Here is a 72,089-nt window from a genome sequence, read left to right on the forward strand (position 1 = left end):
CGGTTTCTGTTTCAACAAGATGATAAGCATGACAGGCCGCTGCTATCATGTGTTTGTTATTGCTCTATATCGATGATGAGTGCAGCTCGGTGAGTTGTTTCTGATTAATGTTCGGATAAAAACCCAACCAACAAAACCCTACTTATCAAAATTTCTATTCGCCACTGTATAAACCGTTGCCAAGATTTACTGCTATTGTTGCTCCTTCTGTCCCGGTATTATATATTAACAGGAATGATGATGTTGTAGCAAAAAGATGGGATAATGATGATAGATTAGCAAATATTTTTATGATGGTTAACGATGAGCTGTAAAGATAAAAATAATAATAGTGGGTATAACTTTCCAGCCGGCTGCTATCACTCATTTTTCTTTTCCTGTTTTCTTTACAAATCGAACATCCCATTTTGATTTATGGATTACATGAAGTCGGACTTTTGAGGTAGGCTGCTACAATTTATCTACGACCCACATGTTTTCTTAATAGTCCGTATTTTATTTGGACTTTCAACTTGGACCGATTTCTATCCTTTTTGTTATTGGCCGAGAACTATCAAAATTTCTGTTGGACCGAGGGCCTGCTTAGAGTTTATGATGGGCCGAAACTGTTTGCTGTTTGCTTTCGGTTTAAGTTTAAAAAACAAAATGGTGATAGGTGATGAATGATCATGGTGTCACAATGATGATGATACAATAATCATATTATTGTGATAATGACAATGATCGTATGATATGATAATGACGATGATTGTATGATATGATAATGATGGTGATTGTATGATGATGTTCGATGGCGATAACGATGATCATATACGATGACGAATAAAAGGGTATAACTCTTATTATCATTAATAATATAATTACTATTATTGTTATTATTAATATTATTTTTATCATTATGATTATTAATGTGAATATTAATATTATTATTATTATTATTACTAGAAAATAATATTATGACTGTATTATAAAAGAAGTGATTAACATTATGAAATAATAAGATGAATAAGATTATGGTTATGACCATGAATCTAGTTGAGGTAATTACAACCAAAAAGTATAATTATAAGTGTGTGAATGATTAAGATAATAAAATATACAGTTATGAGTATAATTATAATCAAGTCATGATTGAATAAATATTATTATTTTTATTAAAAATTATTTTTTTTGTTAAAAGTATTATTATCATTATTATTATTAATACCATTAAACATGATTTTATTTTTACTACTATTATTATTATTATATTAGTATTATCATTATGATTATTTTCAAGACAAATAAATATTATGTATATAAAATATACTTATATTAATACTACCTATAATTATATATTTTGAACATATTAATTTTTTTATATGTATTACATATAACAAATTATTGTGTTTTGATAAAATACTAATTATATATTATATATATATATATATATATATAATCATATGTATAAATATTAATTACTTTAGGTATATATACAAAACAAATATAGATAATATATAATTTAAGATATAAAATACATATAAAATATGTATATATATTAATTAGGGTTTATTATAAATTTCATATAACTACAACACTTAATATATAAATATTATAAGATTAATAAATGAAATTATTTGATTTCAATTATATGTGTTGATATATATATATATATATATATATATATATATATATATATATATATATATATATATATATATATATATATATATATATATATATATAGGTTCGTGAATCTGAGGCCAACCTGCATTGTTCAGTTCAGTCGTATGCATATTTTTACTACAAAATATCGTATTGTGAGTTTCATTTGCTCTCTTTTTAAATGCTTTTGCAATATATATTTTTGAGACTGAGAATACATGCACTTTTATAAATGTTTGACGAAACAGACACAATTAATCGAAACTACATTCTATGGTTGAATTGTTATACCGGATATCACCCTTGTTGAACTTGGTAGCCTAAGAATTGGTGTTTATTATAATTGTCACCAATTGATGCGAATCCTAAAGATAGATCTATGGGCTTTGACATGCCCCAGTCAGAGAATTTGAACTGCTTTAGTACTTCGATGTTTATATGTTTGGGGATATTCTAGATGCATTTTGTTAATGTCGGTTACCAGGTGTTCAATCCATATGAATGAATTTTTAAACACTTGCGAGTGTATGATTATTGATTAAATAAAATCTTGTGGTCTATTAAAAATTATGGAAATAATCGATTTTGATAAACTAATGAACTCACCAACCTTTTAGTTGACACTTTAAAGCATGTTTATTCTCATGTATGAAAGTGATCTTCCGATGTGCATTTGCTCATTTTAGAGATATTACTTGGAGTCATTCATGACATATTTCAAAAGGCGTTGCATTCGAGTCATTGGGTTCATCAATATTATTATTAAGTCAATTAGAGTTGGATGTATTATGAAGTGGTATGCATGCCATCAACTTTAGATGTGATGAAAGTTTGTCTTTCAAAAACGAATGCAATGTTTGTAAAATGTATCATATAGAGGTCAAATACCTCGCAATGTAACCATATGTTATTGTATTCGTCCTTATGGATTAGGACGGGTCGCTTCAATTATCATTATCATTAAAAATAATATTAGTATCATCTAATTATTATAATTACTATTATTATTATCATTATTATGAATGTGATTTAAAAGAGGACTAAAAGCTATTAAACGAATAGATTAGGAAATAACGAGTATAAATATCATGATGAAATTAAAATATTGTACGATATTGATTTAGATAAAGATATCGTTTTCATTATTTTTATCATTATTATTATTATTAAAAGTATCATTAATATTAAAACTGTCATTTTCATTAAAATTATCATTTTTATTATAAAATATCATTATTATTATCATTTTAGTATTATTATTAAAAATTATCATTTTTAGAATTATTATTGTTATATAAAATTTTATTATTAAAAATTATCATTATTATTAAAATTATCATGATTAGAATCGTCATTTTATCATAATTGTTATCATCATTAGTAAATATAAATATTGTTATTATTATTAGTAGAATAATAATAATTATTATTATTATTACAAAATAATACAACTTTTATTTATTATTATTATCAATATTATCTTATCAAATAAATATGTGATACAAAGATATTTTTACCACACGTAATATAATAATATATACCACTATATTTTTATGATATTAAGTGAACTATATAAACTATATTACGTAAGATATATAAAAGCATATTTTTATCATATACAAAATTTTAATATATATTTTTATTTATTAATAAATGACTTGTATTATTTACTTTAATAAAATCTGATAAAAATATTTAAATATATAAAATGACTATTTAAGTTATATAGTAAACATGTATTGATTTTTAAAGTCATTTTGGTCAAATTGACTTTTGTTGACTTTTGCATGATAATCTCGGGCATTAAGATTGTGATACACTACGACTTGACCTAAATTGTTAGACAGATATTGACCAATATATATATATATATATATATATATATATATATATATATATATATATATATATATATACTTAATATAGGTTCGTGAATCTGAGGCCAACCTTGCATTTGTCAATGCCATCATATGTATTTTTACTCCGAAATACAGTATTGTGAGTTCATTTGATTCCCTTTTACTCTTTATATTTTTGGGACTGAGAATACATGCGTTGCTTTTACAACTGTTTTATTTAATGCCTTTGAAATCTTTATTTTTGGACTGAGAATACATGAGATGCTTTTATAAATGTTTGACGAGATAGACACAAGCAAAACATTCCTCGAATGAATTATTATACAGACAGAAGTTCTGTTGATTATTATTGAATTAGTTGGACGTTATAATTGTCACTAATTGATGTGAATATTTCCCCTTGATTATTATAGCTTGGTAACCTAAAAATTAGGAAACGGGTATGGCCCCTAATTCACGCGAATCCTAAAGGTAGCTACCGGGTTTAACACCCCCACCTAGAATGTTCACTAGACGGAAGAGCTAGTGGGCGTGGTGTTTAGTACTTCGAGGTTTATATTTTATTACAGACTAAAAGTTCTGTTTATTTTGGAGATATTTATGATGCGCATTAAATGTTAAGGTCGGTTACCAAGCAAAGAAAGCAAAGTGAATGTTATATATCGAGAGAATGATTTTTATACACAGGTTATGTGTATGATATTTTGTACACGAGATATGTGTACGGTTATTAAGCATTTAAAAAAAAAATTTAGTACACGAGATATGTGTACTGTATTTAAAGGAAATCGCATGTACATTACAGGTGGGTGTAGGATTCGGGTCCATTTGTACCATGCACATTTAAATCTTGTGGTCTATCAAAATTATGAATTTTATTGTTTGTGATAAACCTATGAACTCACCAGTCTTTTGGTTGACACTTTTAAGCATGTTTATTCTCAGGTTTGAAAGAAATCTTTCGTTGTGCATTTGCTCATGTTAGAGATATTACTTGGAGTCATTCATGACATATTTCAAAAGACGTTGCATTCGAGTCGTTGAGTTCATCAAGAATATTATTAAGTCATTTATAGTTTGAATATATTATGAAATGGTATGCATGCCGTCAACTTTCGATGTAATGAAAGTTTGTATTTTAAAAATGAATGCAATGTTTGTAAAATGTATCATATAGAGGTCAAATACCTCGCGATGTAATCATATGTTATTGTATTCGTCCTTATGGATTAGGACGGGTCGTCTCACCAACCATAACCATTATAGAACAATTAGCCAATCTTAAAGCTTCTCGGGAGAAGTGTAAATTAACAAAACGATTGATACAATCCAAAGCCCTAATCTCGTTAACCCAGATGTATGTTCTAGATGCCACCGAATCATCTAAATCTACCTCCACCAGCTCATGGATATGCTTGACATATGAACATTTGATGAAGGAAAACAATGAACCAATGTTACCAAGGCTAGAAGACGACTTAGCCACCGATAAAACATCACCAACCAGACCCACAACCTTCTTGGTATTGAAACCCGAAGCAAAAGAGGTCGGAATGCCTCTCAACTCAACCCAAGTGAACCGAAAAAAATTCCTGACAATGGAAGAAAAGTGAGAGACGAGCACGAAGTCTTCAGATCCAACATTCAAGAGCCTGGAATAATAGTCCATGTCACAACAACACATCCAAAAACAACAAACATATATATATCGAAAACAATCACTGAATGTTTAACCAAGAAGGCAGAAACCTTATCTTCCGACAAGGGTGAGTCGTCTACCAGCAAAACACAGGTTTCAAGATGTCGAACAACATCCGGATGTGGGGATAACTTACACCGTAGCTTTGAAGAAGACGAGATGCGAGGTTTATTAGCAGCAATGTTAGAGGCGCGAAGAGATGGCCAGTCCACAAACAGAGGTCGACCAAAGATCAAAGAACCGTTGAGGGTAGAGACGTGATAACTCCTAAATTATACAGATTTTGATAACATTTTGAGGAGTTATCTTAGTATTTTAGAGTCATTTTAATACCAAAATACACTAAAATGGGTAAAAAGGGGAAAAGGTATTTCTAATGATTTTATCAAAGTTATGTATCAAACATGATCAAAAATAGAGAAAATTTCAGAAAGGCTAAGGAAGCCGCCGGCAAGGATTAAAGGAAGCCGCCGGCTTGGAGCTGAATATGCCAGAATGTTCAAGAATCTCTGTAAAATTGAAAGAACTTGTTGATCAAGTAAAAAAGCAAATGAAGACGCCGGCTTCATCCTGAAGCCGCCGGCCTAATGGACACGGTTTCTCAACTTGTTGACCAAGTTCAAGTAAAAATGGAAACAAAATCAGGAAGATTTGGCGAATCTTTGAAGCCGCCGGCCTTCCCTGAAGCTGTCGGCCTTCCCTGAAGCCGCAGGCTTAGTTATGACGGTTAAAGATTTGAGCTTGCGGATTAAGTTAAACTTGCAAAAGGAGTCACCGACCTAAGGCAAGCCGTCGGCTTCCCACTAAAGCCGCCGGCTTGGCCACCGTCTCTGAACATTATAAATAAAGGCCTCTGGTCTCAGTTTTCATAAGCAGTTTTCAAAATTCAATAATTCTGTTTAGTTCATTTTTCTTTTTAGGGTTTTCTCTAAACCCTTAGGTTAGATTTATTCATTGTAATCAAGATTCATCCAAGTTTTTAATTCAAGTTTCTTACATCTACCTTTTTAAGGTATGATTCTATCTTTACTTTACTGTTTTATCTATTTTATTTACTGTAATTGTTTCTGTTCGTCTTCTGCTATGAACTAAACGTTCATAGTGGTTACGTGGACGAAAACTGAACTTCATCTGAGAATCAGATGAAGCCACTGGCCTCACCTTCCAAGCCGCCGGCTTGGTTGGAAGGAAGCCGCCGGCTTCGTGTGCTTTATCCGTACAGTTCCTGGTTCTTTTCCAGATCTGTATGATCGAGTTTCTGTAATGATGTTTGAATTCTTTCGAAACTGTTTTGCTTAAATACACTTGTTTGCCATGCTTAATGATTAAATAACATGATTTTAGGATTGATTAGTACTTGATCCGATGATCTATTATTCGATTCATGCTACTTGTTTAGATCTAGTCCATCAAACTTGTTAAATTGGATTGCATGCAACTAAGTTTTTTAGCTTAATAGTGATAAACTTGTTTAAAAGGAATTACGCTTATATAATAGAATTTGATATTGATAGGCTTAATCGAAGAACCTTTGTTTGGATTTGTTTAATTAATGATTGCATGAGAACTTAGTAGTAATTGACTTTCAGCTAGTAACTTGAGTTGATCTACTTGGTGTTTAATAGCTTATATGATTTGTCAGTCTATTTGCATATTGATCCTCATCACAAGATTGGTATGTATCATGTAATTCAATTAAACATGAAGAATTAAGATGTTAGTTATGCACATCACATATCTAGCATATGTTTTAAGTCCTACTTGTTGAATGATATGCAACACTAGCTTAACCTATTAAGGGATAATAATTGGTCTATGATTGTTATTCTGCTTTGTGTTAATATAAGTTATCAAACTTGCCTAATATGATTCACGTATGAGTTGGTTTTTCATGTAACTACTTTTACTTTTATTTGTTTATTTTGAATCTTCAATTCCTTGCTTTATTTTATTGTTTTGTTTATCTTTTAAAGCATTTATTTCCTAAGAGATAAGAATCTATCCTATAAAAAGACATAAAAATATATCTTTAATTCTTTAATAAGAATTAAATAATAAAACAACTCTTATCAGCTTTCACGCTCTCTTGGGACGATAACTTAAAATACTACATCTGATCGGGTTTTGTTGCTCGTTAGGGTGTTAAAGTGTATTAATAAAAGGTTTTATAAATTTAAAAGTTGAAAGATAAGTTAAGCACTATTGCACACACTTTTGACACATCAAGACGGCAGCATCATCGGAGAAAGATACAAAAGCATACCTCCTCCCATGCCAAAATTTAATCTCAGTTATCACACCGGTCTTGTTGAAAGTACTCTCAATCATATGACGAGTAGTCGTCTTCTCCAGACGCCCAATAAAAACCGTACTTCCAAAAGAAGCAGAGCCATCCCCTGAATCTCTCCCCGGAGTGCTCGCCGGAGCACCTTTTGTCACCGCAAGACCATCCGTCGACGGACCAACGGTCGATCTTAACAAATCAGGGAGGTTTAAAGGGTAAGAGGGTAGAGTATTGTTGGAAGTTGGAGGAAGATCGGAAATCGGTGTACCGGAATTTGAAGTGATTTTAGTAATCAGGTGTAATTTGAATTAAAGTTAAAGTTTTTTGGCTGTTGGAGGGAGGAGTCTTGAGAGAGAAAATTTGACATCGTTTATTATCTAAGGACTTATCGCTAAGTAACAAAAAATACATGTATTTTTTAATAAATGTCACATAAAAATCAACATTAATTACTTTGTACAATACCTTAACTATATGTATATTATACAACATAATATACAACAATATAAATTAGTAAAAGTTAGCAAAACCACTTATTGTATTTACATATATGGTTTTTATGTGTATAAATAGACATCGTATTTGTGTTTGTTCCAAATAAAAAGTAAAACGAAATAACTAAATATTTAATGTCTAATAACGTGGAAGGTAACAGCATATTTATGTCGTATTTAGTAAACGCAGATTCTTATTTTAAACTAGTGATTGATTATTTAAGTTTTAGAAAGAAATTAAAAAGTAATAAAGTATAGTAATGAATTAGAGATCTGGGAAGAAACTGGAGTAATACATTATAGGAAGGCAGGTGCTTGTTGATGTAGTATGTCTCTATTTTGAAATTTTGTTAAAAGCTAGAGCCAACAAGATGTATCAGCTATGATTCACAAGTTTCGTTTATACGGAGTACAAAACATTTAACATTTAATGTTTTTTTTATGAGTCCTAGAGACTAACAGAAAAAAAAAAATCACTTAACAAGTAAAAATATCCTTTTTTTTTTTTTTTTTAACGGCAAACAACACAACATTTAATAGAAAACGATCTTTAGCAAGGCACTAAAGGATATTACAACGGAGTAGACAACCACAAGTTCCAATCAGAAACTAAATGGCCTCTACTTTTAATCCAACGAAAAGATAAAGATCTAATAACATCAAATAAACTATATCTATTACAAAAAGAATCATTAAAAACTAAACCGTTCCGAAAGTACCAAATGACCCATAATAAAGTAGCTACTATCCCGATAATCCGATTCTTGTTGATCTTGCCAATCCGGAAACCTTCAATCCAACTAAGAAACGACTCCCACGAACCGAAAGAAGGCATGTTACAATTTAACCAAACACGAATCTTGATCCAAATCTCCTTAGCTACCGAACAACTAAAGAACAGATGATCGACATTTTGAATCCCATTGTTACATACTGGGCACACAATGGAACTAACTAGTGTTCGAACCCTCGCTTCGCGCCGAGGGTTCTGTTTTTAATGTATTTTATTGCGTTTAGTTTGTAAAATTTTTTTTTTGCTAACGATGATGTTGTTGAAGCGCAACTCGAGTCGAACTAAAAGGTATAACCCGTGAAAGATTTAAATGTTATTTAAAATTAACAATATATGTGCATCTCCGCGTTTCGCTATAGAGTTGTCGACTTTTAAAAATTTAACGGACAATTAACGTGTATGAAAAGTACCCCAAATATTTAGCGTTTTTTAAAAAACGTCCGTTTTGCGTATAGTTAGTGACATTGTGTTCCTAAAATTATTTCGAGTTTAACGATGGTGGCAAAAAAATTTAACTCGGTTCGAGTGCGAAGATATGGCCCGTTGGATATTTGGGTGGAGTTTGTTTAAGATTTTTTATGAGAATGGTTAATTGACACTTTACCCCCTGTTTGGGGGGTGGATTTGATTTTTTAGATAAAGTGTGGGGTGGTTTGTGGTTGAATTTGTAAAAAAAAAGGTAAAAAGTGGAAAATACCGCTGGGTACTATTCATTTTCCCTATGTCTTTTAGAATATAGGTATAATATAATAAAAAGTATGAGGTCGATTTATAATGAATGAGAAGTTTTATGGTTAAATTATAAAGTGTGAAAAGATTGTGGTAAGTTTATAAAAACTATAGAGTTAAGTATTAAAAAATGCGGGGTTGAATTGTAATAAATAAAAAGTTAGAGTTAAGTATTAAAAAATGCGGGGTTGAATTGTAATAAATAAAAAGTTTGTTGTAAATTTGTGAAAATTGTGAAGTTCACTATTCATTTCACCTCTCTCTTTTAGATATATAGAGTAATATCAATTCCTTTCGCGGATAGATTCCAACGAAGGGGAAGAGCATCTCGACTCAAACGCCACAAAAAAATGTTCACTTTTCTAGGAATAAATTTAAACCATACCGTGGCCACACTAGACGAAGGTAACATGATGTGGTCTATGTAATCCCTCGCCACTTTTACCGAGAACAAACCATCAGATGAAATACTGAACGTCCAATAATCATCGCGATCAACAGCATGAAACTGAGACACCAACGACTTCAGCTCCTCGAACAAAACGCTGTTTCGACCACCCATGTTAGATCGAGACCAAGTCCAAACCCATTCTCCGTTACACCATTTATTAGCGATAGTGTCTTGTTGGTTTAAATCGAGGTGAAATAAACGATTGAAACGAGTAAATAAACTAGAATTTCAGCACCAAGTATCGAACCAAAAACGAACCGAACTACCATTACCCACCTTCATAAAAAACGCATCATTTGGCAAAAAACCATTCGAGACGGAATCATTGCAAGTCGTGACCAGCGTAGACCAAGTACTATGAGACGAAACATTTACTTTTTCAAATCGATTACCATGAATAGCTTGAATAACGGAGACCCATAGATCACCCGGATGCACGAGATATCTCCATCTCCATTTCTGAAGAAGGGCAATATTAAACGCTTTCAAACTACCAACGTTCAACCCCCCTTTTTCGTAGGATGCTAAAATAGACTTCCACTTAACCCATGCCATTTTCTTATTAGAAGCATTACCTCCCCAAAAGAATCTAGCACGAATGGCCTCCAATTGTTTCATAACAGTTTCGGGGCATTTAAATAAAGACATAAAATAAATGCCAAGACTACCCATTACTGATTTGATGAGTGTTAATCTACCTCCTGACGAAATCAAACTAGCTTTCCAAGATGAAAGTCTAGCTTTATATTTATTAATAAGAGGCTCCCAATTTTTTAATAAATTCATATTAGCACCAATCGGAACACCGAGATAAGTAGTCGGAAACGATCCTGTACGACAACCAACCGCATTGGCAAAAGAATCAACCTCATCGTCTTCGACCCCTATACCAAATACATGAGATTTGACCAAAATTTTCTTTAAACCTGAAACAAGATGAAAAATCTCCAGAATTTGGATAATATTGTGAAGGTCTCTTCTGCTCCATTCTGAAAAAATAATAACGTCATCCGCATACAAAAAATGAGAAAGATGAATTGCTTCATTTCCTACTTTAATACCACGAATAATGTTTCTTTCCATAGCGCGGGAAAGAGATAAATGTAGACCTTCCATAACCATTATGAACAAAAACGGGCTTAACGGGTCTCCATGTCTAAGACCTCTTTCAAGAGGAAATTCCCGGGTCGGACTACCATTTACTAAAACTGAGGTTCGAGCTGTGCTAAGACAACCAATAATCCACCTACACCAATTGGCACCGAAACCAAAAATGCGTAATAAGAATAACAAATACTTCCAACTTACAGTATCGTACGCCTTCTCGAAGTCCACTTTGAATAAAAGCATCTTCCTTTTGGTCTTCTTGAACCAAGACATAATCTCACTAAGCATAATCGGGCCATCGAGAATCTGACGACCTGAAATAAAAGCAGACTGAACAGGACTAACAATTTTATCAATGACAACAAGTAACCTGTTAGTGAGAAACTTGGTGACAATCTTGTAAAAGAAACCGACCAACGAGATCGGTATAAACTCGGAAATAAGCACTGGGTTTTTAACTTTCGGGATGAGTGAAAAAAGGCTGAATTCGCCCCATTTGGAAGAATACCCGTGCTGAAAAAACAACGAATATCTCTACATAAATCAGCTTGTAAAATGTCCCAAAAATCTTTGATAAATTGGAATGAAAAATGTAACGACCCGTCAAAATCGCTATTGACGCGGCACGTTAATCATTGATTCCACAGTGAGGTTTTGACCTCTATATGATACGTTTTGATAAAATATTGCATTCATTAAAATAAGTGACTTTCTAAACATAGAAAGTTATAAACATGTGGGCGAGTGCTTAGGTATAAGCAAAACCCCGAAATACATAAGTCTTTAATTTACAGGTTGACATCACAGTCCAGTTATTTATTACACAACGCAGTTTTATTTTGAATGCAATAAACTTTGTACAAAGCATGAGAGACTCCATGCAGGCAACAAGCACATCACAGCGGAAGCATTCTAAGGACCTGAGAATAAAACATGCTAAAAAGTCAACACGAATGTTGGTGAGTTATAGGTTTAATTGCTCGAGTCATAAACATATATAAAGATAGACCACAAGATTTCATCAAAAGTTTATCAATAGATTCTACGTAACAGAGCACCCTGGTAACTAAACTTAACGCTATAGTGATAATTACCCCATTCGTTTTAATACACGCAAACCAATGTGTCTTAACCTCAAATAACATACGTCCGTTAAAAGGCTAGCGCTCTAGCTCGGACGGGGATGTCAAGCCCTATGGATCCATATACTATTATTAGCGCCCACCAGTCCATACTCTATGTACTGGCAGTTACTAGATACCAAAGCTAAGGGATTTTCGGTTCAAACTCAGTGTAGAATTAAGTATGTACTTGTATCCATTGCGTTTAAAATAAATTGCATGTATTCTCAGCCCAAAAATATTTAAAGTATTTAAAAAGGGAGACTATAACTCACAGTTCAATATTGTGATTCAATATTGTAGGGAAATAGCGTAGACGTAATGATGGTAGACGACTGTATGGTTGGCCTTGGATTCTAGAACAATACCCCGAACAATACCCAATATTACCTTAGCTTGAAACGGTTTGAAACCCGAATTAAAATACCCTCGTAAATACCTTATTATTATTAAACTTAAATTATAATATTAAAATTATAAATATCTTATCGTTTACAGAAGGAAGAAAAGAAATTGGGGTGAGTAACTCGTCGAACAAACTGGCGTATTTATAATACTTTTTCATTTACTGTAGCTCATGCGATCGCATGAGTTTTCAGTGTTTTTGCCATGCGATCGCATGGCGTTTTGTTTCTAGTTCGTCGACATCAAATAGTGCTACTGTAGCAATTCACTGTAGCAAAGTCAATTTTACTGTAGCAATTCACTGTAGCAAAGTCAATTTTACTGTAGCACTGTAGCAAAGTACGATTTCACTGTAGCAAATAGTGTTTTACTGTAGGAAAGTCGTTTTTACTTGTACATATACATATATACATACATATAATTGTTCATGAATCGTCGAGAGTAGTCAAAGGTAATTGAATATATAAAACAGTTCCAAAATTTTGAGACTCAATCTAACAGACTTTGTTTAACGTGTCAAAATAATAAATCGTATAGAGAATTGGTTTAAATAAGTCGAAATTTTCCGGGTCATCACAAAAAACCATCCGGACCAGGAGCTTTTGTTCTACCACAATCCCACACGGCTCTTTTAATTTCCTCATTATCAACTTCTCGTTCTAAAAATTCAGCTTCCGACTCAGAAAGGACATAATTTGGAACGATCGAGTTAAATTCTGCTCCTGAAACGACATTTTCAAATTTGTTTTTGTAGTACTCAAAAAACAAATTCTTTATCACGTTCGGTTCAACGACCCAATTACCATCAACCACCAAACCATTTATTGTTTGTTTGCGACGTTTGTGTTTCAACGAGCAATGAAAAAACTTGGAATTTTCGTCACCCTCGACATCCCATTTAATTCTCGCTTTTTGCATTTTATCGAAACCGGCCAATTTAATGAGCTCTTCTTTTTTCATGAATAATGTATTTCGATTTGTAATAATGTCGTCAGTGGCCTGTCCAGAATCGATGAGAACATCAAGCTCGACTATTTGCTTCTCCACGTCAAACAAAGATTTGGCTTCTGATGTTCTAGTAGCATGTATCCAATTTTTCAACTTAGCCTTTAAAAGTCTGAGTTTATAAGTGATATTGGAGTACTGATGAACAATATTAATTTCATCACATGCTAGTTTAACAAAATCTTTAAAATCGTTCCTTGAAAACCAAGAGGCAAAAATTTTAAAATACGTAGGCCCAAAATCGATCGTGTCTTGAGACATTAAAATCGGGGAATGATCCGAAAAACCGCGTGGGAGAACCGTGCCTGTAAAATCATCAACAATTTGGATAACATTGTTAGAAACGAAAATACGATCAAGTTTACTAAGCTTACTGCCCGCCTTGTTACACCACGTGTATTTAAGGCCGCCAAGAGGAAGTTCGTATAACGCATTATCCTCTATGAAATCACTGAAAAAACGAGCATCAATCGGGCAAAAATCCGAGCCACACCTTTCGCTTTCATATCTCACCGCATTCCAATCGCCAAATAAAACGAACATTCCTTCATTATTAGACATAAAATTCGAGAGTCTCTGCCACAAAAAGGCTTTGCCGTTCACGTTTTGCGGGGCATAAACATTAACCATGAACACCTCGATATTTTTAGCAACCCATCTCCCTTTAACGATAACAAAGTTCACATCACACCATATATCGCTTCTAATGAACGTATTTGGATCCCATAAAGAAATAATACCACCTGAAAAACCTCGAGCCATGCTAACAGCATAGTCGAAGTTATGGTTTCCCCATAATGACCTTAATCGTGTCATTCTCAATCTAGTCATTTTCGATTCTTGTAAACCAAGGAATTGGATGTTTAAAGACGAACATAATTCCCTGATCCATTGACGTTTCACATGAAGTTTGGAACCGCAACTATTTAAGGATAGGAGCTTCATTTAAAACCATAACCTTTCGTCTTTTCGATTCAATAAATTGTGACAACCTTTTACATTGTACCTAGTAAATCACCAATGCCAAATAAATCCTCAAACGAACAAGTAAAAATATCCTAATCACAAGTGTATAAATGAAGCACTACATTGTCTTATGACTTGTTTTGATAAAACATGATAATTAAGCGTTAAATGGTTGAAAATATGAATGATTTAAAGTTTTAATTGAACTTAGTTTTGAACAACGATAATCTATTAATAATCCGTCTGAATGAAATGTATAGATGATGTAAAAATAATGTATAATACTTCGTATAATTGTTTTACAAGTATTCTGGATATAAATTAAAAAGTGCGTAGTACATTAAATAAAATCGAGGTGCTGAATATTTAGATTTTTTTACTTCGTTGGTCCCTGTATTATACTCCATTTTACTAACAGCGTCCCTTGATTATTAATTAGTCTTTAGAATCCTTTGTTTATCAATATTTTGCAATCAGCGTCCCTCGGAGGGACGCTGATTGCAAATTTGCAATATACACAATTTGCTAGCAGCGTCCCTCGAAAAGACGTTGATTGCAAATTTTTGATAAACAAAGGATTCTAAATGTCAAATTAATAATCAAGTGACGCTATTAGCAAAATTGGGTATAATACATGGCCCAACGGAGCAGATAAGTCGAATATTTAATATAGTAATTCAACTATGGATAATTCAACGAAGATTGTTGAATAGTTCCACGTTATTTGTTATTATAAATCTTAGTGACATAGTGAATTGGGTGGTGAATCAACACAATTAACTGAACAGCTATAAAGAAGAAAAATATTAGTCACTTAGATAAATGACCATTTGAAGAATTGTGTTTAATACTATAAAGGATGAAAAATGTATTAGGTCGATTTTAATAAATTCATATAAACATATTAGCCATGTATCCATGAAATTTACTCAAATACATAGTTAAAAATTACTCAATATTATAGTAACATTAATTTAATGAAACTAAGACAATACTATATACGGTTGTTGTTTCTTGTTTTATGGCATGTGAGTTCTTCCGAATCGCACATGTCGATTCTTCCTTTTTCCCCGCCTACATTACAGCTTTGTTCGTGAAACTAATTAGTACTAGTATGATTTTTTTGAAGTGAATTACTTTATTCAATATTTATTTAAATAGCTGCTCGAAATAGTACAACAGTGATGAACGTGAATCTCGTTTTGACTTTTAAAAGTCAAATCCATTAATCATTACTCCCTCCGTCCCACTTAAAGTATCCACATTTCTATTTTGAGACATCTCATTTCAAATGTCCACTTTGTGTTTCAACTAATCACAAGAGGTTATTCTGGAGAGAGAAGATTTCTGATTGGTGGAGAATAAAGTTAGTGGGATTTCCTAAAACTGTGTGCAAAAAGTAAGTGAACACTTGTATTGGAACGGAGGGAGTATTTATTTATCCAAAGGCATAATCTCCATATACCCCTTGTAGCATGTGGCCCGTCATATCAATTTGACTTTGTTTTTAGTTCAAAAGTTTAAATCAATGTTTTTTCTTCTACTATTAACCTTCATTTACAACATTTTAAATACATTTTTGTTCACATACAACAAATTAAACATTTTTTGTTCACATTTATTTTTATTTTTTTACATTTTTAACGATAATCTTTAAGTTGTTAGAGTGCAAAAAATTGTGCTCTATAATTATTGTCATTTAAAAGTCACATATTTATGCAGAGAAGGATGACATTAGGTCGGGTTTGAGCCGGATTTAGGTAATTTCATACCCGAACCCTATTAAAAAAGTCCAACCCTAACCCGAACTCGCCGGATCCCATTTAATTACTAACTAGCGGATAAACGAGTTTCTTCACAAGTATTCGGGTCCCAAAATAAAAAACAATCCCTGGAGCGGGTAATTAAGGTGCTGTTTGTTTTTTAAGATGTTTTTGTCTGAAATCTGCGAACCACGTCTGTAGAGAAGATGTGATCCGAAGGTCTGTGAGCTGAAGGTTGAAGACTGTTTGTTTTTATGTCTGCCAAATTTATTTTTCTTCCTGAATTATTGCAATTCTCAAATTTTAACAAAAAAATGTATTAAAAAGTAATAAAAAAAGTTCTTAACAAGAGACTCAAACTAATATAATTAACTCAAGATTTACAAATGTTAAAATAATAACAAGTTTATTATCTATCTGTTACATTACCAATTACTTACCAAGCACTAATAATAACAACATAACCACCAAAAATACATACCAATCAATACATCAGATCAAATATCATCAAATAAAATAACTAAAGTAACCATGAATTCACTGTATCTCAATCTTTTGACTTTAATATAAAATCTTCAGTAAAAAAAACTCATTACGAGTCCCCTGGAATCAATTAACCAAATTAAATCATAAACTCAAACAAAATTGTTCTTACTCACAATCATAATCATGAGACAACAGATAAAAATGATAAAATTAATGAAATAAAGAGAAAGGAAGGTTACCGGAAGTGATATTGTGGCCGGAGGCGGTGGTGCGGTCGGAAGTGACTGCGTTAAAGGAGGTGATGATTGTTAACATCTTATGAATTCAATCAAGCAAAGAGTACAGATTTTCTCATCAATTTCATCTGATTATTTCAGAACTAAGAGATGTCGCCGGAGATGGTGTCGTCGGAGATGGTACCGTCGGAGATGGTGTCGCCGAAAATGATGGTTACGTGGTGGTGGTTATGTGGCTCTGGAGATGTGGGTGGAGATAGGAATGAGATAAAGGTTATAAAACAATCATATAGATGTGGGTGGAGAAGGATAGAGATAAAAATGTCTTACAAAATTAGAAGCTATATTTTAGAGCTTCCAATTAGAAGATATGAATATTTGCAGATCTTATATTAGCTTATGTCCTTAAAAAAACAAACCATCTTAAATATAAATGTCTTCCCGCCCCTCGCAGACATAAGACCTAATAAGGTGTGCAATGTGAAAAACAAACAACACCTAAGTTTGTGTCTGAAACCATTCCTAGACCCGGACTCGCAAAACAATTAAAAAACATGCCCATACCCAACCCAATACTCATTTACTCGGTCTGAACCCGGCCCATATATACTGGGTTTCGAGTTTGTCTATCGGGTATGAGTTTTTTTTTTCATCCCTATATGCAGCTTAACAACATCTCAAGTTGTTGTGTATAGAAAAATCTTTTAACCACTTTGACGTTTTAATTTATTCCAAAATAAATGTTCCACTTACAAAATTTACTTATTAAATAAAAATACACTTTATCGAGTTAAATAATAGAGTATATGTTTTTAGTCTTGAAAAATAATTTAAATAATTAATTAATTATTGTTATTATTAAATGTTATGTTATTTTATGTTAATTAAGTAAATTTGTTATTTGTTTATTTTAAGTAAAAATCGAAAATTTAATAAACAAAAATTCGGAAGATCAAAAATTACATTTGATGTTTTGTTGTGATAAAATCATTTGGTTCGTTATTTTTAATTTTATATTAATGTATAAATATAAATACAAGTTAACTACTAGTATTAATCAGAGTGTATAACCACCAAAAAATCAAATTAATGCCTATCACTAAACTTAAAAAACAACAAATAATAGTGGATGATTTGACCGATATAGTGTCAGGTAGGGATGGCAATGGATCGGATATGGATTGGGTGATGCCGTATCCATATCCATATCCATTTAGTTTTTATTCATCCATATCCACATCCATATCCATTTAATTTCAGGTCATCCGTCTATATCCATATCCAATGGATTAAGCGGGTTAATGAATATCCATTGAATATTCAAATAATGTTATATTATTTCCTAATATGTGATGGAAACAAAAACGTAGTATAGCAAAAATAAATATAACATGATATAATTAAAGTCTATCCACAAGAAAGTGTAATCTTCATCGAAGATAGAACATAATTTATTAAATTTACTATTAAACATAAATTATGAAAAAATAATATGTAATTTGTATGATTATTTTGTTAGATATATGCGTGTTATACTATAATATATCATAGTTATTTGATTATAAGGTTAAAGCAAAATGTAAATTTAACGGAAAATAAATTAATAATGGTAAATGTGTAAGCATATATCTATATTTATGTATTTGTATATGTATTTCGGGTGTAAATAGATATATTCATGGATGAAATTTTTCATCCATATCCGTATCCATATCCATTTAGGTTCATCCATATCCATATCCGTATCCATATCCATTTAGGTTCATCCATATCCATATCCATATCCATATCCATTTAAGTTCATTCATATCCATCATAAAGCGAGTGGATCGGGTAGATATCTACTGGATCGGGTGGCCATTGCCATCCCTAGTGTCAGGAAGTGTAGAAGGGAGTATATTCATTAACTCCCTATCCAAAAAGAGCTGCTTGCTAAAGATTAAATAAAGAAACTACTTCAAAGAATATATAGTCAACTCCCAAGACTACAAGCAAACTATACATATTTGTGAGGAACTATTTAGTTACAAAATATTACAACCCAAACTCCCAAAGTAATGTTGAAACTCTATAGGTTTTCCAGATTTATGTATAAAACTAGGAAGGTGAGTCATGTTTAAGAGGGCCATAAAAGTCAAACTGAAGGTACGGTAGCTACCTACAAGTGTTATGAAATTTACTGACCTACGTTACATTATTTCCAAATTATTGTAGAGAACAATAACACTAAGAAGAAATTAAACGGGGATGGAAGTGGTGCACAATTCGCTATCGGTAGAAAATTGTGGCAAACGATAGAATGAGTTTGCTGGTATTTCATTTTGAATAATAGAAATTAAAGAGTTTTTCGCAACAAATCGTTCGAGTAGATTGCTAGACTAGCTAAAAATCTCAACATCGAGTGGCATCAATGGCTTGTTAATCCTCGCTATTATCTTGACACAACTTCTCAAAGATCGGGCATTGGATAATACTTCGTTTAAATCTTATGTATCGATCGTGTTTTGTTCAGTCCTTTTAATCCTCTTCTCGCGTTGTTTTGTACATATAATGTGCCCATGCTTCTAAAAATCGGATATATAAGCATGGTGGATGTGTAATTATTTATAGACTTATAGTGCTTTAATAATATCTTGGGTTTTTAAAATATATATATATATATATATATATATATATATATATATATATATATATATATATATATATATATATATATATATATATATATATATATATATATATATATATATATATATATTTATATATATTTATATCTAACAGTTGCCATTAGGGATGGCAATGGTCACCCGATCCGGTGGATATCCACCCGATTCACCCTCTTCGTAATGGATATGGATGAACCTAAATGGATATGGATACGGATATGGATGAACCTAAATGGATATGGATATGGACATGGATGAAAATTTTCATCTATGGATATATCCATTGCCACCCGAAATATAACCACAAACAACAATATGAGATGGGTTTTTTTAGGCGTCAACGTTGTTAACCTCTGGTCCGGCTACCGTGATAACCCGTACCCGAGATGATGATCTCGGGAGGGTGGCTAACGAATTACGCGTCGGTCGATAGTCGGAATCTATCGACGACCAGAGGGAGAAAAACCCTACGAGATCCGTAGGAAAAAACCCTAGATCGTGTAGTCGCCGTAAAGAGGCATTTAGCAAGAGATGGAGAGAGCCGTATGCGATGGGAGGAGTGTGCTTGATGTAGGTTTTTGCCCCATATTTATAGTTGGGAATTAGGGTTTAGATAACTTGTGCGCTAAGTCAATCGTAGGCCCTAATTAATAAAACCCTACATCATCAAGTCCCCCAAGTTCGGTATGATATTTTTGTCAAGTATCGTATCGAACTTCTCGTTAGGCTGCAGAAAACAAGTTCACGAGAGCACGCGCAGACAACTACGCGTAAACCCGCGAACAGATGTGCGCAAAACCGCATGCGTGGTGTGCGTAGAACTGCGGACAACTATGCGAAAAACGCGCGAAAAGAGAGCGCACACACAGTTGCGCAAACGCGCGAATGTCTGCGCGAAAGATACCTGCACCTGAACCACATATAACGAATTAAAAGCTCAATAATTACACATTTGTTTATGCATATATTTTCCGAGGGAAAATATATCAACAAACAACAATATGAGATGGGTTTTTTTAGGCGTCAACGTTGTTAACCTCAGGTCCGGCTACCGTGATAACCCGTACCCGAGATGATGATCTCGGGAGGGTGGCTAACCAATTACCCGTCGGTCGATAGTCGGAAGCTATCAACGACCAGAGGGAGAAAAACCCTACGAGATCCGTAGGAAAAAACCCTAGATCGTGTAGTCACCGTAAAGAGGCATTTAGCATGAGATGGAGAGAGCCGTATGCGATGGGAGGAGTGTGCTTGATGTAGGTTTTTGACCCATATTTATAGTTGGGAATTATGGTTTAGATAACTTGTGCACTAAGTCAATCGTAGGCCCTAATTAATAAAACCCTACGTCATCATATACAAGTACATAAATATAGATATATGTTTACATATTTCCTATTACAAGTTCATTTACCGTTAAATTTACATTATGCTTTCAAACTTATAATGAATTAACTATACGATATGACAATAAAATACGTATATCAAACAAAATAAACTTACAAATTTTGTATTTAATTTTTCATAATTTATGTTTTATAGTAAATTTAACTTATATATTCGACAAAGATTACACATTCTTATGGATAAATTTTAATTATATCATATTATAATTATTTTTACTATACTAAGTTTTCATTTTAATTGCATATTAGAAAATATTATAACATTTTTTTTAACATCCATTGGATATCCATTAACCCGCTTAATCCAATATGGATGGATGACTTGAAACTAAATGGATATGGATGAACAAAAATTAAATGGATATGGATATGAATACAGCGTCACTCGATCCATATCCGATCTATTGACATCCCTAGTTGCCATAAATAACATTAATACAAAAATTATACAAGAAAAGTCGATATTAAAAAAATAAATATTTATGTTTTGCAATTAATTTAACAGAATTTTATAATCTAAATCTTGTATGCTTAAACATCGTCAAAGGCTACGTTTAGCCTTCTCCATGATAATAATAGTTATATGATGACTTCATGAAAGGTTGGAAAGTTATGTACAATAATATGATATTTTGGTATTTACATACAAAGCGCATGAATTATCCTAATAAAACCCAACAAGCAAATGACTGTATATAAAGTGCATAATCTTTTAATTTCAAGATTCATTCACATACATGGAAAATGATAAAATTGGAAACGTCGAAAAAAATACATGCTGATACAAAACAAATGGACCATGCTCAGTAATGTAGAAGTGATATATATGAAAAGAAATAAAAGCTGAAACCTGCATCCTCTACAGATAGTTTACAATACTCGATACAGGAAAAATATATATATTTTTTTCTTTGTGAATTAAGCTTTACGGTACAACTATAACTAGTGCATGAAAAAGCTTACGGCTTTGAGAACATCCCTTGAGTTAATGAGGAGAAGTCGTAGTCTTTGGTAGACTGAGAAGGAGATGCAGATGATAGTGAAGAAGTCGTTGATGGTTTAGAAGCTCCAGTGGGCCCAATGCCGTTGAACGAAGGATTCTGACCCATGCTTCCAGGTGGCATCATGCCATTGGCAGTTGCATTAAGACCCATGCCGTAAATGCTACTATAAGAATATATAGCTTTGAAGTGTTATGAATTTGCACTTTATAAACGCCAGGGAAAAAGTACACTTGAGATAGAAATATACCTGCTGGATGTTGGAACCTGAAATGAATTCCCAGCCGAATTTACTGCTCCCATGTTTCCCATCTAGTTCAAAAATGTAAATTAGTACATAGAAAAAATTTCAATATATAGCATAGTAATAAGACTTGAAGAGTACATTTTTAGCGGGTCAAACGTATTTGTTAAAAAAGTACAATGTCAAACACACAGTTCAGATTATCAAACGGAAATAATAATATAATAGTAGTAACATTCATATTTAGCACTAAATATTTGTTAAATTCTAGATTTTTATGCAAAAATCGCTTCTGTCAAACTAGAACTCATCTAATCCAATGTGCATGCACACAAACAAACAAAAAAAAAACATCCACTATGACACGTTCCCGGACTGCCCATCTGCGACCGCTACATAAACCCAAAAAACTGTAAATCAAAATTTATACCTGCTGCAAATATTTCTCAAGTTGATCTTTTCCAGGAGCTGGCATATGCATTCCTGGGAGTTGAAAGCCAGCATTTGGCCAGTTTTGATTGGACATATTTGTACCACCAGGTACGTTCTGTTGCCCATTTGCAGGAAACTTTGGCAAACCACCTGATTTCGCTGCAGCAGCCATAAGCAGGTACTGCTGCTGAGCTAGCATGGCAAGTTGCTGTTGATGAATAGCATATGGTGATGATGTATTATTACCCTGCTATCATATATAAAAACTTTATTCAGATCCCATTCATGTTGGCCATCAAAGAAAAACAAACATTAATATCATAGGTGATCATAGTGGCATAATGGCTTGTTTGGTAACAGGTCAAAAGATGAAATTTTAGTACAGCCCAAAAGATACCAGGTTAATGCCAAAACAAACAAATATTTTTTCGAATAAACAGTATAAGCGTGAAACATCATTACAAAAGTTAATAGTGTTTGTATAGAAATGGTATTGGTGATTGTATAGACTTTGTCTTTTATTGGTATAGGGATGAATTATGGTGAATGTTTTATTTTCTATGCTTTCTAGTTTGGTAGAAAGTGTAATAGTGTTTCGGATGGTTCACTAAAAATCATCCCCCCATGTACTTTTCGTTTTTTGATGGTATAAAATTCTCCGGGGTACCGTCCCCTTTTTCCAAAAAAAAATCATTACAAAAGTTATATTACTGAAATAATGACATAATTTTTTAAGTGATTGATTTCGAAAGCTCTATGTTTTTAAACCATTAGAGAACATGCCAAATTTGCCACCTCTACAACAAGGCACACAAGAAAAGACGTTTATTCTGGAAATGGTACCTTTTCAAAAAGGCTCATAATATCATTTTTGACATCCTTCTGAGGCGTTTGCGTTTTGGGTTGTTCAAGAGGAGGTGAATCTTTAAATAGATCTTCTATTCCAGAAGTGGTTTTGACCTGGTTGTCAACAGGTTTTGTAACATCAATTGTCCCTGAAGTTGGTACTTCTACAGCAGCTATAAATATAATAGAAGGGTAAGTCAGTAAAGCACGGCTGTAAATATAATACGAGGTACGAAAACACGTATATCTAAGGAAAGTACAGACATACATTGAAATCCTGCCCATAGATCATCTGTAGAAGAAGCCGTTTCTGGAACTTTATCAGTAGGAGCATCGTCCATTGAAAGCATGTCAAAAAGATCAGTAGCAAAATCAACCTTAGGAGGTTGAACAGTTTCAGTAGCCTCCTTTGCCAACTCAGCAGCAGGAGCTACTGGTTCAGCTTTCTGTATTACCTATTGAGTAAAAATATATCAATGAACTTTCTTAATATGTAAGATACAAAATGAACACGTAATGAACCCAAGTATCCATTAACTTGCTTAAAGTAGAAGATATGACAATCACATAAGAAAATACATGGATCTATGCAATATATATATATATATATATATATATATATATATATATATATATATATATATATATATATATATATATATATATATATATATAGGGGCAGGATCAATGGGGAAGTAACCAATCGGGGGGAAGCGGGGGGAAGCAACAAAAAAAAAAATTCCGTTTTTTTTTTTGGAATTTTTTTCCCCGGCATCAAGATCACACGAAAATATGAACATTTAGAAGAGACACTTCGTGATGAATGTTATTATTTAGGCGGGAAAACGATCGACAAAAATAACAACAACAACAACAACAACAATACCCAATCCCGCGCCTGCGAGGTATGGGGGAGGTAAGGTGTAGACAATCCTTCCTCTACCCTAAACTAGAAGAGAAGTCGTTTCTGTTACCACGAGTCGAGAGAATTCTCCACCCACGGTAAAGGAAATTCATCCCCCTCTCTACTCCAGGGTAGAGAGATTGCTTCCGTGAGGACCTCCGGCTAAAAAAAAGACTCTTTTTTTTTTTTTTTAAAACTAGAAAATAGAAATTAAAAAATAAATTAAAACATACAAAGATAAATAAAAAATAATAATAAAAATAATAATAATAATAATAATAATAATAATAATAATAATAATAATAAAATATAGGGGGGACGCCATGAAAATGGTAGAATCAGATTTTCATGGGGTTTAAAGCATGCCTAAGAATCAATTTAGGCTCTGAGCGGCAGTCAAGACGCCACTAAAACGACGCTTGTCGTTGCCTCAATAAATAGAGCCAAAAGACCTTGTGGACAGCAACTCGAGGGCATGCCGGGTGGAAGTTGTTGCGCAAGCAAAGAGCCAACCACCCTTAGCAAACCAAAAACCACTCATGCACCTTTACGGTAGACACCCCCGAAACCACCCAACTAAGAGGAACCAACCAAGTTCTAGAGCAAGGGAAGTCGTCCTCAGCCATAATGGTCCCAAGATGCACCGAGCGATGCGAATCACTTGATCATACATACATGCATACATACGTACATACATACACACATACCTAAACCTACATACACACCAGACATACCTACGTAAATACATGAGACATACCTACGTACAAGTATGAAACATACCTACGTACATACATACATGCATAAAGCCACACATACAACCATACATACATAGCATAAACACCCAGTCCTACATAAACCTATTAGCAAAACATACATACATGAGTGAATATACCACACCTGCAGACAAAGTAAAAAACGAGCATACATACATACCTACCTACAAATATACATACATAAAAAACAAACTCACATATAAAAACGTGTGTAACTGCATCACACCTTCATTACAAAACCTACATGCATGCATACGTACATACAAACATACAAGAACCTACGTGCATACGTACAAACATCCAAGCAAGCATGCATACATCCAAAACCAAAGATACCAAAAACATACTCATTTAATACTATTAGTAACAGTATATAAAACTAATAAAAACGATAGTAATAGTAATAATAATAGTTCATATAAATATTAATAGTAATAAATATTTGTAATACAAATACTAATACACTAATAATTAATAATAGTGATACAAAAAATAATAATAATAACAATAACAATACTAATAATTGTAATAGTAAGAATAATAACAGTAATAGCAGTAATAGCAGTAATAACAGTAATAACAGTAATAACAATAACAATAACAATAACAATAATAATAATAAAAGTAGCCCTACTCAACTATTCTTATTCTAGCCCTCCACGCATCCCTATCAGAATATGAACGGTTTTTTTTCATGTTTTGTGAAGTAAAATTTAGCCCGATTTAGAGTTTAGGGTTTAGGGTTTAGGGTTTAGGGTTTGGTATTTTGGGTTTATTCCATAAACCCAAAACACCAAACCCTAAACCCTAAACCGTTCGTGTTAAAAACTCAATCTAAACCCTAAATCTAAACCCTAAACCCTAAACCCTAAATTTCTAAACCCTAATATCTAAACCCCAATAGCTAAAACCTCAACATACGCTCGAAAAACACGATAATTGTTATATATTACTTCTTCGAGCGTTTTCCCGCCAAAATAAAAACATTTATCACAAAGTCTCTCTACTAAATGTTCATATTTTCATCTCATCTATAATGTTCGTGAACAAAGTTTTTTCAAAAAACGAAAAGAAAAAAAAAAAGTTTTTGCTTCCCCCCGCTTCCCCCCGGTATATATATATATAGAAAAAGGAAGTGTTAGATATCCCTCAGATATCATAGAAGCATGTTGTAACACTAAAATTACTTGTTGAAACTTGAAAGTTCCACCGACATGAGAAATTGGTATCAACGCTTCCATAGTTTAAAAAAACGTACGCCTCATACGCCTCGAGGCGCGCCTCACTACGAAATTGCAATTCACCGTTTCGAAACGAACGCCTCATTGCTGAATAAAAACGGACGCCTCACACTTGGGCCTCACACTGAAAATCGTACGCCTCAATTTTTTAGAAAAAACGTACGCCCCTTAGAAAAAATAGCGGGAAAATTGTGGCGGCTAAATTAGGTGAAGTGGTAGGTGAAGGCTTAGTTTGTTGAATCCGTGAATGAGAAGAAGAGGTAGATGAAGGCTTAGATCTGGTAATTGAAAAGAAGGCTTAGTTTGTTGAATCCGTAATTGAAAAGAAGAAGAGGTAGGTGAAGGCTTAGTTTGTTGAATCCGTAATTGAAAAGAAGAAAGAAGCACAGATCTGATTCTGATCTAATCTTATCTATACTGCGTATATCTTTATATATTTAAATATTTTAATTTATTTTTCTTTTATCAAATTTCAATTACAGCCCCTAAAGTTTTACTAAACTTTAATAATAAGAAAAAACTATATATACACCCTTGAAACTTTAATAAAATGATGATAACAGTCCCTGTTAATTATATATTATATATTATCGATTATATATATCTAATAATTTTTTATGTATTTTTTTAACTCCGCCTCGAACGTACGCCTCGGTTCGCCTCGAGGCATACGCCTCGCCTCACAAAGGGAAAACGCCTCGAGGCACGTTTCCGTTTTTTTAAACCTTGAACGCTTCCAACTAAAAAGTAAGTTAAAAACCAAACTTTACCTTTTCTACTAATAAGCAACAAAAGCAAAATGCAAATTTAACTCAAACACGCCTATAGGCTTGAGCATTTAACTCAAAACAGAGGCAGCACTAGCTAGTCTTAACTTTTACCACACTAAATAGATATGTGCACATCCATCATCTCAATATGATGAAACTATTGCTTATTAGATCATGTGAAATGCTACTTCTTAAAAAACAAACAAATAATTCAAATACAGGAGCTTTCTGGCTGAGGCTTATTTACTAATGGTACATTCAAAAGTTACAAATACATTCTAGCCTAAGACTTTAATCTAAGTCAAGAAGTAAAGTCAGTAAACACAATAACTTGGAAAGAGTCAACCGTAGAAAAAAGAGTCAGAGGGAGCACTTTTGACACATTTACTTACAAATGGGACAACTTATAATATGGCTTATCAATCTAATTTCAAATATCAAATGGGCTATAAAAAAAACATAACCTCTAAGGAGAACATGCCAAATGGGTTGATTAGGCTCATAGTTCAATTTTCAGTATATACATTCATTTACTAAAATCAATATTATTCTATTTTATTGTTGTTATTAGCATTAACATTATATTAACACAATAACACATTGACTTTAAATAATCATAACGCATTCTAAGAAATAAAAAGTAGACGAATAAGTGTTGGCTAGTCATATAAACCTAGACAGCCAGCCACGCATGTAGCTCCATATCGACCAAAACAAAAAAAACAAAAAACAAAACAAAAAAAAAAAAAAAAAAAAAAAAACATGCATAACTCAAACGCATTAAGCAACCTGCCCAAACACGCCCATCTTGTCACCTCTAATCACATGACACATGATGCTGTAATGATAAAATAGAAAGCCGGGGAGTTAAATGATAAAAACTAGACATACAGGTTCAGGTCCTTTTGGAGGCACACGAAGATTGATTCTAGTAACTGGTGTGCTGCTCTTTGTATTATGTGCTTGATAGTTCTTTCTTTCACCCACAGGACTCTCAACAGGTCTCTGCCACTGCACGGGAGCCTTTTCTTCTTGCGCCGCAGGAAGTGAAATTGGTATTCCATCTTTAGCAACCCATCTTTTGTCTTCATACCTTATTATAACATACAAAGAAGATTAGGACTTCACAAATATACAATGAATTAAAGAGGCATCGTGTTATATCATTTATAATTTAGGTACTAAAAGAGGACATACTTGGCCCGAATGAAATTCTCAATGCCAACTCTATCGTAATTTGGTGGCAGGTTTGCTTCCCAATAACTATTTGACCTTTCGTTTCCCATAGCTAATATAAAGAAAAAATAAACATACGAAACATAATTTCAGATTTTCATAAAATACATTCTTGAAGAAAGATAACATGAAAAACATCTGTCTTACATTGGATAAACGCAACCTGCTCAGGAAGCCACGTGTCCAGCGTAGCTGATCTTACCTGGGGATGGGTGCACAATAAATAATGAGAAAACAAATCTTGTTTCTGCTAATAGGCAGTTTAATCCTATAGAAAAGAACATACTTAGAGTAGTGACAACACACATGCCTATATTTAGTAATACACAAGCTGGAACAGGCATCGAAACTGATCCAATAGCTACTACATTGGAAAATCGAAATGAGCTACTTATGCAGTATGCTTGGTGATACCATAGACTCTTATTGGTGCCAAGGGAAGAGAATGTGATCATAATGGTAGCTCCTTTCTAACTAGGAAATGATAAATGTACACAATTGGATTGCAGTAACGTAGTATTTGCAAACAACCTGCAACACTACATTTATAGTTCAATATCATGATGCAAGCTCACTGCAGCCCTTCACTGTTACTAACCTATGGTAACATCGAAGATAAAGCTTCTGCAAGTCTGAACATATGCATACAGTAATCATATTGAGGTAAAAAAGAGTCAGACCCTGGGCCTTGGTAGATGTATACTACTACTCTACTGCATTATGAGCAAGCTATGAAACTTTTATACGTAAACTGTTAAGAAATTGACACTGATGTGGCACTAATAATGTCTCTTAACCTTTGTAAGCAGTTTCTATATTCCAAACCCACCAGTCAGATGGCATCACTCGTGAATGTTCTACTCTCTCTATGCATTCAACTACCCCTTCTCATACTGTCTCTCACACTTTATATTTGCTATTCATAACTAATTTGGTACGGTTCTTTGTCACATTGTTAAATTAATTTTTTTTTTTTAAGATAGGAAGTTTTTCTGCAACCACTTTCACATACAATACTAGTTGGACAATGAAGGTTTAGCAGAAATCAGATTATTACCTTTGATATGTGCACCCCAAGGCTTCTGTGAATACCAGAACATTGCATGCATATAAAGATGCCTAGGTTCACACTAGCCCATCGAGGACCTCTGCCATAAAAAGATCAGTATCGTCAAGTGAGGTACATATATAACAGAATAATATATAATATATATTTTTAACCATAAACATATATGCATCACATACTTGGTTTTACAATCAGCGCACTCCCTATTCTCCGGCAATTTAAGAAGTCCTTCTAGTATCTGGAGACGGATATCACATAAGATCAATTGATATGTAGCATAAGGCCAAAAAGAATCCTCGGTGTACCACATGTAAATGAAAAAAGAAAAAGGAAGAACAACTGATGTGGCAGAGCAGCAAAGAGAGAAGAGGGAAAACAAACGAAATATAAAGCATAGAAAGAACCAGGTCCACACACTTGCACAACATCAACTATAGAACACTGGCATTTGGAAAAAGTAGGAAATCATATTGTTTCATTTATAAAATTTGCATATGCAAACAGTTTAACTTTTAAACCTACGATACTCAATCCTAATGACCAAATCAACCAGAAGATGAAAGTTTGTATGATATGATTCCTATCTTAATTATTCAGTAATCTCACTTTGGTAGCATTAACATCTAGTAGTAATGAAGTTCATCTAATTGTGCATTTTCTAAGCAAAATTTGTGTTTTCAAATCAGATTTTGAATTTACAAATCGGTGTTTTAAAAATCATGTCCCAACTTTCTTTACAAAACTGCGTTTACTTTTCCTCAAAACACATGCATTCACTTTTTTGCCAAACACCATTTTCTAATTACTTGCGTTTTGTGAACACAATAGTCAGATGTATTTTACTAATGCAATTCCAAACACTCCTCAAGTCATAACAAAAACGTCTTCCCTTTCAAGACAACTTCTTGCACTACTTTGTAAGTGGTGTCCACCTTGAGAAAATATTGTTTTATAAGATACACCAACTAATTAGAGCCTAGAATGATAAACAGATTGTAGAAAACAAAATATGAAGATGTGTATTTCTATCTAAATCAATAACTTCCCATAATACCATCAACTTAATGGAACACACTAATGTAATCTGCTTCTTGATCCACCCTTACCTTTTAAAACATTAGTGAATAAATTCAACTTTGATTGATATTACAAGTTTAGGTTTTTTGGTTATAGCATCAGCTGCTAAATTATCAAAAGTGACTTTTATTACAACAATATAATAAGAATTGGTATTGGTATTATCCTCACTATACGCCACGTAATCGTAACCATCGATTTTACAAATCTATCATCTACCATGCCTTATACTTAATAAGAACAGCTTACTATATACACGTCCCATTTGTACAAAATATATCATGTAACGCCACAATTGAAAAAAAATATATTAATAAAAATAGGAAAAATCAGATCTCTGTAATAACTAAAAAGATAACCTCCAGCTAATTACTAAACACAACAAAATATTCACTCATCTTCATTAAAGTAAATAAAAACCAGATCAGTTAGATTGAATTATAGTAAATAATACTTATGAATCATGAGATCAAACGATTAACCTAAAAATTGCGCAAAAGTAATTACAGATCAAGTGGAAGGAGATGGAGAACGGACCTTTCTGTGCCTAGCATTGAGCTCCTTGGAGACGCCTGCTTTCTCGTTCATATTTTCCGATTAATTAAAATAAATAGAATAAATAGATATATACCTCAGCTTCAATTACACGTTGAGATCTATCCGCTAGTATCGCTCCGATGATCACCGGAGACGATCGAAAGTGACAGATCGGTAGTTGCTTTGATATTTTTGCTGTTCTATTTCGTCTACGGATTGGGTCCGCGTTTTTTTAATTCTTTTTTGTGATTGATTGAGCTAGAAAAATTGCAAAGATAAAAGGAATAGGAATATAGATAGATTATTTAAATAGAATAATTCGTAACTGTTGCTTAGAATTTGCTATTTTAGGTTTTACAATTTAGAAATTTTTACGTAATTATTAACTTTCAAAGAATGTAACTACTCCATGTAACTTGCTCCATATTTTATAAGAGAAAAAGCAATTAAAGATGATATTAGTAGATGACTAAAGCATATTAAGTTAATTAAATTTGAACAAGATCCTTATAGTACGATGTATTTAAATGTTAGATAATGATAATGAGGCCACTCACTATCTTATACAATTTCACTCATTCACATGGGAACCAAATCATCACAAAAAACTTTAACATTTCTTTCACTAATCTCTTCATATCTTACACTCCATCTCAAACTTTAACTTTTTTTAAATACAATAAATAAATAAAAATAACTCTTTATTAAATAAAATTAAAAACATTACAGTAATATAAAAACATTACAATAATAAATAAAAAAGTTCACATAAAATAAAAATCATTACATAATTAAATAAAAATAAACAAACAACTCGAGAGGTGTGGTGTCATCGTCTTCGTTGTCTTGATCTTCGTTGTCTTGAATTTCGTTGACTTCGTCTTCGTCCGATAACAAGACCGTTTTCATTTTTTCGCGATATTTTTGAAGAATTGTTGGTTTTTTTGGCAAGTCCGGGTTGACGGTTGTATTGAAATTTCCAAAGGTGCGATTCATTACTTTCATTAACGCAGATTCACGTTTTTGTTTTTGAGTTAAAACAATTTCGTATTGGGATAGCAAGATTTGAGAACGAACATCGTCGGATGAACAATGTGAGGAGGCAGCGTCAGGCGAATTGTAATTGTAGTGGTTGAACAAATTGTAGTTGTTGTTGAAATGGTAGTTGTTGTGATTGAACAAATTGTTGTTGTTGAGAAAAAAACTTGTTTGACTTGCGATGAATTACTTGCTTGATTCGATGACGAATGATTTGGTGACGAGATTGAATGGTTTACCAAATAGTTGAAGAAATCATTGCTTTGAGACATTTTTTTGAAGTAATTGTATGAAATGAGTGTTGAGAGTGTATGAAATGGTAGTGATGATAGAGTCAAATGTGTTGATATATATAGATTATAAATGGTTTATTAATTTGAAAAAAAAAAAAAAAAAAAAGAAGCAAAGTAGCCGTTTGAGTAAAAAGGAATTTCAAAAATTCAACTGGGCCCCACATTTCCGTCCGTTAACACTCGTTGCATGCCCCACTGGCGGAGCGCTGCTTATCTTTAGTGGTGGATGGTGGTCAGTTAACAACTTAACGGGTCCGGTAATCAAAGATAGGGATCGACCTGATAATATGGAGTAAAGCCAAGGATGATCCTACTTAATAAATTTTGACTTTCTATCATCATCATCATCATCATCATCATCATCATCATCATCATTATCATCATCATCATCATCATCATCATCATCATCATCATTATTATTATTATTATTATTATTATTATTATTATAATATATTTATAAACATATATAAATATTTGTTCAACTTAGATGTAGTTGATACATCAATCATTATTATTATTATTATTATTATTATTATTATTATTATTATTATTATTATTATTATTATTATTATTATTATTATTATTATTATTATTATTATATAAAAATTACAATTATGTATAGAAATAGAAAATATAGATGCACAGTATAATACCTATATTAATATTAAAATATATTCGCCACGTACATTTTTAATTTCACATATACAAACATTCTTGTGTTTGTACGAACTCAACAACAAACGGTATAGAAAACAAAGTCATAGTGTAAATTGCATTTTTCATTGTGAACTATTTTAGTTATGTACTACCGTGTAACGGTGACTCATACATCATAGACCATTTTTATTGAAAAATAATTGAAAGGTTTTTTCGTAACTATATTATACGGCTAATCAGTATTAATGTTAACGTTATCGAATACTAATTTATAAAACTGTCGTGAAACGCACGAGCTCATAAAACTAGCATAATATGTTTATAATATAAATATTGTCTTAATTATTACAAAGTAATTTTACTTGTAAATAAAACATATAGCAAGTGTGAAAAATGAAAAATGAGATAACTGTGTTACTAAAGGCACATAAATTAACTATGTTTGGCAAAAAGCTTACCCGACTCTAATGTGGAGTCAGATGTTGCAATTTATGAAGAAAAAGTAGTGTTCTGACTAGCGTAGAAATGTCTTGGAGTAATGGGTGGTTAGTGTTATATTTGTGTGAAAAGTTTTGAATTGTGTGATAAAACATGATTGGAAGTTGAGTGAGGAAAAAAAGAAGTTGATAATATATATAATAGGTGTTAAATTTTGATTGGCTAAAAAGTTATCAAACGCAAAAATATAATTCCGCCAACCTGGTGAATAACGTTCTTATGGCGTCATATTTGACGTCGCGTTAATGACGATAGATTGCGACATTTTGTGCCAAGTTGGAACTTAAGGCGTTACCAAATGTTTTTAACATTGGGTTAGAATTGATCTTATGCCTATGAAATGAAGACAAGATTAATGATTTTTATTATTTTTTTGGTAGAAAGTGATGAACCAGGTAAACATTTGTTGAGACGAAACATATGTGCAAATTACTTGAAGGTAAACTTGCCTGAAGGGGATGTAAAGGATATCCCACCCAAAAATCAACCTTCCTATACTAATTTTACAATCAATAACCATATCTAAACACAAGAAATAATCTCCACCTCTATTAGAAATAGTTGACTGCACATTCCAATCACTACTTTGACTTTTGATAGTCAAATTTTTCCAACATTCATTTCTGTACAGCTTATGATCTTCAATCATTATACCATCCACACATAATATAGACAATGATATCTTCATTCATTCTTCCATTATCCACCAAGGTCAAACCTTTATAGAGATTATCACTTTTATCCATGCTTGGATTGATGTTCAATTTACCACCATTTTTTTTCACTATATTCTCCATGATTACAACCAATTTGATTCTTTACACTCATCACTTGTTCGTTAACTTTTCCATCAAATTATTGCAGCATTCAGAAGACCAACAGAAAGGCCTTGTAATTGGTGTTCATAATACGAACAGATTAATGATTTTTATAAACTGAGAATTTGCAGAAAGTGTTTCGCCAATAGTCAAACACTATTACTGAACTACTAGATGCAAGTCAAACATTGCACTAATTGTGCAGTCGAAACCACCCAGATACACAAGTTTACTCAAGCATACGAAATGGCAAGCATGATCATATCGAACAAACTAATTGATGCATACTCAATCACAGTCTATATGGATACATGCAGTTATAATTACACATAGATCGATTGTTTAAGGAACAACTATAAGGCACTCATTCAATATTTATTATGCCTCAAGTTATCCAAATACAAGCCCCTCAAGTAGGAATAATCATTATTACAATCTCATATATGTTTGTAAGCTAAACACAACAGTTGTACGTAGATTAATAATAACATCCAAAAATCGAATCTTGATCCAAATTCTCAATCACTCTTTCTTCTTTTCTTTCACCTCGTCCACCTTGTATGGTGCAGCAGTGTATGCATACATCTGAAACATGGAAAAAAACACCATCTCCACAATCACAAGTGCGTTTTGCAACGCTTGTTGAATATGCGACACGTCAAGCCAAAAATGTTCTGATTTTATTATGCCCACTGACACAAGACCACTTAGTACAATTCCCTGAAAATAATTGTACATAAAGATTCAAGATTAAGTACAAATGTTTCAAATGAGCATGCCAAACAAGATTTATTACATAAGTTGAAAATTGTACCTGCCAAAAGCAGAAAAAGACGATCCCTTTGACAGTTAAGAATTTGGCAAGAGGCTTATGTGGTGCTAATTCTTTAGCAAATACATGGTAGAAAACGACAAGAGCGTATAATGCCAATGAAACAGATACATTCAAGATCATAGTGATCGTCCAGCTAAGCCAGTCGGGATAGATTTCAAGGAGTTGAAGGACGATCATCAAGACAGAGCACACGGGACGAATCACTACAAACTGCCATGTCCAGTACTTAAGGAGCTTCAGGTTTTGATGGTTCAAGCGAACTGAATGAGGCTGCATTCAATCGTTATACATGTCAATCATATTGTCTGTGAATTTCATAAAAAAAATATAAACATGCCATTTATATATGCTAAAGATGATATCTACGTGACATGAATAATTCTTGTATGAAATTGCATATGATTCAACCATGTGATACATCTGATGGAAATTTGATATGAAACAAATTGAAAATCTAGTCAGGACATTACTGGAACAACTGGATTACATGATGTAGGAGGAGTTAAGAAGCCTATAACCAACTAGAGGTGGCCAAATGGGCGGGTTCACCAATGTTTCAAATTGGGTATTTTTCGAATGGTTGAGTGAGGGTATCTCTTTAAATGGGTGAAGAAGGGTATCTTTTAAGCTGGCTGAGTATGGGTGTCTATACAAATGAGTTAAAATGTGTATCTTTTAGAATAGGTCAAAACGAGTTGGGCTGGCACACACAAAGTCAGACATGTGTCGTCTTTTCCTTCCTTGGACTTCATATGTAATTAATGTTTCGGATATGATGCAAAACAATAAGTTACTACTGTACGATGATGATCGTAAAGAATGATTTAAAAAATTTTATGCATCTTCAATACAGCTTGGGTAACTATCGACCCAGTGAATTCGTACCCATTTATTTGACCCTTGGGACACATAACAGCCCAAATAGATTCAATTACCGAGAAGCACGTTTTAAAAATGTAACCTCTATGAACATTTAAAACTCGTATCAACAATAAAGTTTTATTTCTCTATCAATTTCAACAATCAACAATCAACAATCAACAATAAATAAGTAAAAAAAGGACCAAAAGGGATCAACTTTACTTGGAAGAGAGTCATAGGAAACGAGTGATGAATTTCTCTGCCTTTAATCTCATCCGGGACTATATTCTTGCTTATCGATATATTCAAATAAGTGTACAACAAAGCCAAGAACTTAGCCATCACCTGCATTCGATTAAACCGTTGTTAATTAATTTCTCTTAAAAAAACTAGATTAGATGCATCATCCCACCCTAATACTGATCACAAATATGCAGGGTCATTAAACAAGGATTTAAGACTCACCAGACCCTCGTAGCATTCTTTAATCGAGTCCAAGAACATGAAAAATGTCTCACTACCACGAATATCAAGCAACCCAACATATGAATCAATAGCATAAATTGGTGCCATACATATAATGACTAAAATGGCCTTTTGCTCTTTGGGTCTCTTCCAATTATTAACATGATCGTTAAACAACTTTAACGATAAGATAACCGTAATCGCTACAAGTGTTCCAGAACCGATCAAAATCTCCTCTTTATGAGTCATCACTATAGTACCTCTTCAATGCTCAAACCTACATAAACATAAACAATTAACAATTAATTGTAAATTAAAAACTCACCCTAATTTTCTCGTAATTGGTAGTGATTTGGTAACATAGTAAGTTAAATACAGTTGACCACATATGAACTCTACATAAATGAGAAGAAACACCATCATCAAGATTGAAACAAGTAAATCAAGAAAGTGACCAAAAAGGCAAACTGTAACGTAAATTAATGATCTTTTAAAAAACAAAATAAATAAATTAATGAAAATTAGAAAGATTAAGGGATACCTTGAAGGGAGTGGAGATCAAGAATTATTGATTGAAAAAGTAATCAGTGTGGTGTCTGCTTCACTTGTTACTTTTGCCACGAATTTATCGAGGGTAGGTGTAGTTTTCAGTATACAAGAAAGAAATAAAAAAGAATTATACAAATAAAAATATTATAGATTTTGGGCCACGAGGAAACGTAAAATATTACGTGGGCCCTACATATGACATTTGATCATAACCAGCGCAAATCTCGATATCGGATCCTATCCTTCAATAATTAACTTGGGAATAGTACGTTTGGGAGATCATGACTGGGTCTCATATTCGCATAGAACTGGATTGTTTTAGTTTGGTTTTTACCGTTATTAGGGGTGGTTCAGTTTAGGCTGTTATTCGGTTTGGTTTTTAGTTTTTTTAGTTTATTCAGTTCGGTTTTTTCAGTTTTGAACCTTATAAAACCAAAACCTAAAATCAAACCGAAACCAAATTTAAATATTAAAACCATAACCAAAATCGAATCAAAAATCGAATTTGATTTCGGTTTGATTTCGGTTAAAATCGAAAATCACTAAAAATAAATCATAACCAGCATAAACTTACATATAAATTATGAATAACGCTTGTAGAATTAATTTAAGTATACATGGTATATAACATGTTTATTGTTTAATAAAAATGTAATAATACATCAAATATAATACAAATATATAAATCTTATAATTATAAATATGTTTTAATATGTTATTAATTTGAATTCGGTTTTTAATTTAGTTTTCAGTTAACCGAATTTAAAATTTTCAAAACCAAAAATCAAACAAAAAATCGAATTACGAATTCGGTTTCGGTTTCGATCGATCCGAAACCGTTTAAAAAATTCAGTTTGATTTTTTTTTTTTGTTTGGATTCGATTCGATATTCGGTTTGAAACCAAATGGTGCACACCTCTATTTAACAATGAGGTTAAAACGGGGAAAATCGTTCAGTGTTAAATCTCGGTGTTAAATTCATTATTTAAGTACTTTTAATATTATTAAAACAGAAAAACAAAGAAAGAAAAGAAAAAAAAACAAAACAAAACAAAACAAAACACAGCGTTGCGGTGGTAACGGTGGAGCATAACGGCGGGATTTAACTGTAAGACCCGAATAATTATTGTACAGTGGTGTAAATAGGGTACTTAAAGTGTGGGAAATATTGTGCAGTTAAACCGAGGTCATAGCATGCCCAGACCAGGGTGCGCTCAGCGCACACTTAAGGGTGCGCGTGGCGCACTGCTACTGTAGCCGGATTCTGTTTCTTTTAATTGATATTATGGAAGGGCTTTTTGGTAAATTCACTTAGGGCCGAGTTAAGGGCCACAAGATCAGTGAATGGAGTGTCGTAACTCCACTTTCAACCACCTTCATCTTTATACTTCAAGTTTAGAGAGAGAAACTCATTTGAGAGAGAGAAAAAGCTCAAATCAAGGAGGAAGAAGTTGATTTCGGGTCAAACCGCGTGTGTTAAAGTTGTTCATCTAATCACTAGCTACGTTGTGATTGTGGTGGTAAGCCCTAACTTTGATTTCCTTATTTTAATTTGTTTAAGGATTAGGGTTTGGGTTAGTGATGAATATAAAACCCATATTTGGTGATTTTGGGTGTTCTTGGGTAAAATTGGGTCATGAGAACCCAAGGATGACTAACCTAGGGTTTTGGAAATGTTAAATGGACTTATGAGTCATAACTGGTTAGTTAATTACTAGCACACCTAGTTATTAAGCAAATGGGTGTTAATGGGGTTAGTGGATGATCCGAAATGGGTGTGTGATGTAGTGACCCGACTTTTCCATCTTTATATATATTAAATGAGATTGATATTTACATGATTAAATGTTTCCAACATGATAAGCAATCAAACTTGTATAGACTTGATTATTTGAAATGAGTTTCATATAGACAATTGACCACCCAAGTTGACCGGCGATTCACGAACGTTAAAAACTTGTAAAAACTACATGATGTTATATAAATGGATATATATATATATATATATATATATATATATATATATATATATATATATATATATATATATATATATATATATATATATATATATATATATATATATATATATATATATGGTTAACATGAGATTATGATAAGTAAGTATCTCCATAAATATGTTAACAATGAGTTATATACAAACAAATGTGATTATTGATTTAAGAAACTCGAAAATGATATATATAACGATTATCGTTATAACAACATCTTACTAAATACATATGTATCATATTAAAATATTGTTACACTATATTTAACATGATAAAATGATAATTAAGTAAATCATTAAGTGTGTTAACAATGAACTACATATGTAAAAACAAGACTACTAACTTAAGGATTTCGAAACGAGACATATATGTAACGATGATCGTTGTAATAGTATTTTAACATATATATATATATATATATATATATATATATATATATATATATATATATATATATATATATATGATGTTAAGATATATTTATACACCATGTTATTATGATAACATAACAATTTAACATCTTATCTTATTTAAGTATTATAACAATGGATTAATTACATTTAACAAGATCGTTAACTTAAAGGTTTCAAAACAACACTTACATGTAACGACTAACGGTGACTTAACGACTCAGTTAAAATGTATATACATGTAGTGTATTAATATGTATTAGTACACTTTTGAAAGACTTCAAGGCACATATCAAAGTACTTCTACTCAGAAAAAATGCTCACAATTCATTCTCATTCATTTTCATCAACAATTCTACTCGTATGTACCCGTATTCGTACTCGTACAATACACAGCTTCTAGATGTATTTACTATTGGTATATACACCTTTAATCATTCATTCCTAACAGCCATCTTAGAGTCAAAAACATTTGGAACCATTATTTAACAACTTGTATGACTAATGAGCTAAAAACAAACTTAAGGATCCGATCGAATTGGAAGTCGAAATCGTCATCATTATACTCGCAGCAATTTTCCGAACCTGAGAGTACAACTTTCGCCGACAAACCTCTCTCCACGCGCCGCCACGCGCTGCCTGTCAGGTCGCCGGAATAGTACTCCGGTCACTTTTTTTTTTTTTTTTTTTTTTTTTTTTTTTTTTTTTTTTTTTTGCAGGGAATATTACCGAGCTTGGAGCAAAAGTCCTTGCGAACCAGAAACCTCGCTAATTTGCTATCTGCTCTGCTACCTCTGTGCCGCCGGTAGCCGCCGGTTGCCGGAACTCCCTTGTTCTTACAAGGCCGTGTTTGTTTTCTCTGACCCTTAACTTTTCTGTTCTACTACCTTTTTTGCACCTAACGGTGCTGTTTACACTTCTATTTGATTCTTCATTACATATAACTACTTATTATTTTTAGTTACATTTTTTTCCCATATACCTACTGTTTTTCAACCTGTAGCTTTGATTTTCAACCTGTAGGAATCCTGTTATTCCTGTTACTACTTATTACGGTATTTTTTTTTTTTTTTTTTTTTTTTTTTTTTTTTTTTTGCACTCTTGCTATCGTTAGCGTTTTTGCTAGTTGTTTCTACTGTGTCTTTAGCAACTCTTTTCTACTTAGTGCGCTGTTTATAGGGTAAGATTAACTCGTCACATACGCATGGTTACTTGAGGTCATGTCCTATTAGTTTAGGGGCGGGTAGGTCTAGAGGGAGTAGAGATACTCGCGTTAGGATTAGAGTAGGTAGTTGGAATGTAGGAACTTTGACTAGCAAAGCCCATGAACTTGTAAATACGCTACGTAAGAGTAAAGTGGACATATTGTGTGTTCAAGAGACCAGATGGAGGGGTGAAGAGGCGGTTGACGTGGACGACTACAGGTTGTGGTTCTCGGGTTCTAGAGTAGCTAGAAACGGGGTAGGGATCCTTATAGGACCCCTTTATAAGGATAATATTGTGGGTGTGGATAGGTGTAGCGATAGGATTATGTCGGTTAGGGTAGTTATCCAGGAGGAGACTTACATGGTCATTTGCGCTTACGCACCCCATGCTGGTTTAGGAGATGATGAAAAAGTTCGCTTTTGGGAAGCGTTAGATGAAGTTGTGAGGAGTTGCCCCGCCGACCATCGATTGGTTATTGGGGGAGACCTTAATGGTCATATAGGAACGATCTCGGACGGATATACGGGTGTCCATGGGGGCTTTGGGTACGGAGTTCGGAATGAAGAAGGACGATCTATTCTCGAATTCGCTGTTGCCCACGAACTGGTTGTTGCAAACTCCTTCTTTAGGAAGACGGAAGCACAACTAGCTACTTTCCACAGTGGGGGACATAGTACCCAGATTGACTATTTGCTGCTTCGCAAAGGGGACCTTAGAGCTTGCAGAGACTGTAGAGCCCTGACTACCTGGACTTGTTCCACCCAACACAGATTATTGGTCATGGACTTGGTTCTGCAGAGGCGGGTTACTAAAAGAGTGAGACCCGTCCAACCTAGGATCCTTTGGAAGAATCTGATTGAAGGGAAAGCCGAAACTTTTAAAACTTCAGTGTTGGAAAGAGTAGAGGCAGGAATGGATACCGTTACTCAAATGGACGCAGATCAGATGTGGAATAGGATGGCATCTGCTATTAGGGATGTTGCCAAGGAAACCTTAGGTGTGGCAGTAGGGACATCGAGAGGACATAAGTCTAATAGAGAATCATGGTGGATTAGTGATGAGGTTCAAACCAAAGTCGCACTTAAGCAACAGAGGTTTAAGGAGCTCATTACATGCCGGGACGGGACACGTGAAGATAGAACTAGGGCAGAAGAGAGGTATAAAGAAGCCAACAGAGAAGCTAAGAAGGCCGTTGCCCGTGCAAAAGATAAAGCGTATGAAGACTTGTATAGGAAACTAGACTCCAAAGAAGGAGCAAATGATATTTACAGGATTGCAAAAGCTAGGGAGCGTAGGAGGAGGGATATAGATAACATCAAGTTTATCAAGGATGAAGCCGGTTAAACCTTAGTGAAGGAAGAAGAAATTAGGAAAAGATGGGAAGGGTATTTCTCAACTCTTTTCGTGGGTGAAGGACCTGGGCGCCAAGAAGTTCCGCAGGACTTGGGAATAGGACAATTCCGGAACAACAGTTTCTGTAGGAGAATCAGGAAGGAAGAAGTAAGTTCGGCACTACGAAAGATGGGTAGAAACAAAGCTGTAGGACCTGACCAGATCCCAATAGAGGCGTGGCGGTGCCTGGGCGAGGATGGTGTCAGGTGGTTGACGTGTCTTTTCAATAAGACGCTTAGAAGTTATAAAATGCCTACGGAATGGAGACTCAGCGAGATTATCCCTATTTACAAAAATAAAGGGGATGCCCAAATCTGCGGTAATTATAGAGGCATAAAATTACTTAGTCATACTATGAAGCTTTGGGAGAGAGTGATTGAGACTAGACTTCGACGCGAGACTACGGTTTCAGAAAACCAATTTGGTTTCATGCCAGGGCGCTCTTCGATGGAGGCAATTCATATTTTAAGAAGCGTTATGGAGAAGTATAGGGAGAAACAAAAGGGCCTAGAGATGGTCTTCTTAGACTTAGAAAAGGCCTATGATAGCGTACCGCGAAAGCTGATTTGGAAGACACTTAATGTTAGGGGTATCCCAAGTAGATATATTAGAGCTATTATGGATATGTATGATGGGGCGAAGTCCTGTGTCAGGACGCCTGTGGGAAACACAGAGTATTTCCCGATAGAAGTAGGCTTGCACCAGGGATCGGCCCTTAGTCCTTTCCTTTTCGCTTTGATTCTAGACGAGCTGTCTCGAGGAATACAAGAGAACATCCCTTGGTGTCTGATTTTTGCCGATGATATCGTGCTTGTATCAGAATCAAATGAGGAGCTTAACAGAAGACTAGAACAATGGAGGGAGGCCTTAGAACAAAATGGGTTACGGATCAGCAGACAAAAGACAGAATATCTTAGGTGCGAATTCAGTAGGAGTGAGGATGAACTAAATGGTGGAGGGATTATCAACATTGGGGACCAGATCTTGCACCCACAAGAGTCGTTTAGATATCTAGGTTCGGTCCTCCACAAATCGGGGAGGATAGACGAAGACGTGACTCATCGTATTAAGGTAGGTTGGTTGAAGTGGAGAGCGACGAAAGGGGTCTTGTGCGACAAGAAGATCCCACTCAAATTAAAAGGGAAATTCTTTAAAGTAGCTATTAGACCTGCCATGTTGTACGGATCAGAATGTTGGCCAATGACGAAGGCCCAAGAGAGAAGGATGGAAGTAGCAGAAATGAGGATGCTTAGGTGGACGTGTGGTAAAACCATGTTAGATAGGATCCCAAATGGTGTGTTTAGGGAAAACCTTGGAGTCTGTAGCATCATCGACAAGCTAAGGGAAGAACGGCTTCGATGGTTTGGGCATGTGATGAGGCGACCTCGTATTGCCCCGGTAAGGAGAGTCGAGGCACTCACGGTCGATGGCGTAAGGAGAAGGGGTAGACCTACACGTAGGTGGATGGATAGACTTAGGCTCGACATGAGGGAGCTTTCGCTGACTGAGGACATGACTTCTGATAGGGGTGCGTGGAGGGCTAGAATTAGAATAGTCGAGTAGGGTTACGTCCTTTTATGTTATTTTTTTATTTTTAATAGTATTTCTCATTAGGTTTCTTACTTTTGCTTTTTTTTGCTTTTTATTACTTTTTTTATTATTATTATTACTTTATTTATTATTATTATTATCTCTATATTATTATTGTTAGTTTTTATTATTATTATTATTTTTATTATTATTATTTTTATTATTACTATTATTTTTATTATTATTATTATTATTATTATTATTATTATTATTATTATTATTATTATTACTATTATTATTATTATTATTACTATTACTATTAGTATTATTTTTATTATTGTTACTACTACTATAATACTCTTGGTATTACTAGTACTGGTACTATTACGACTACTACTATTACTTTTATTATTATTATTTTTATTATTATTATTATTATTATTATTATTATTATTATTATTATTATTATTATTATTATTATTATTACTATTATTGTATTATGGGTGTGTTAATATTAATTATTAATATTATTTGTGGTATTAATATTAGTACTATTGCTTTTAACTATTTTTTACTAACACTAGTACTAGTATTAGTATTTTTATTTTTTAGCCGCTTAGAGCCATAATTGATTTTCAGGGAGACTTTTAAACCCATGAAATTTTGATTCTATCATTTTCATGGCGTCTCAATATATATATATATATATATATATATATATTTTTTTTTTTTTTTTTTTTTTTTATTTTACTATTTTTATAAATAAATAAAAAAAAAGGCCGGAGGTCCACTCGGAAGCAATCTCTTTATCCGCCGAATAAAGAGAGGGATGACTTTCTCTACTTTTCTGGGTGGAGAAATGACTTGTTTTTATTCTCGGATAAGGGAAGGATTGTCTACATCTCACCTCCCCCATACACCACTCAAGTGGTATTGGGTACTGTTGTTGTTGTAAGTAATCTCGTTTTTATGATTCACCCCATTTTTCCATTCCATTTTCTCATACTTACACTCCAAATTCTCTCTCAAAATACTTCTAACATCATACTTGATCATCTCCAAGCATTTTCACGATCTTTTAGCTTCAATTACAAGCTTTAATCATCATAAAAACAACCATTCAAGAACACTTCAAGAAATCTTTCAAACTTGCTAGCTTACTTCCAATCTTGCAAATCCATTTTAAGTGATCATTCAATCTCAAGAAATCTTTCTTATTTACAGTAAGATATCTTTCTAATTCAAGGTAATACTCATACTCAAACTTTGATTCAATTTCTATAATTATAACAATCTTATTTCGAGTGGAAATCTTACTTGAACTTGTTTTCGTGTCATGATTCTACTTCAAGAACTTTCAAGCCTTTCAAGGATCCTTTGAAGCTAGATCTATTTTTCCCTTTTTCAGTAGGTTTATCCACAAAACTTAAGATAGTAATGATGTTCATAACATCATTCGATTCATACATATAAAGCTATCTTATTCGAAGATTTAAACTTGTAATCACTAGAACATAGTTTAGTTAATTCTAAACTTGTTCGCAAATAAAGTTAATCCTTCTAACTTGACTTTTAAAATCAACTAAACACATGTTCTATATCTATATGATATGCTAACTTAATGATTTAAAAACTGGAAACACGAAAAACACCGTAAAATCGGACATACGCCGTCATAGTAACACCGCGGGCTGTTTTGGGTTTGATAATTAAAAACTATGATAAACTTTGATTTAAAGTTGTTCTTCTGGGAAAATGATTTTTCTTATGAACATGAAACTATATCTAAAAATCATAGTTAAACTCAAAGTGGAAGTATATTTTTCAAAATGGTCATCAAGATGTCGTTCTTTCGACGGAAATGACTACCTCTTTAAAAATGACTTGTAACCTGTATTTCCGACTATAAACTTATACTTTTTCTATTTAGTTTCATAAATTCCAGTTCATTGTGAAACCATAGCAACTTGAATCACTCAAAACGGATTTGAAACGAAAAAATGACGGGTAAAACAAAATTGGATAAATTTGCTAGTTTTAGCTACGAAAATTTTGTAACAAATCTAGACTAAACATATCCTAACTAATTTATATTGTATTATACATATTATGTAATCTTGGGATAACATAGACACATATACAATGTTTTGACATATCATATCGACCCATCTATATATATATATATTTCGGAACAACCATAGACACTCTATATGCAGTAATGTTTGAGTTAGCTATACAGGGTTAAGGTTGATTCCAAAATAATATATATACTTTGAGTTGTGATCTAGCCTGAGACTTGTATACACTGGGTCGTGGATTGATTCAATATAATATATATTGATTTATTTATGTACATCTAACTGTGGACAACTAGTTGTAGGTTACTAACGAGGACTGCTAACTTAACAAACTTAAATTATAAAAACGTAATAAAAATGTTGTGAATATATTTCAATCATACTTTGATATATATGTACATATTTGTTATAGGTTCGTGAATCGACCCATGGCCAAGTCTTATTTTCTCGACGAAGGAAAAATCTGTGAAAGTGAGTTATAGTCCCATTTTTAATATCTAATATTTTTGGGATGAGAATACATGCAGATTTGAAAATGATTTACAAAATAGACACAAGTAATTGAAACTACATTCTATGTTGAATCGTTATACCGGATATCGCCCTTGTTGAACTTGGTAACCTAAGAATTGGTGTTTATTATAATTGCCACCAGTTGACGCGAATCCTAAAGATAGATCTATGGGCTTTGACACGCCTCAGTCAGAGAATTTGAACTGCTTTAGTACTTCGATATTATTTATGGGGATATTCTAGATGCATTTTGTTAATGTCGGTTACCAGGTGTTCAAACATATGAATGATTTTTATGCAGATTGCATGTCATTGAAAGATGAAATCTTGTGGTCTATTATTACAATTTGATATATAGGTTAAACCTATAACTCACCAACATTTTTTGTTGACGTTTAAAGCATGTTTATTCTCAGGTGATTATTAAGAGCTTCCGTTGTTGCATGCTAATTTATGGACAAAAGTTGGATTCAGCATGTTTGTATAATATTGTTTAAAAACTTCATTCGAAGACATATATTGTTGTGTAATATGATTGTAAACCATTATGTAATGGTCGTGTGAAAACGCTATATTTTAGATTATCATTATTTGATAATCGTCGTAATATTTTAAAGGTTATGGTTTGTTTTAAAAATCGAATGCAGTCTTTGAAAAACGTCTCATATAGAGGTCAAAACCTCGCAACAAAATCAATTAATATGAAACGTTTATAATTATTATGAACGGGACATTTCAGTTGGTATCTGAGCGTTGGTCTTAGAGAACCAGAAATTTACGTTAGTGTATCTTATCGAGTATGTAGGATGCATTAGTGAGTCTGGACTTTGACCGTATATTTTTCTTTAAAAACGATTGCTTAACACTTTTTGTTGAAAACTATATATATTTAACATGTTAATATTATGTGATATATTAATCTCTTAACGTGTTTGATAATGTGTGATAGATGTCTACCTCTAGTACAAATCCGATCGACTCACCTAATAATGAGGAAGAGTCGAATATATTTTGGGAAGATTCACAAGTTCCCGAAGAGGAACCGGAAGAAGAGGAATTGGAAGAGGAGGAACCGGAAGAAGAGGAATCGGAAGAGGAGGAACCTGAAGAAGAGATTCCGGAGGGGGAAATTTTAGGAACCACTGAAAAACAGACAAATAAAAGAAAACCCTCAACTAATGGACCAAAATTAATAATGGTCAATGGTGTTTCCGCCGAGGAAGCAAAATATTGGGAAGATTACCAATTTTCTGATGAATCAGATCCCGATGAGGATTCCGATGATGTTATAGAAATTACCTCGACCCAATTTGAAAAAGCAAAAGAAAATAATAAGGGAAAGGGCAATAAAATAGAGAAACTTGATTCCAACCCCGATGAACTATATATGTATCGTCAACACCCGTATTTTTTAAGTTGTAACAATAACCCGGGAACCTCTAAGCCACTAGGTTTTTCTAAACCATTTGTGAAAAGAACGGCTCGTATTAGGGGATCACCATATATCCCTAGAAAGTTAGCAAAATGAAACAAGTCCGAAGAGGAAGAAACAAGTGAGTCGAAATAAAGAGTTGTAATCATGAGGTGTAAAATATGTAATATAAGTGTGGTTGTACTATTATGTTGTATGTGAAAATTGCTTGTATTATTTGATAATTATCTTTTACAAATCTAACCCTTGTCTATTTTTACAGTATAAAAACAAAATGGATGTTAAGGATAGACAACCAAAAATTTTAGAAGACCTACCCTGGGACATGATTGATGAAATCTTGTCTAAAGTCGGTCAGAATTCGTCGGCACAGTTATTTACGGCAAAATTAGTTTGTAGAATATTTGATGGACGTTCCAGGCATGCCTTAGTTTATAAAAGGCTTTCATTTGAAAGATGGGGTATATCACATTGGGGAGACCGTAAGTTACGCCGTGTTTTCTTTAAAGCGTTAAATACAGGGAACTCAAATGCACTTTTACGCTACGGGTTAAAAACCTATTTTGACTCAACATATCCCAACATAGGACTTCGAACTTTAGAAAGAGCTGCTAACATGCAACATAAAGAAGCATGTTATGCTTACGGGTTAGTGATGTTCGCTTCTCACCAAAGTGAGAAAAAGAACATCGGATTTCAACTTTTAAATAAAACCTTCCCACAAGTGACGGATTCAGTAGTTGGGGTGAGAAACAAGTTCTTTAGATTATTATGGGGCTGTTGGACATTACGAAACCCTCGTCCCTTCGACGATGTTACAACATGCTATCTTGTCAACTGCCACAACGGTTATGTTCCACAAGACCAAGGATGGGAAGTAGTCTTAGTAAAACCAGAATGCATGACTTGTTTCTGGACGTATGAATTACGTGTCTTTATTGCCTTTGTTGAACGACTTGCTTATTAACTAGAATTGTCTTCGCAACTGCTTTGTATCAAAGTTTTTATGTGCTATATTTCATGCTATATGTAAAATAGCGGTATTGTAAGTTTGCAAAATATTGTATATAAGTGTGAATGTGAAATATTATTGTAATCAGTTTTTCATATAGAATTGTAGTAGTTGTATTGTATATTAGCTACTAAGTATGAACTTAACGGCTAGGTACTACCCGAATTAAAACTATAAAATGCTAATATGAAGAAAAAGCTTTTATAAATAAGTTCATATTATGCTACAAAATACTATTGACTACCCTTAATATTCTATATGATTAACTTAATTCTTTTGGCTATTTTTGAAGGAAATGGCACCGACTACTCGTCAGAACTTGAACATGAGCGAGGAAGACTTTCGTGTTTTCCTAGCTGCGAACATAGCTGCGGTGCATGCCGCAATGCAAAATAACAACAATAACTTTGGTTCTAGCAGTGGAACAAATTCCACAAGAACTCGTGTACGATGCTCCTACAAAGAATTCACTGCCTGCAAACCTTTGGAATTCGATGGAATCGAGGGTCCAATCGGATTAAAATGGTGGACTGAAAAGGTTGAATCTATGTTTGCCATAAGTAAATGTACTAAAGAAGACAAAGTAAAATACCCTACGCATACCTTCACAGGCACTGCGTTAACATGGTGGAACACCTATCTCGAGCAGGTGGGACAAGATGCTGCTTACGCATTATCGTGGTCAGCATTCAAGCACTTGATGAACGAGCAGTACCGTCCCAGAAACGAGGTCAATAAGCTCAAGTTAGAGCTTAGAGGGTTAAAAACACAAGGATTTGATATTACCACGTACGAACGACGATTCACAGAGTTGTGCCTATTGTGTTCGGGAGCGTTCGAAGATGAAGAAGAGAAGATCGACGCATTTGTAAAAGGGTTACCAGAAAGGATTCAAGAAGATGTGAGTTCACACGAGTCCGCCTCCATACAAAAGGCAAGTCGAATGGCTCATAAACTCATAAATCAGATTGAGGGAAGAATTAAAGAGCAGGCGGCCGAAGAAGCCAACACGAAACAAGTCAAGAGGAAGTGGGAAGAAAACAGTGACAAGAGTCACCAACAAAACAACAGTAACTATCGCTTCAACAACCAACACAGCAATCACAACTACAATCGCCCCATTTTTTGCAAAAACAAACGCAACAACAACTATCCCAACAACAACAACAACCACAATAACCGTCCTAACAACAATAACAATCGCAACACCAACCAAATCAATAACAACAATGGCAACAACAATCAGAATAATAAATGTCTAAGGTGTGGAGGGTATCATCCAGATAAGTTCTGTGTAGTAGTGTGTACCAAGTGTAACAGATACGGAACGAAGTGTGATGTCTATGGACCAAAGACATATAAAAATAACAGAACAAATAATTCCATTATTTGTTATGGATGCGGAAAGTCGGGCCATTTCAGCAAAGCATGCCCTAATCAAGGGAATAATAATGGGCAAGGCTGTGGACGAGTCTTCAACATTAATTCAGCAGAAGCGCGGGAAGACCCGGAGCTTGTTACGGGTACGTTTCTTATTGACGATAAATCTGCTTATGTTTTATTTGATTCGGGTGCGGATAGAAGCTATATGAGTAGAGATTTTTGTGCCAAATTAAATTGTCCATTAATGCCTTTGGATAGTAATTTTTTACTCGAATTAGCAAACGGTAAACTAATTACAGCAGATAAAGTATATCGGGATAGAGAAATTAAATTGGTTGACGAAACATTTAAGATTGACTTAATACCAGTCGAGTTAGGGAGTTTTGACGTAATAATTGGCATGGACTGGTTGAAAAAGGTGAGAGCAGAGGTCGTTTGTTACAAAAATGCGATTCGCATTGTACGGGAAAAAGGAAAACCCTTAATGGTATACGCAGAAAAGAGCAACGCGAAGCTAAATCTTATTAGTAATTTGAAGGTGCAAAAGCTAATAAGAAAAGGTTGCTATGCTGTGCTAGCACATGTCGAGAAAGTACAAACCGAAGAATAGAACATCAATGATGTTCCCGTTGCAAAAGAATTTCCCGATGTATTTTTGAAAGAATTACCGGGACTACCTCCACACCGATCTGTTGAATTTCAAATAGATCTTATACCAGGAGCTGCACCAATAGCTCGTGCTCCATACAGACTCGTACCCAGCGAAATGAAGGAACTCTAAAGTCAATTATAAGAACTTTTAGAGCGTGGTTTCATTCGACCAAGCACATCACCGTGGGGAGCTCCTGTTTTATTTGTCAAGAAGAAAGATGGTACATTCAGGTTGTGTATCGACTACCGAGAGTTGAACAAGCTTACCATCAAGAATCGACGACTTCTTTGATCAACTACAAGGCTCGTCTATTTATTCAAAGATCGATTTACGTTCTGGATATCATCAAATGCGGGTGAAGGAGGATGATATTCTGAAAACAGCTTTTAGGACGCGTTACGATCATTACGAGTTTATGGTTATGCCGTTTGGATTGACTAACGCACCAGCTATGTTCATGGACCTTATGAACCGAGTGTGTAGACCATATCTTGACAAGTTTGTCGTTGTTTTCATCGTTGACATACTTATCTACTCAAAGAATGATCAAGAGCACGAAGAATATTTGAGAAAAGTGCTAGAGTTGTTGAGGAAAGAAAAACTATATGCTAAGTTTTCAAAGTGTGCATTTTGGTTGGAAGAAGTTCAATTCCTCGGTCACATAGTGAATAAAGAAGGTATTCAGGTGTATCCGGCAAAGATTAAAACCGTTGAAAAATGGGAAACCCCGAAAACTCCGAAACACATAAGCAATTTTTAGGATTAGCTGGTTACTACAGAATATTCATCCAAGATTTTTCCAAAATAGCAAAACCCTTGACTGCATTAACGCATAAAGGAAGAAATTTGAATGGAATAATGAACAAGATAAAGCGTTTCAATTGTTGAAGAAAAAGTTAACTACGGCACCTATATTGTCATTGCCTAAAGGGAATAATGATTTTGTGATATATTGTGATGCCTCAAAGCAAGGTCTTGGTTGTGTATTAATGCAACGAACGAAGGTAATTGCTTATGCGTCTGGACAATTGAAGATTCACGAGCAGAATTATACGACGCATGATTTGGAATTAGGCGCGGTTATTTTTGCATTAAAGACTTGGAGGCACTACTTATATGGGGTCAAAAGTATTATATATACCGATCACAAAAGTCTCCAACACATATTTAATCAGAAACAACTGAACATGAGGCAGCATAGGTGGATTGAGTTATTGAATGATTACGATTTCGAGATTCGTTACCATCCGGGGAAAGCGAATGTGGTAGCCGACGCTTTGAGTAGAAAGGACAGAGAACCTATATGGGTAAAAGCTATGAATATAATTATTCGCACTAACCTTACAACTCAAATAAAGGAGGCGCAACTGGGAGTTGTAAAAGAAGGAAATTTGAAAAATGAAATACCCAAAGGGTCGGAGAAACACCTTAATATTCGGGAAGACGGAACTCGGTATAGAGTCGAAAGGATTTGGGTACCAAAGTTTGGAGATGTGAGAGAAATGGTACTTGGGGAAGCACATAAAACCAGATACTCAATACATCCCGGAGCGGGAAAGATGTACAAGGACCTCAAGAAACATTTTTGGTGGCCGGGTATGAAAGCCGTTATTGCAAGAAATGTTGGGGAATGTTTGACGTGTTCTAAGGTTAAAGTTGAACATCAGAAATCATCAGGTCTACTTCAACAACCTGAAATCCCGGAATGGAAATGGGAAAACATTACCATGGATTCATTACTAAATTGGCAAGGACTACAAGTGGTTATGATACTATTTGGGTAATAGTCGATCGTCTCACCAAATCAGCACATTTTCTGCCAATGAGAGAAGATGATAAAATGGAGAAGTTGGCGTGATTATACTTGAAGGAAGTTGTCTCCAGACATGGAATACCAACCTCTATTATCTCTGATAGGGATCGCAGATTTGTTTCAAGGTTTTGGCAGACATTACAACAAGCATTGGGAACTCGTCTAGACATAAGTACTGCTTATCATCCAAAAACTGATGGGCAGAGTGAAAGGACGATACAGACGTTTGAAGACATGCTACGAGCATGTGTTATTGATTTTGGAAATAGTTAGGATCGACATCTTGTGATGACCCGTCCTAATCCATCTGGACGAATACATTACATTTGGTTACATCGCGAGGTACTTGACCTCTATATGATACATTTTACAAACATTGCATTCGTTTTTAAAAGACAAACTTTTATTACATTGAAAGTTGACGGCATGCATACCATTTCATAGTATGTCCAACTATAATAGACTTAATAACAATCTTGATGAACTCAATGACTCGAATGCAACGTCTTTTGAAATATGTCATGAATGACTCTGATGTGTGCAGCAGCGTATACGAAATAGTTATTATTTTACTACGAAATACGATACAATTTTACACAAGTTATTTATTTATTTATAGAGTGAATATACCTAAACCTTGCTACAACACTATAGGCAGTGTACCTAATCGTAAAGTAGTGTAGTTTTTAGTAAGTTCGGTTCGTTTCACCGGGAGCTAGCTGAGTTTAACGCTATATTTTTAACAACTATATTTATATAAAATATATATAATTATATATAGTAATATTATTATAAAAGGGAGGTTTTACCGTTTAATGACCGGTTTGTCGATTTTATATTTTAAGCGTAAAGATAAATGACGATAATATAAATGACAGAATTTAAATTGCGATAAAATAAATTGCAGTAATTAAAATGACAGTAAATAAAGGTACGATGAAATATGAAATAAAAGAATTATGCTTATTTAAACTTCCGTAACCATGATGTTTGACGTTTTGATCTTAATTTATTTATCTGGGTTAATTGTCTTTTGTCCTGGATTTATTTGATACCTATCTGGTTTTTGTCCATAATAGTCCATCGGTCATAATTATAAAATGCTCGTCAAATTAACCTTATTCCCGAAGTCAAATATTCCAACTAATTAGGGATTCAAACTGTAACAAGGTTTTAATACTTTGTTTAATAATTACACCAGGTTATCGACTGCGCGTAATTCAAGATTTTAATATTTTGTTAACAATTACATCAATTATTCTTGTATGTAATCCACCCCTGTTTTAATGAGATATGAATATTAATTTACCCATTTGATCAGAATGAATATTCAATTACCCAACCCAAATAATTAATTAAATGATCGTAAAAGATGTCGTATAAACGTCACTAAATAGGACATACATAATCATTTTAATAATTATTAGATTAACTAATTTGAAAATAGGTTCGACAGGTTCCAATGAGTTGTCGCTCAATTAGACAATACCCCCTATATATATAATTTTAAGAATTATTTATATATTATATTATATTTATGTGCATAGTTGACTTGTAATTTTAGCTTCGTTGCGTCGTGCGTTGAGAGTTGACTCTGGTCCCGGTTCCGGATTTTCGAACGTCCTTTCGTATAATTTAATATCTTGTACTTTGCGTTTTGCGACTTGTATTATTGTAATTTTGAGACGTTTCTCATCAATATTTCGAACCACTTGGATTGTACTTTGTACTTTTTAGCTTTTTGGTCATTTGTGTCTTCAAATCGTCGTTTTCTTCTTTTGTCTTCGCACTTATTTATTTAAACGAATATTACATAAAAATAGAACAATTACAACTAAAAGCTTTACATATTGGAAGGATATTGTGCCTAAATATATGTTCATTTGGAGCACTATCAAATATCCCCACACTTGAGCGTTGCTTGTCCTCAAGCAATACAGAACTTAAAATAAAATTACACTTCACTCGAATCACTTTTTTTTTATTCTCACACTTTATACATTAGTGATTTTGATACGACGGTATAAACAATGATCAAAATATGAGATCAAAATATTTTCTCGTTCAAGCTCGAGTTTAGATATCATTGAATTCTATGAGTTTGTAATTCTCAATCTTTAAAGTCAATCTCAAGGATTGAGTAATATCAGGCTTAAAAGCTGATTTTTAATCTTTAAGGAGATTATCCTTTCTGGGGGTCCGATTCATTAGTCTTATCAAGCTAATTTGCACGTCGCCCTCCCCATTTTACGAGACAGATCCTCTCATGGTTAGAATAAGTCTGACCACTTGGCGACCCTGTTTGATGCTGAGGTCCGTGGATTTCCTGCTGATTTTAGAGATGACTTTTCTAGATTTTTCGTCAACCTACAGCTGGTCTGGACGACAACTTCCTGACCTAAATCAAGAAGCGCGTGTCTTTTTCGGAAGACTTTACTTCCTTTTAATGATAGAATTGATTCATCGTGCAGATCCATTTTTCTTTCAAATATATTACAGTAAATTAGGTAAAACTGATTAAAATCGTCCAAAACAAAAGTACCTGTAATAATCTTGTACAAACATACGTGATATGTGTTTTAAATAACTTGGTAAATTCTTCCCACACTTAGCTTTTTTTTCCTTTGCCTTTTTATTCTCCTCTATTCCATTTTAAATGAATTTTAACGTTTTGGGTTGTTTTATCGTTCATAAATATGTATAAACATGATTTTGAATACATTTAGTTGAAATTTTTTTAAATTTTCACAAAATTTGGCAATTAAACTAAGTGTAAACCCGAGAGAATTTATAACCCTTCCCCACACTTGAGTTAATGCAATGCCATCATTTGCATAAAATCAGACTATAATTATAAATTCATGAGGGTGATTAGTGTAGAAAAGTGATTAAAAATACCGAGTTTGCAAACATATTATTTTATATCACATTTGATATTTTGCGTCTTGTCGTCAAAATTAGTAGCTTTTGCTGAACTTAATGTCAGTCTTTGAAAGTGCGCTGTTTTATCCTGTTTTGTACATATGATAAACTACAAACATATATATAATATATATAAATATATATTTTTTTATAAAAACCTTTATTAAAACAATTTAAATGAATAATTTTTTTAAAATTTTGTTTCCTTTTACTTTAAGTAGTTTCGGTATGTTTACCTAGTCCGTCCCTCGACAAAATTTAAAATTTGTCGTTTTTAAAGCGATTGTTTTAAAAGCAAAGATTTTTGGGTTTTTTTAATTTTTTTTTGTTTATACTATAGATCAATAAAATTAAAAATAATGATAACAAAATTTTTCGCCCCGCCCTCGGGTAAAGCAATTTCGGTTCCATGACCTAGTCTTCAACTTACGATGAATTTTAGAAATCATTTTTTAAACTTAATGAAATAAAGTAAATTTTGTTTTTAAATTCACACAAAACTTAAATTTAAAAAGCATATTAATTTTATACAAAACCTACAGAACAAAAAATTCAGAATGGGGAGAGAAAACTAGTTCTTTAGTGTCTGCTAGTGAAAAAGACCAATCGGATTCCATTCTCGGAACTACATTAGAACAGAACAACTAACTCTAGACAGCGTTTTCTTTTTAGAACATTTGAATCTCCCCACACTTAGGTAGTTGTGGTGTCGAAATTGTGATTAACCTCATCGTCAATTTCTCTTGGACCATAATCAACTTGCATATCTGTGACTTTTGCTTTAAGCCATTGGTCGGATTCCTGTGTAATATCCACAAATTTAACTAGTTTTGTCTTTTCTTTAGGTGATAGATTGGATACTAACCGGTTACATAACTTAAAGTTACTCTTGGTTCTAGCATCGCGAATCCGTTTAATAAGTTTCTTCATTGAACTATTAATAACGGTGTCATTTAATTTTGTATCAACAATGGGGTTCTTTGTTATCATGTCATCATTAGGTGTTACTTCATCTTCCCCACACTTAGGCGTTTTATTATTATTAAGCACTACCGTTGGAGTTGGCAAAATAATATGGTTCTTACCAATCGTTTTTGTTGGTTCAACGGTTTTGGTTGGTGGAGATTTAGACTTTCAACTCACAAAGGTGATCTATTTTTCATCATCACTAAGTGTCATTCTACCCTCTCTTACATCAAATAACGCCCCGGTGGACGCTAAGAATGGTCGACCTAAAATTAGAGGAATGTTTGAGTCCTCTTCTATGTCAATGACAATAAATTCGACTAAAAAGGTTAAATTACCCACTTGAACGGGTAGGTTGTCAGAAATTCCAGCTGGGTGCCTAATGGTTTGATCAAAGAGTCGAACACTCATTTCCGTTGGACTTAACTCACCTACTCCTAATCTCTTATATAATGAAAGAGGCATAACACTCACACTCGCACCTAAATCTGCTAGTGCATCATACATGACACAATCACTAAGTAGACAAGGAACAATAAATTCACCCAGATCACCCAACCTGGGTGGAACTTTTGGTGGAACTGTCTTCACCGGGTTTATTTTTACGATTTTTGTTTCTTGCACTTTCTTATTCTTCTTCTTCTTCTTTTGTAACACCTTGATTTCTGTTTCAGCTAAGTGAGACGCCGTCCAAGAAGTGGGACGCCGTCCAGTATTAAAGAGTGGGACGCCGTCCAGATTTTGGGACGCCGTCCAAAATACCTGACGGGCCAGCTGTTTTAATTGGTTTTAAAAAGGGGTATTTTAGTAAATTCACTTGGGTGTCGGTTTGGAGCTCTCAAAGCTGATCCATTTGGTCATTGTGGATCACATTTCATCCTCACAAACACTCTCATCCACATCTAGAGAGAGAGGAGAGTTTTAGAGAGAGAGAGAGAGGGGTGGATTTGGAGAAGAAGGAGTCGGGTTCTCACCAAAGCTCGGGTTTTAAAGTTGTTCATCTTGCTCCTAGCTACGTTGTGGTGGTATTGGTAAGCTCAAACTCCGAATTTCATTTGTTAGATTTGATATTCGAGTTAGGGTTTTGAGCTAGTTTGTTGTAAAACCCTTTTAGATGATGAAGTGGGTTCATGGTGACTAGTTAGTCTTGTCACTTGGCGGGTTTTGGGTTGGTTGACGATTTGGCCTTGATTAGGCTTTGAAAATGAGTTTAATCACTAGGGTTAGTGATTATGGAAGTGTTGGAACACTTTTGGGTGTGTTTGGTTACCTAATTTTGAAATGGGTTGAATTAGAGTTTTGGTGTCAAAATGGGCAAGACGAGTGTTTAACACTTGTGTTTGGGTGTATTTGGCGTATTAGGACCATTGCCACTATTGTTAGTGATTATTGGTTAGTTTGGGCACGTTTTGTGCTTGAAAGTGCATTTGGGTCGAATTTGCACTAAGTGTCAAATGGTTTGGTTTGTAAGTCAACCCTAATTGTGTTGTGTGTTTTGTGATAATGGGATAGGTACTTTCCATTGACGGGTTGCGGATTATTTCGGTGGCATTCATCAAGGCGATAAGGTGAGTGTTAATATCCTATGTACATGTGTATGTGTAGGATGGGTGCGGGTCGGGTGAATTGGTTCTCGGTTATAGAGCTCACTTCACATATAGGTGGATTTGATGGACTTGCGTTTAGGTCCAATTGGCACGGTTGTGCATTTTGGTTGACCACCTTTGGCGAGGTACACGTTTTGTGTGTACGTTATCACACGTGTTTGTGATGTGGAGTATATAACCCCAATGGCGAAGGGTTGATATTGTTTTGATGTGGATAACCCCGATGTGGTGGATTTTATAATCCCGTGACCGTGGATTTTGAATTGTGAAAGTGGATCTCGTATAGTTCGGATTCACGATGACGCGTGTAGTTCGGTCATCTTATCGGAAGTGAGTCTCGTGTAGTTCGGATTCACGATGACGCGTGTAGTTCGGTCATCTTATTGAGGTAGTGATCTCGTGTAGTTCGGATTACTAAGGCTCGTGTAGTTCGGCCAACCTCGATGTTGTCTTGTTGAAGATAGTAATCTCGTGTGGTTTCGGATTACTAAGGCTAATGTAGTTCGGCCAATCTTCATTGTGGTGATTGGTATTCGGTAATGGGTTAAGGGGTTAACCTTATTCGTTTATATGTTGTTATATATATATATATATATATATATATATATATATATATATATATATATATATATATATATTGATGCATTGTTGTGATGTAGCTAACCCTCCGGGTGTAGCTTATTGGCGTTGTTCACCTCGTCGTTGGTGAACTTATATTTTGTTGATGTATCTTTAGCATTACTTAGTGATTGTACGGTATGCTTAGACTAGCTTGCCTTTATGCTTGGATGCTCCGGTATGCAGTATTTGATTATTTGTGTGGCGTGTCCATTTTATGCATATATATGTATGTAGTATATTTTCATTCACTAAGCGTTAGCTTACTCTCTCGTTGTTTACATTTTTATAGATTGCATGGATGCGGTGGTTCGGGTAAGCGTGGGGACTAGTGAACTTGCGTAGTTTGCTTTAGAAGACTTGCTTTTGGTTCGATTAGGATTGGGTAGCGTATCCCCAATCCCATGCTCGGTCTATGTTTGTATAAACTAAATTGGGTCGAAATGGTCACCTTGTGGTAATTTGGGTCGATGTGGGCCCGGTGTTGTAAAACTCGATTTTATTATGGAAAACTCTTAGTTTTAATTATTATAACACATTGTGAAAGTGTTTTGGTTTAAAAGTGTCGGGAAGCGGGTTTTTTTCCCGTGTGTAATTATTAAACTGATCAGAACTTTTTAGTGTATTTGGACACCGTCCAAGATGGCTGGACGCCGTCCAGTCCTTCAGAGCTGGACGCCGTCCAGATGAACTGTCCCAGAAAATTTTTTTTAGCACGTTTTTGGATGGATAACGGGTTGGGTTGTTACAAGTGGTATCAGAGCATGGTCTAAGGGATTTAGGTGACTTGAGATAGGTGCCTAGACTTTGACTTTTGTGTGTGCTTAATTTTTTGCGGGACTTGTAGGAGTACGGGTCGGAATGGGTTATAGTTAGTGCCTTGTTTGTAGGAGGACTAACGTTTATATTAATATGTGGATATTATTAATATGTGATTGCGTTGTGTTTTGTTTATGTTTGCGTTTGCATATATCATCGAGCGAGGCGGTCGTTGTACTAACGAGCCGATACGGCATGTATGCGTAATATGGACTTGCAAACCTTATTACGGGTGCAAATCATGTCTAGCAAGTGATGTACGACGAGTGTTTAGCAAGATGGGGCGGTGTTGTGTATGTGCTTTATACGTTCGTGATCTAATCGCTTTTGCATTCCTTAGAATGGCGACGGGAAACGGGATCGAGGCGAACGATCTAGAGTTTAACGCTAGAGTTGCGGCCGCCGTTGCGGAGCAAATGGGTGCATTTCGAGAAGAAATGGATAGGAAGTATTCCGAATCTCGGAGTAGTGGTGAAATGGAGCATTGTCTTAAGAGCTTCATGAGGACTAGACCCCCGATGTACGACGGAGAACCGGATCCTTTGATAAGCACAACTTGGATCTCGGATGTCGAAGGGTGTTTTCGTACTATTGAATGCCCTCATGAGAAGAGGACAAGACTCGCTACTAGTTTGTTGCGGGGTAGGGCGAAGGATTGGTTGGATGGTAAGATTGATCTTGTCGGTGGTGAACCGTTTATGGCGTTATCATGGGACGAGTTTAAGAAGGAATTCTTCGAGGAGTTCCGAACTTCAGCCGATTTGTCGGAAATGCGTAATGAGTTGCGAAATTTGCAACAGGGCTTTATGGATTTGAATACTCTCAAGACGACCTTTATGGCGAAGGCTCGTTTTTGCCCGGAGTATTTGGGGAATGATCATTTGTTGATGCAAGATTTCTATCGGACTTTGAATGATGACTTGAAGAATAAAATTAGACGGGGTCAAGCGAAATCGTTTGCGGAATTATTCGACTTGGTTAGAGGTTTCGAGTCGTAATCGCGATCGAAGAAGGGTGAACCTTCAAGTGAGAGAAGGGTTATTTCGTATGGTGCTCCGAGTAAGAGGACTAAGGGTCGGAGTGTGAGCACGGGTGGTACACGGATGAATATATCATATTCTAGTGCGTCTAGATGTTACAATTGTGGCGTGAGGGGTCACAAGTCTTGGGAATGTTTGGTACCAAAGGGTGATGGCATGGTGTGCTTCAATTGCCAAGAAGAAGGACATCGTAAGTCGGAATGTCCCAAGTTAGCGGGGACGGGTGCGGCAAGGAGACGTTAAGGTACGTTTCGTTTTAATAAATATGTCCTTTGATTATTTATTAAGTGCCATTTGAATTTGAGTTTATTAAATGCATTGTGTTGTGCATGTTATTGATATGGGTGACGTTCCTAATGGAAGTACCCTATGGCGACGTTTTAATTGATGGGCGAAGGGCGTAAGACTTGGTGCAACCAAGCATTCCTTAGTATTGGGAAATGTTTCTACCAAACAATGGAAATGGGTTTTGGTGTTCGGTCGTTAAGCGCGTGTTCGCTTTTGGGTTGAAGTTGATGAACCATGAGGTTCGTCGGGTGGATTGAATTCCTTAAAATCGAGTGTTGATCTCGATGTATGTTGGTAAAGTAGTCTACGTGACGCTATATTAGGTGTCTCTTTCATACCTACTAGCGTGGTGTTCGGCTCCGATTGGGTTGTGGTTACATTGTACTTAGGGTACCGGGAGAAACCCTTAGGTACATGAGTGACTAGGTGAAATTTGAGAAACTAAAGCAATTGGATGATTGCGAGGGTATGGTTTGTGTAATCGTGGTACACTTTTCGTTCAAAGTGTTTAAGGATAGATTAAGATCCTTGGTATGCTCAAGGTTGGAGCAAGATATGGTGATGGGTCGTGTGAACCCAATTGTTGGTAAAGTCTACCTTTGGTAGCATTGTACAGTTGTACAAGGTGCGGTTATGGAACGTAGTTTCAAGTGGGGGAGTTATACTCCCGCACGAGGAGGTTTTGGTGTGAGATTTCGGATGACGCTTTTAGTTGATCCGAAATTCGTGTCGGGACCTAGTTTTGGTCGACTCGTGGTAAAGTACAATTTCGGTTAAATTGTACTTATGGTTTCAGATTTGAATTATCACCGAGGTGGTAATGTGAAAATCTCGTTGAGAGATAATGGACGTGTTTGACGAGTAAGGCGAAATCCCTCGGTTAACTGATGTGCGTGGCGAATTTTCTTTTAGAGAATTATTGTGTTGTACCTATGTTCGATATAGGTGGTTCTTGCTCGATTGTGTTTATGGTTAGTGGTATCCGTTAGGGTTCACTATAGTGTAGCAGTGCGCGATGTTACACTACTCATTGTTCGAGGCCAAAAGAGCGTTGATTGGTGAAGCATGACCGTTGACGTGGTCCACTGACTTCATCATGGGAGTAGTGTTATATCGGTATGGTATAACGTTATCGGGAAATGCGAGTACCGATGGGGAATGGGAGTACCATTTCTGTATTGAGATTTGGGAAGTGGATCACGTGTAGTTACGGATTCACTAAGGCGCGTGTAATTTTCGGCCAACCTTCGTGTTGTGTGATCTATCGGTTGTTTTATACACCGATGGTGGGGTCGTAAGGACCATGATGTTTGATCTATTGGTTGTTTTATACGCCAATGATGGGGTCGCGAGGACCATGTTGTGTGATTAGTGAGATATAGCCGTGCTTCGCTCACATGTTGTTACGGGTGTGACGAATTGTCGATTTTGGTACACCTTTGGATTAGTGTTGCCATAGTCGTTTTGGGCGCTATCGGTTTTAACCGTTTGTTATGATGTTACGGTAGTTGCGTATGGGTCATATTGCGCACTACAAGGGATGTTTAGTGATTGGTGTTATCCGTAAGGATTCGTTTGGTTCGGTCTCCATCGTTTCGTGTTATTGACCTTAGGTTGACTTGGTTACTTTTAGCATTGTACTCAGTAAGGGTACGCTAGGGGATAGATATCTCGGTTCGAGATTGGTTGAGTTCTTCCCAATGTGAGAGATTGAGTAAGGTTTTAGCTCTCGGATTGTGATTTGATAAATCGCGTGTGACAATTTTAGTTGCTAAAGGTGATTGATTGGGAAGAGTTGCCTTGGAAAGTCGGTTTGGGACTTATGTTTGAGGACCGTGGAGTGTGGTCTGTTTGGTTAAGTGACGAAGATCACGAGGACGTGATCGAGTTCAAGTAGGGGAGAGTTGTAACACCCTGATTTCTGTTTCTGCTAAGTGAGACGTCGTCCAAGAAGTGGGACGCCGTCCAGTATTAAAGAGTAGGTCGAATTTGCACTAAGTGTCAAATGGGTTGGTTTGTAAGTCAACCCTAATTGTGTTGTGTGTTTTGTGATAATGGAATAGGTACTTTCCATTAACGGGTTGCGGATTATTTCGGTGGCATTCATCAAGGCGATAAGGTGAGTGTTAATATCCTATGTACATGTGTATGTGTAGGATGGGTGCGGGTTGGGTGAAGTGGTTCTCGGTTATAGAGCTCACTTCACATATAGGTGGATTTGATGGACTTGCGTTTAGGTCCAATTGGCACGGTTGTGCGTTTTGGTTGACCACCTTTGGCGAGGTACACGTTTTGTGTGTACGTTATCACACGTGTTTGTGATGTGGAGTATATAACCCCAATGGCGAAGGGTTGATATTGTTGTGATGTGGATAACCCCGATGTGGTGGATTTTATAATCCCGTGACCGTGGGTTTTGAATTGTGAAAGTGGATCTCGTGTAGTTCGGATTCACGATGACGCGTGTAGTTCGGTCATCTTATCGGAAGTAAGTCTCGTGTAGTTCGGATTCACGATGACGCGTGTAGTTCGGTCATCTTATTGAGGTAGTGATCTCGTGTAGTTCGGATTACTAAGGCTCGTGTAGTTCGGCCAACCTCGATGTTGTCTTGTTGAAGATAGTAATCTCGTGTGGTTTCGGATTACTAAGGCTCGTGTAGTTCGGCCAATCTTCATTGTGGTGTTTGGTATTCGGTAATGGGTTAAGGGATTAACCTTATTTGTTTATATATTTATATATATATATATATATATATATATATATATATATATATATATATATATATATATATATATATATATATATATATATATATATATATATATTGATGCATTGTTGTGATGTAGCTAACCCTCCGGGTGTAGCTTATTGGCGTTGTTCACCTCGTCGTTGGTGAACTTATATTTTGTTGATGTATCTTTAGCGTTACTTAGTGATTGTACGGTATGCTTAGACTAGCTTGCCTTTTTGCTTGGATGCTCCGGTATGCAGTATTTGATTATTTGTGTGACGTGTCCATTTTATGCATATATATGTATGTAGTATATTTTCATTCACTAAGCGTTAGCTTACTCTCTCGTTGTTTACATTTTTATAGATTGCATGGATGCGGTGGTTCGGGTAAGCGTGGGGACTAGTGAGCTTGCGTAGTTTGCTTTAGAAGACTTGCTTTTGGTTCGATTAGGATTGGGTAGCGTATCCCCAATCCCATGCTCGGTCTATGTTTGTATATACTAAATTGGGTCGAAATGGTCACCTTGTGGTAATTTGGGTCGATGTGGGCCCGGTGTTGTAAAACTCGGTTTTATTATGGAAAACTCTTAGTTTTAATTATTATAACACATTGTGAAAGTGTTTTGGTTTAAAAGTGTAGGGAAGCGGGTTTTTCGCCCGTGTGTAATTGTTAAACTGATCAGAACTTTTTAGTGTATTTGGACGCCGTCCAAGATGGCTGGACGCCGTCCAGTCCTTCAGAGCTGGACGCCGTCCAGATGAACTGTCCCAGAAAATTTTTTTAGCACGTTTTTGGATGGATAACGGGTTGGGTTGTTACATCTTTCCAGAGGTATCACAAACTTTATTACCTATCATTTGCTCATACTCAACTCCTTTTCTTGGAAACGGGATGGGTGGTCTGTATGGTGCCACCACTGGCTTTACATACTTGGGTGGTGGTGGTGTTGTAACTTCTTCATTGTTACTCATATCTAAAACCTTCCCATCTTCTGATGCTGGTTTTTCAGAATTTTTTGACACCATATTAACATTCTCATTTCGAGGATCTACTTCAGTATTACTCGGTAGTTTTCCTTGTTCCCTCTCACTCATCATGCTAGCAAGAGTACCTACGTGTTTTTCTGGATTCAAAATGGAAGCTTGTTGAGTTCTTAATGACTGATTGATAATGCTAAAAACGAACATATATTTCATAGCATTATTCCTCAAGAAAGACAAGCTTTTAGTTGCAATTGTTCTATTTAAAAGTGATATTCGTTTAAATAATAAAAGGTGAAGACAAAAGACAGATTCGACGAATTGAAGACGCAAACGACCAAAAAGCTCAAAAGTACAAAATACAATCAAAGAGGTTCCAATTATTGATAAGAAACGTCTCGAAATTACAAGAGTACAAAATTCAAAACGCAAAGTACAAGATATTAAATTGTACGCAAGGACGTTCGAAAATCCGGAACCGGGACCAGAGTCAACTCTCAACGCTCGACGCAACGGACTAAAAATTACAAGTTAACTATGTATATAAATATAATATATAATTAATTATATAAATTATATATATATATTATATTTATATAATAAACCGTCGGTAAACAAAGAGCCAAAATGGAGTGAGCTGTAATTACAAACTCCGCGACTCGCGGAGTTTGAAGAAGAAAAGGGCCGCGAGTCGCGGAGCCCCAAATTTAGAAACTGCCTATAAAGCTCGCGCATTCTGATCGTAAAAATATAACATATATATCCATCCATCTATCTAAACGTAATATTTATATTTATAATTTATATTTTAATTTTAATTTTAATTTTAATTCTAATAATAAGGGTATGTTAGCGAATGTTGTAAGGGTGTAAGTCGAAATTCTGTCCGTGTAACGCTACGCTGTTTTTAATCATTGTAAGTTATGTTCAACCTTTTTAATTTAATGTCTCGTAGCTAAGTTATTATTATGCTTATTTAATACCGAAGTAATCATGATGTTGGGCTAATTACTAAAATTGGGTAATTGGGCCTTGTACCATAATTGGGGTTTGGATAAAAGAACGACACTTGTGAAAATTAGACTATGGGCTATTAATGGGTTTTATATTAACTAAACAATACCTTGTTAATTTAATATACAAACTTATAATTTGACGTATTTATATATAACCACTTACGCTTGACTGGGTACGGTGGGCGGGATATCTATAAATACCAATAATTATTCATTTTACCGGACACGGAACTGGATTAATAGTTAATAGACTTGTTGAAACAGGGGTGAATTACATTCAAGGGTAATTGGTGTAATTGTTACAAAGTAGTAAAACCTTGGTTTACACGCAGTCGATAACCTGGTGTATTCATTAAACAAAGTATTAAAACCTTGTTACAATTCGAATCCCCAATTAGTTGAAATATTTGACTTAGGGAATAAGAATAATTTGACGAAGGCTTTCGCTCTTTATATTTATGACTGATGGACTATTATGGACAAATCCGTATGGACATATTAAATAATCCAGGACAAAGGACAATTAACCCATGGGCATAAAACTAAAATCAACACGTCAAACATCATGATTACGGAAGTTTAAATAAGCATAATTATTTTATTTCATATTTAATTTCCTTTATTTTATATTTAATTGCACTTCTAATTATCACATTTTTATTTATTGTTATTGTATTTAATTGCACTTTTAATTATCGTACTTTTTAATTATCGCAAGTTTATTTTATCGCACTTTTATTATTCGCAATTTCATTATCGTTATTTACTTTACGATTTAAATTAAAGTCCTTTTAATATTTTACATTTGGTTTTAACTGCGACTAAAGTTTTAAAATTGACAAACCGGTCATTAAACGGTAAAAAACCCCCTTTATAATAATAATGTTACTTATATATATATTTGTATTTTTATAAATTTAAACTAATATAGCGTTAAGCTTTGTGAAAAAGATTCCCTGTGGAACGAACCGGACTTACTAAAAACTACACTACTGTACGATTAGGTACACTGCCTATAAGTGTTGTAGCAAGGTTTAAGTATATCCATTCAATAAATAAATAAATATCTTGTGTAAAATTGTATCGTATTTAATAGTATTTTCTTGTAAAATTTAATAGTATTTTATACCCCTTAGCTTTAACTATCAAGTATTTTTGGCGCCGCTGCCGGGGAACTCTTAAACGCCGAAAGCGCAACGCTAAATATTTAAAAAAAAAATATTTTTATTTTTAGTTTACTTTTATTAAAATTCACTTTTGTAAAAATACGTTTTTTATTATTCGAAAATATAAAAAGAAAACAAAAATTTATATATTTTTTTAAGATTTTGTCAAATATTTAAGTTTTATAAAGTTTCTTTATTTTTATTTTATAAAAATATAAGTTTTATTTAAATATTTTTATTTAAAAAAAATTAATATATATATAAATCTATTTTTAAGATATTTTTAAAATTATAAAGTAGTTCTATTTTTATTTTAGTTTTTAAATATAAGTTTTTATTATATAAATATTTTAGATTTTAAAACAAAAAACAGAATATATAAAAAAAAAAAAACTGAAACGCACGATTTTAGCCTGGTACACGTCTGAAATTTAAAACCCCGCGACTCGCGGAGTTTTCCAGCTTCGAGAACCGCGACTCGCGGAGTTCTCTCTGACACGTGACCAGAAACCCTAATCTGCATCATTACGTAATTATTATTATTATTATTAATAATTAAAAACCCTAATTAGTTTTGTTAATTTATTATTAAGTTTAGTTTATTTATTTAATTTGTAAATTTAGTTTATTTAGTTTAATTAAATTGTAAAATTAATAGTTTTATAAAATAAATAATATAAAAATAATATTTTTATAAAAATTGTAATTTGTACAACTTTTTGTATATTTTTATATTTTGTCCCTTTTTAATTGTCTTAGCGTAATTTTTTGTATTTTTCGCTCGTATTTAGTTTTAATACATAGTTTTTGCCATAGTTATTTTTAGTTCTAGATTTTTAGGCTTTGCCGTAAAATCCCTTAAGTGCTTTTTCTTTAGACTAAGATTTAGGTACTTTAGAATTTTGCGACGCCTTTTTAAGTTTTAGTTTCTTTTTAAGGTATTGCCATTTGGGATATAGTTTTTCTTGTAAGCTTTAATATTTTTAGACACCTTTTACCTATGTATCAATTATCATTCCAATTAGTAATCTCAATTTGCGATTATAATTTTAAGTTAGTAATAGTAATAAGGTTGGGTTAGTCTAGTGTTTTTAAGTTCTATAAGTCACTCTTTTTCTTTCTTATTTTTATTTTTCGATCTTTTTTCGACACGCTCTTTTTCTTTCTTATTTCTCGTCATTCTAGTTTTAGGACATAAATTTTTTATTCTACTTCTTATCTAAATTTCTTAAAATTACGAAAATTTATTTTAAGTGGTTAAATTGATAGACATCAAAATTTTCTGGTTCGTAGTAATAGTTGGATTTGTACGTGGACCGGGTTATTGGAGCCAAACAGTCCTCAATTATATTGAGACCAAACGAATCCTGCCCCTCTGCTGCATCTTTTGGCTATTCGAAACGTGGGCAAAATCAGAAAAGTCTATTGATTGGATAACTTATATAATTTTTCTTTCCTTTTAAAAACTAATAGGATATTCAGTGAATGCACCGAGCAAGACGTTCACCACCTTTTGTACGTTCACCACCTGTAACTAGTTCAAGACATTTAGCAAATATTACCGCCGTTGATTTTTCTTTAGAATCGTCATCCAGTCGACCAAGTACTCCAGTTCAAATTTCCGATAATCCATTTTTTGAACCCGACCTCACAATTGAGAATCCGGAGAATATTCAGGGATGATTCATAGATCCTGAACCACTAAATTTTCCTCCGAAACCACCAATCATTCAAACAGAGATTGTTGAGGAACGAACCATTAAATCAGAATCCTCTAGTGATTCCGATTCAACAAATTCAATTATGGAGAATCTGGAACCTTTAAGTATGGAAGACCGAATGAGAGCTAAACGCACTGGCCAAGGTCACGCAATTACTCATCCTGACATTAATGCGCCAGATTATGAAATCAAAGGACAAATTCTACACATGGTGACTAATCAATGCCAATTTAGTGGTGCACCAAAGGAAGATCCAAATGAACATCTTTGTACCTTTAATAGGATCTGCACTCTATTTAAAATAAGAGAAGTTTAGGATGAACAGATATATCTCATGTTATTTCCCTGGACTTTAAAGGGAGAAGCCAAAGATTGGTTGGAATCGTTACCTGAAGGGGCGATTGATACATGGGATGTTTTAGTTGAAAAATTTCTTAAACAATTCTTTCCTGCATCTAAAGCCGTAAGACTTCAAGGAGAAATTGTTACATTCACACAGAAGCCAAATGAAACTCTATATGAGGCTTGGACAAGATTTGGAAAGTTATTGAGAGGATGTCCGCAACATGGTTTAGATACCTGTCAAATAGTACAAATATTCTACCAAGGATGCGACATCACTACAAGAAAAGACATAGATATAGCAGCTGGTGGTTCCATTATGAAGAAAACTGAAACTGATGCTTACAAAATTATTGATAACACTGCTTCCCACTCACATGAGTGGCACCAAGAAAAAGATATCGTTAGATCATCTAAAGCAGCTAGAGCCGATTCTAGCCATGACTTAGATTCCATTTCCGCAAAGATAGATGCTGTCGAGAGACGAATGGAAAAGATGACTAAAGATATTCACTCAATACGAATTAGTTGTGAGCAGTGTGGAGGACCACATTTGACAAAAGATTGTCTCAGTATTGAATTAACAATGGAACAAAGAGAGAATATTTCATACATAAACCAAAGGCCTGGAAATAATTATCAGAATAATTATCAACCGCCAAGACCTATTTACAATCAAAACCAGAATTATAACCGAAATATTCCATACAACAACCAACAAGGTCCTAGCAATCAACAAGTATCCAATAATACTTACAATCAGCAAAGACCTAATTTTCAAAACAAACCACCACAACCCGATAATAAAAATCCGAATTTAGAAGATATGATGACGAAGCTAGTTGAAACTCAAACGCAGTTTTTCACATCTCAAAAACAAACCAATGAACAAAATGCTCAAGCATTTAGAAATCAACAAGCTTCTATTCAAAATCTGGAACAAGAAGTAAGTAACCTAGCAAGGTTAATAGGTGAAAGAAAACCGGAAAGTCTACCTAGTGATACAAATGCTAACCCCCGGAATGAAACAGCTAAAGCCATTACCACAAGAAGTGGTACAACACTTAAACCACCTAAAATACCTGTAACTTCTGATGAAGCTATTCCTACTCCACAAGAACCACAACCTGATCAAGATAAGGAAAAAGAACCGGTAGTTAAAAAGGTTAATGAAGATAACACAATTAAGGATACACCTTATGTTAAACCATACCAACCACCACTTCCTTACCCAAGTAAAATGAAGAAAGAGAAACTTGAAGCCGAGCAATCCAAATTCTTGGATATGTTTAAACAGATAAATGTAAATCTTCCTTTCATTGATGTGATTTCAGGAATGCCTAGATATGCTAAATTCTTGAAAGATCTAATCTCGAATAGAAAGAAAATGGAAGAACTCTCGACTGTTACTATGAATGCTAATTGTTCAGCAGTGCTGTTGAATAAGATACCAGAAAAATTATCTGATCCAGGAAGTTTCACAATTCCATGTTTTCTGGGTAGTCTTAGTTCAATAGAAGCATTGGCAGACTTAGGTGCTAGTATAAATTTAATGTCGTTTTCACTATACACTAAACTAGACCTTGGAGAATTGAAACCAACAAGAATAAGCATACAACTAGCCGATCGATCAATAAAATATCCTAGAGGGATAATGGAGAACATGCTAGTTAAAGTTGGTACTTTAGTATTTCCAGTAGATTTTGTTGTTCTGGACATGGAAGAAGATTCTCAAGTTCCTCTCATATTAGGAAGACCATTCTTAAACACGGCTAAAGCAATGATAGACGTGTTCGGTAAGAAATTGACCCTAAGTATAGAAGACGAAAGTGTTACCTTTTCAGTTGATAGAGCAATGCAACAACCGCAATCTACAGATGATACATGTTATTATATTCAAACTATAGACTCACATGCAGAATTGTTAGAAGAATTTCCAGAATTACAAGGAACAGGAGAATATTCTTTAGGAGAAGGTAATGAACCAATTGATGAAGCTGAAATATTAGCTACACTTATAGCTAATGGATATGAACCAACAACAGAAGAAATTCAAATGCTAAAAGAAGAAGACAGATGTCGATATAAATCATCGATAGAAGAACCTCCGAAATTAGAGTTAAAGCCACTTCCAAACCATTTGGAATACGCATATTTACATGGTGAATCTGAATTACCTGTAATAATATCGTCTTCTCTTACTGAAAATGAGAAATCACAACTCATTTCTGTGTTGAAAGCTCATAACCCAGCCATTGCATGGAAGATTCATGATATTAAAGGAATAAGTCCTTCATATTGCACACATACAATCCTTATGGAAGAAGGTCATAAAACGTATGTGCAACGCCAACGAAGACTAAATCCTAATATGCAAGATGTAGTTAAGAAAGAGATTATTAAACTGCTAGACGCAGGTTTAATTTATCCAATCTCTGATAGTCCATAGGTAAGCCCAGTTCAATGCGTGCCTAAGAAGGGTGGCATGACTGTCATTACAAATGAGAAAAATGAGCTTATTCCTACTAGGACTGTAACAGGATGGCGTGTGTGTATTGATTATAGAAAATTAAATGACGCCACCAGAAAAGATCACTTTCTCTTACCTTTCATTGATCAAATGTTGGAAAGATTAGCCGGAAATAGTTACTATTGTTTTCTAGATGGATTTTCCGGATATTTTCAAATTCCAATAGCACCCGAAGATCAAGAGAAAACCACATTCACGTGCCCTTATGGTACTTTTGCTTACAAACGCATGCCATTTGGACTTTGCAACGCCCCTGCAACCTTTCAAAGGTGTATGATGGCAATTTTTCACGACATGATAGAAGAATGCATGGAAGTTTTCATGGATGACTTTTCAGTCTTCGGTGATACATTTGAATCATGTCTAGTTAATCTGGAACGAATACTTATTAGATGCGAACAATCAAATCTAGTACTTAATTGGGAGAAATGCCATTTCATGGTTAAAGAAGGCATCGTTCTTGGACATAAAATTTCTAAAGAAGGAATTGAAGTGGATAGAGCTAAAGTAGATGTAATTGCTAAACTTCCACATCCCACCAATGTTAGAGGAGTTAGGAGTTTTCTAGGGCATGCCGGTTTTTACCAACGTTTCATAAAAGATTTTTCTAAAATTGCCACTCCTATGAATAAACTCCTAGAAAAGGATGTT

The 72,089-nt window shown here is 34.2% G+C and overlaps 3 protein-coding genes across 6 annotated transcripts; 1 reads left to right on the forward strand and 2 right to left on the reverse strand.

Moving 5' to 3' along the window:
• Nucleotides 1-21,792: 21,792 nt before the first annotated feature.
• Nucleotides 21,793-31,314, reverse strand: LOC139886035 (ADP-ribosylation factor GTPase-activating protein AGD5-like). 3 transcript variants are annotated; one of them, XM_071869776.1, is made up of 11 exons: nucleotides 31,242-31,314; nucleotides 29,807-29,865; nucleotides 29,619-29,709; nucleotides 28,709-28,763; nucleotides 28,523-28,613; nucleotides 28,217-28,418; nucleotides 23,906-24,092; nucleotides 23,635-23,810; nucleotides 22,790-23,041; nucleotides 22,366-22,427; nucleotides 21,793-22,278 (listed from the first exon to the last, which is right to left on the reverse strand). In XM_071869776.1, the coding sequence occupies exons 1-11, from the start codon at nucleotides 31,290-31,292 to the stop codon at nucleotides 22,074-22,076; spliced, it is 1,431 nt and encodes a 476-aa protein (XP_071725877.1). In that variant the 5' UTR covers nucleotides 31,293-31,314; the 3' UTR covers nucleotides 21,793-22,073. The 3 variants fall into 3 exon arrangements, with proteins under 3 accessions (XP_071725877.1, XP_071725875.1, XP_071725876.1); XM_071869774.1 differs by having other exon boundaries at nucleotides 21,795-22,281; XM_071869775.1 differs by having other exon boundaries at nucleotides 21,797-22,281; nucleotides 22,790-23,038.
• A 3,574-nt stretch (nucleotides 31,315-34,888) lies between these two features.
• On the reverse strand, nucleotides 34,889-37,379 carry LOC139894102 (uncharacterized). 2 transcript variants are annotated; one of them, XM_071877335.1, is made up of 5 exons: nucleotides 37,248-37,379; nucleotides 36,707-36,983; nucleotides 36,464-36,586; nucleotides 35,360-35,650; nucleotides 34,889-35,265 (listed from the first exon to the last, which is right to left on the reverse strand). In XM_071877335.1, exons 2-5 carry the CDS (start codon nucleotides 36,953-36,955, stop codon nucleotides 35,068-35,070), a joined length of 861 nt encoding a protein of 286 aa, XP_071733436.1. In that variant the 5' UTR covers nucleotides 36,956-36,983; nucleotides 37,248-37,379; the 3' UTR covers nucleotides 34,889-35,067. The 2 variants fall into 2 exon arrangements, with proteins under 2 accessions (XP_071733436.1, XP_071733495.1); XM_071877394.1 differs by lacking the exon at nucleotides 37,248-37,379 and adding an exon at nucleotides 37,083-37,189.
• LOC139852204 (uncharacterized) lies at nucleotides 37,221-42,227 on the forward strand. The gene is made up of 4 exons (XM_071841448.1): nucleotides 37,221-37,340; nucleotides 40,397-40,482; nucleotides 40,681-40,732; nucleotides 40,857-42,227. Exons 1-4 carry the CDS (start codon nucleotides 37,221-37,223, stop codon nucleotides 42,225-42,227), a joined length of 1,629 nt encoding a protein of 542 aa, XP_071697549.1.
• The last annotated feature ends 29,862 nt before the right edge of the window (nucleotides 42,228-72,089 follow it).

The sequence above is a fragment of the Rutidosis leptorrhynchoides genome, chromosome 1 (assembly GCF_046630445.1).
Source record: "Rutidosis leptorrhynchoides isolate AG116_Rl617_1_P2 chromosome 1, CSIRO_AGI_Rlap_v1, whole genome shotgun sequence".
Taxonomy (NCBI): domain Eukaryota; kingdom Viridiplantae; phylum Streptophyta; class Magnoliopsida; order Asterales; family Asteraceae; genus Rutidosis; species Rutidosis leptorrhynchoides.

Bases quoted from the DNA above. Each gene is read 5' to 3' on its own strand.
- LOC139894102 (XM_071877335.1), bottom strand. From the start codon at position 36,955: ATGACTCATAAAGAGGAGATTTTGATCGGTTCTGGAACACTTGTAGCG. The intron at 36,587-36,706 runs GTGAGTCTTAAA...AATCGAATGCAG, and splicing joins AAGAATGCTACGAGGGTCTG to GTGATGGCTAAGTTCTTGGC. The intron at 35,266-35,359 runs GTACAATTTTCA...AATTATTTTCAG, and splicing joins TCTTTTTCTGCTTTTGGCAG to GGAATTGTACTAAGTGGTCT.
- LOC139886035 (XM_071869774.1), bottom strand. From the start codon at position 31,292: ATGAACGAGAAAGCAGGCGTCTCCAAGGAGCTCAATGCTAGGCACAGA. The intron at 28,764-29,618 runs GTAATAATCTGA...ACCCATCCCCAG, and splicing joins TTGGGGTGCACATATCAAAG to GTAAGATCAGCTACGCTGGA. The intron at 23,042-23,634 runs GTACCATTTCCA...TATATATGATAG, and splicing joins TTATGAGCCTTTTTGAAAAG to CAGGGTAATAATACATCATC.
- LOC139852204 (XM_071841448.1), top strand. From the start codon at position 37,221: ATGAAAATTAGAAAGATTAAGGGATACCTTGAAGGGAGTGGAGATCAA. The intron at 37,341-40,396 runs GTAGGTGTAGTT...TTTTTTTTGCAG, and splicing joins TTGCCACGAATTTATCGAGG to GGAATATTACCGAGCTTGGA. The intron at 40,483-40,680 runs GTAGCCGCCGGT...TTCAACCTGTAG, and splicing joins CTGCTACCTCTGTGCCGCCG to CTTTGATTTTCAACCTGTAG.